This window comes from Theobroma cacao, chromosome 3 (genome assembly GCF_053813885.1).
Source record: "Theobroma cacao isolate CCN51 chromosome 3, ASM5381388v1, whole genome shotgun sequence".
In the NCBI taxonomy this organism is placed as follows: domain Eukaryota; kingdom Viridiplantae; phylum Streptophyta; class Magnoliopsida; order Malvales; family Malvaceae; genus Theobroma; species Theobroma cacao.
The window spans coordinates 32,268,870-32,335,590 of record NC_142641.1 but is presented as its reverse complement, the minus strand read 5'-3'; the positions used below and the strand labels follow the sequence as shown (position 1 = coordinate 32,335,590).

Here is a 66,721-nt window from a genome sequence, read left to right as displayed (position 1 = left end):
CTGCGTGAAGTAGTGCTTCACTTGTTTTAGTTGTTTTATGCAAAATAGTGTTTTACTTGTAATAGTTGTTTTCATTATTCTCTTTACAATATTATGCTATTAAATAATTTTTTAGACAATAGGTATTAATCAAAGTCAATTATCTATATTTTGCTTCCTGCATAAAAATTCTTAGTTTTGGAGAGTTTGTCTTTATGCTATATTCCTTTATCCAGGTTTAGATTTAGTTGTTGGAAGGGATGTAATAAGAAAAAAGACTACTGCACATAAAAGGAAGAATAGTACTTTTGAAGTATTTTCTCCCAAAAAGATTAGAGTAGGTGTCGTAACGTGCGAGTCCGGGAACCCGACCGCCAGACGCGGGCAAAAATTAAATCTGTTTAGGAGTCGCCACCAATCTTTTTTATCTAAGGTGTGATTGGTCACTTATTAACGCGATTCTTAATCGACGAAGTTCTAAATTAATTTTAGGTCCGTCGAAAGAACGAGAATTGGTCCACTTTTTTTAGAGGTGGGTTCGGGAGTGCGGTTACGCATGGAGAAGGGTTAGCACCTCCGTGGCGCCCATTCCACGAACGGTACCATTTAATCTTAAGTTATCTTAATATAGCATTTTCTTAGTTTAATCCCTACTTTATTAATTAAATTTTTATTAAATTGACTAACTGAGAGTTTTTATTTGTTTGGTTTTACGTATGCACATGATGCAAGCGTAAAATGATGTCATGACTTGTTTATTTTAAATGATGGAGTCGGTAATCTTTTATTGAAAAATTATTCGAAGACCATCCCAACGCTTTGGTGAAGTCTCGAAATTCTCCTCACCTACAGATATCCCCGGAAGAACTCGTCTCTACAAGCTCCTCGGGGAAATCCCATCCTCGGGATTTTCGTACCATTTGCAAAATAAGAGTGGCATGCTATGACAGGATAAAATGATGATATCTACATGCACGCGTTTATTGATTTAGGTGATTTATAATTCACCCAATTATGTGTTTAATAAAAATTTTTGGATTATTTATTATTTTTATTATTTATTATTTTTTATTTTTTAAACAAAAATTATTCAGACTAATGGGTATAGGGGTATAGAATCCGGATTTATCTCGACGCTTCGGTGAAAATCCGTTTCGAACTCCGCACTTAAGTGACCCACCCGAAAGAGACAACTCTTTGCCCCTTTTAGGTGGTAATGCTCAAATAATTGTTCCATTTATATATATATATATATATATATATATATATATTATTTTTATTATTTTTTTTATTTTATTTTTTTGAAAAATATATATATTTATAGTTGTATCATGAATTATTATTATTGTTATTATTATTATTATTATTATTTTATCATTTGCAAGCCTTGAAATATACTTATAATATAAATATTTTTTATTGACTTATTATCGTTATTGTTATTATTTATATATGTATTTTTAATTTATATATATATATATATATTTTATTTTTTTACAAAAAGGGTAAACTAGATCTATAATATATTTAAAGAAAAAGAAAAAAATTCTACAATTTTCTTTTCAATTTTTAACTAAACTAAGCAAATAATTAAGTAAACTAGATAAGCCCAAAACAATAAGCCCAAATCCGCAATAAATGGGTAAGGCCTCACCTTGCTTGGGCTAGGATGGTGGCCCAAGTTGTCTGGGCTGCGCGGGGCGTCCCAAGCCCACTCCCTTGGTCCACAAAGCAGAGTTCAAAACGCACCGTATGGTGCCTGTGGACCTTGCTCAAAACGACGCCGTTTGGGCCTGGACTCTCCGTCTTCAGCTACCCCACTGAAACGACACCGTTTTACTCTTTTTCCTTTGGGTATAAAAATCCCTTTTTAGCTTTTTTTATCCATTTTCCAATTTCTTTTTCTCTCTCTAGCCGCACCCTCTCCCTTCTCTCTAAAACCCTTTCTTCTTCCACCAGCGCCGGCGTACTGCCTTTAACCGACTGCCCAGGTGTCCCTCTTCTCTATTTCTCTCTCCCGGCAGATCTCCTCTCTGCCTTTCTCTCCTTCTTCCTTCTTCGACTTCCTGCCGATAGGTCTCCCTCGCCGTCGGTCTCCCTGCCGGTTCTCCCTTACCCGAATAAAAAACTTTTTCTCTACCCCTAAACTCCTCTCTCCCTCATTTTTCAGATCTAACTCCTTTTTATTTTTTTACTTTTTGTTTGTTTTTGCTTTTGTTTCTGTGGCTAGGTATTTTTGCTGGTAGATCTAGGATTTTTTTTTGTTTTTGTTGTTCTCCCTTTTTTTTTTTTGGATCTTGCAGGTCATCTTTAAAGAGCCGGGTTGTCCAAAAATTTGGACAACCCGGCCAGGGGGTTCTGGCACCAGGGAGTTGGTGGCCAGAACCCCACATGCGTGGTGGTTGGGGAAGGGATGGGGAAGGGATGGCTGAAGGGATGGCTGGGCGTACCCTTTATATATATATATATATATATATATATATATATATATATATATATTATATTTTTATATTTTTATATTTTAGTTTATTTTATTATAATTTAAAATTATTTATTTATTTATTATTATTATATATATTTTTTTAGGTGTCTACAGTTGCCCCTCTTTGTACATTCTTGAGAATCAAGGATAGTGCAAAGACGTAGACACCACATTTGGCTTATCTCGAAGCCAGTTGGTTTAATCAAATCGATCTAGACTCGACTTATCTCAAAATAAGTTCGATTTAAACAAAAATGAAATTTCTAGACTTGATCTGGGCTTGACACATATTAGAACAAATTCAATTAAAATTCCTAGATTTAACCTAGGCTCGACCTACCTCACAACAGGTTCGATTTAAACAAAATTAAAATTCTTAGACTTAATTTAGGCTCGACCTATCTCACAACAGGTTCAATTTAAACAAAATTGAGATTCCTAGACTTAATCTAGGCTCGACCTATCTCACAACAGGTTCGATTTAAACAAAAATGAAATTCCTAGACTTAATCTAGGCTCGACCTATCTCACAACAGGTTCGATTTAAACAAAAATGAAATTCCTAGACTTAATCTAAGCTCGACCTATCTCACAACAGGTTCGATTTAAACAAAATTAAAATTCCTAGACTTAATCTAGGCTCGACCCATCTCACAACAGGTTCGATTTAAACAAAATTAAAATTCCTAGACTTAATCTAGACTCGACCAATCTCACAACAGGTTCGATTTAAACAAAATTAAAGTTCCTAGACTTAATCTAGGCTCGACCTATCTCACAACAGGTTCGATTCAAATTCTTTAATGCTAACTTAATTGGATTAACATAAAATGAAAACACTCAAATCTTTTCATCAAAGTTTTACAATCTCAACCCTTTAAGTTGAGTGACTTTCTACCTTCGACGCTTGGGACATGAATTAATTTTGATTCTTGTCGAGTGCATGGCTAAGCATGTATGCATGATTGACATGATAGAATGCTTTTCATGTTTATGATTCATTAAGGTTCCAAGACCTTCTCGCTTCATCCGATTTTTTACTGCAACTTTCGATCTTCTTTGCCTGTTTTCTTTCCTCCTGTAGAATTCAGGTAACTCCAGACTTTCCCTAAGTACCCTCTCTTTTGACATCTGACTTTGCCTGAGGTTCAGGGCTCTGCCATTCCTTTTTTCATCATTAAGTCTTTTGCTGAACAATGAGTGTAATTTCTTGCTTAATTAGTTTATTTCTTTTACCAATTATCATTCATTTCTATGACAATCACTATGTGAATCATGGGATGGTAAATAACGAAAGAGTTAAAATAAAGAGGCGAAGAAGAACTTCATATATGAGGAATCAAATAGTTCAAGGCAAACAGAATTTACAGGGCAAACATTAGATCTTTAAATAATGAACACTCAGACCACTAAGAGAAAACAATATGATATTCGACTTCAAGAATTGTCCTTGATTGATGCTTTGAGCAGATCTGTAGGTTGCAGATTCCCTAGCTTCCCCTATTTTGTGAAATTGTGGAGCTTCATTCATTGTGTATTTCTACCTCCATCTTGTGTTCCCTTTAGGCTGACATCCTCAAATTCCATTCTAACTTCCTGCTTTTCGACCTCAAGCCGCCCTTTTCGGGTTTTTAGCATGAGCCTCCTCCTTTAGGTACGAGCTGCCCTTTTAAAAGTTTTCAACACGAACCCCTTCCGTTTTTTTTTTTAAGCATAGTACTTCTTCACCGCATTTATCAGATTAGGCAGATCTCCCCCATCCATGTCAGCCAAAATCAAAGCTCCTCATGAAAAAGCCTTCTTTACCACATATGGCCCTTCCCAATTCAGAATCCACTTTTCCCGAAAATCAGTTTGATTAGGGAGTATTCTCTTGAGAACCAACTCTCTTTCTCGGAACTGCTTGGGATGAACTTTTTTCTCGTATGCTCACATCATCCTTCGTTGGTACATCTGACCATGACAAAGAGCCGCAAGCCTTTTTTCCTCAATCAGATTCAACTGTTCGTAGCAGGAGCGGACCCACTCAGCATCTTCCAATTCTGTTTCCATCAACACCTTCAATGATGGGATTTCTACTTCAACAGGTAGAACTGCTTCTGCACCGTATACTAATGACTGCGGAGTTGCCCCGGTGGAGGTACGCACAGAAGTTCGATATGCATGCAAGGCAAAAGGAAGTTTCTCATGCCAGTCTTTATAAACTTCAATCGTCTTTTCGATAATCTTTTTGATATTTTTGTTGGCTGCCTCTACCGCTCCGTTCATCTTCGGACGGTAAGTTGTCGAGTTATGATGCTTGATCTTAAATGTAGCGCAAACATCCTTCACCATCGCACCATTCAAATTGCTTGCGTTATCCGTAATGATCCTTTTTGGAAGCCCATACCGACATATGATCTCCTTTTGGATGAACCTGCACATCACCTTTTGTGTCACATTGGCATAGGAGGCTGCTTCTACCCATTTCGTGAAATAATCAATGGCCACCAATATGAATCGATGTCCATTAGAGGCTTTTGACGTAATAAGTCCAATCACATCCATTCCCCACATTGAAAATGGCCAAGGTGCTGTGAAAACATGCAATGGGGCTGGTGGAGCATGGATTCTATCAGCGTATACTTGACACTTGTGGCATTTTCGAGCAAAGTTTATGCAGTATGACTCCAATGTCAACCAATAATAACCAGCTCTCATAATTTGTCTAGCCAACATATGTCCATTAGCATGAGCTCCACAAGTTCCTTCGTGGACTTCTTTCATTATTTTGTTGGCTTCCGCAACATCCACACATCTTAAGAGTACTTGATCTCTACTCCTTTTGTATAGCACTTCTCCGCTAAGGAAAAAACCCATTGCTAATCTTCTAAGAGTTCGCTTGTCATTGTCCGTGACATTCTCAGGATATGCCTGGTGCTTGATGTATTGCATGATATCATGATACCACGGCTTACCATCAACCTCTTTTTCAACATTCAAGCAGTGTGCGGAGACTTCATGGACTGCTAAATCAAAAGGGCGTACATCAGTCGCCTCTTTTATTTTGAACATCGCTGCGAGGGTGGCCAAAGCATCAACAATCTGATTCTCTTCTCGAAGCAAATGGTTGAAGTTGATTTCTTTGAACTGTTTGCTTAATTCTGTAACCAGCTTTTTATATGGAACTAGTTTAGAATCTCTACTTTCCCATTCACCTCTCATTTGACATATCACTAAAGCCGAATCTCCGTAAACATCTATCGCGTCAGCCTTCATCTCAATTGCTGCTTGTAATCCCATTACCAACGCCTCATACTCTGCCACATTGTTAGTACAATTGAAATTTAATCTCGCCGTGGCTGGATAGTACTTTCCATTTGGAAAAATCAACACTGCCCCAATTTCGTGCCCCAAAGCATTGGATGCTCCATCAAAATACACCTTCCATGGATTAAGTTCATTGGGACCAACCTCTTCTATATGCAAGACGGCCATCAAATCTTCATCTGGAAAATCGAAACTTACAGATTCATAATCCTCGTTAGCTCGATCTGCAAGGAAATCGGCGATGGCGCTCCCTTTGATTGATTTTTGGGACACATACACAATGTCATACTCAGAAAATAGCACTTGCCATCGAGCTATTCTTCTGGACAAGCAGGGTTTTTCAAAAATATACTTGATGGGATCTAATTTCGCCACCAACCATGTTGTGTGATACAACATATACTGTCGGAGCCTCTAGGCGGTCCATGCTAGCGCACAACACATCTTTTCGAGCGCAGAGTATTTGGACTCATACTCAATGAATTTCTTGCTCAAGTAATATATGGCCTGTTCTTTCTTCCCAGTTTCGTCATGTTGTCCCAATACACATCCCATAGAATTCTTGTTCACAGTCAAATACAAAATAAGAGGTTTTTCGACCGTCGGTGGCACCAACACCGGTGGATTTGTGAGATATTCTTTGATTTTATCAAAGACTATTTGACATTCTTCATTCCACTATCCTGGGTCTCGTTTCCGAAGCAACTTGAAGATTAGATCACATTTGCAGGTGAGTTGGGATATAAATCGAGCAATATAATTCAACCTCCCTAAAAATCCTCTCACTTCTTTTTGCGTTTTGGGAGGTGGTAGCTCTTGAATAGCTCGTATTTTATCCGGGTCCACTTCAATTCCTTTTTCACTTACTATAAACCCCAACAATTTCTCAAAAGTTACACCGAAAGCGCATTTTACAGGATTCAACTTGAGCTGAATTTTTCGCAATCTCTTGAACAGTTTCTTGAGATTAATAGTATGATCTCTTTCTGTATGAGATTTTGCAATCATGTCATCCACATATACCTCTATCTCTTTATGCATCATATCGTGGAACAAAGCTACTATTGCCCTTTGGTAGGTGGCGCCTGCATTCTTCAATCCAAATGGCATTACTTTGTAACAAAACGTTCCCCACATGGTTACGAACATTGTTTTTTCCATATCTTCGGGTGCTATCTTAATCTGATTGTAACCAGAAAAGCCATCCATAAATGAGAACAAAGCATGTTTTGCTGTGTTGTCCACAAGAGTATCAATATGTGGCAAAGGAAAGCTATCCTTCGGACTCGCTCTGTTCAAATCCCTATAATCGACGCACATTCGAACTTTTCCATCCTTCTTAGGAACTGGAACTATATTAGCCACCCATTCAGGGTACTTAGCCACCTCTAAAAATCCAGCATCGAATTGCTTTTTTACTTCCTCTTTAATCTTCAGCCACATTTTTGGCTTCATCCTTCTCAATTTCTGTTTAATAGGCTTGCAATCTGGTCCCATAGGTAACTTGTGGACAACAATGTCAGTATTAAGACCTGGCATGTCCTGATATGACCAAGCAAACATGTCCGCATATTCACGGAGCAGTTCTTCTAGCTTCTGCCGTTCATCAGATGACAGCGAGGTGCCAACCTTAACCTCTTTCTTCTCTTTTCCATTTTCGAGGTTAATCATTTCTTTGAGTTCCTGATGAGGTAAAATCTCCTTTTCCTCCTGTTCCAACATTCTCGACAAATCAGGGGGTAAGCCATAGTCATCCACCTCCTATTCATTTTTCAATTCATCAACATTCGGAATCATCTCGAAATCGATATTCAAATTGTTGTCTAGATTGTCTTCGTGTTCATTATTTAAAGACCTGCAAATGGGTAAAGTTGGACGCGTGTTTGGGCAAGTATTTATTGGCTAAAAGAATAGATGAAAGGAAATATGCAAAACGATTGATGAATTATGAAACACATTATGCATTGTCATTTATTTAAATGATGAAGGTAACAGAAAGCCCTACTTAAATAAGAAATTACTCTTAACACCCTTGGGCATAGGCACTTAGATAAAATTGTTCATTACATTTCGGAAGACTTAAAGATGATGGGCAATTTCGTGGCTGTCCAATTGCTTAGCTCCTCTCCTGGCAGTACTGGATACACCATAGGGATCTTCTCGTGAGGTTCTTCATCTCTGATCATATGGATTGATAGCTCATCAAATATCCGTAAAACTTGATTGACCTTTGCTGGTGCTTCGGGATGAATGAAACCTGCAAAGCGAAAAGTCTCATATAGGTGTGGGATTGTCCGTTCCCCAACTTCTTCTTCCTTTCCCTCAAGTTGAGCCATCCTTTTAATATTCTTTTGAGCTGTCAGTTTCCTTCTTTCTTCTTTGGTAGGCTTGTACCCCAAACCAAACCTTTGTTCATTCTTCATTGGAGTCAGAGGATGGTTAATTCCTTAAATATTCTTTCCTAACCCCAAACCGGCACGACATCCTTTACCCACAATCTGCTTAACCCCCATTTTAGTGGCTACTGACAAACGAGGGGTCGGTATCACTTTTTTTTCCCCCACATAAGTAGCATTAACAAATTCAAAAGATCTGAAAGAGCATTCTGGGACTTCTTCTGTTGCCTCTACATAGGGAACAGATGATGGTTGAATAGCCAGTATGTCTTCCTCCGTACATACACTTATCAATTGGCCTTCAGCTATGAATTTAACTTTTTGATGAAGGAAAGATGGTATGGTTCCAGCCATATGAATCCATGGACGCCCTAACAAGCAATTGTATGACGGGGCAATGTCCATGACTTGAAATTGGACCTCAAAAATGCAGGGGCCAATTTTTATCGGTAGTTCAATATCCCTTACCACCTCCCTTGTGGTCCCATCGAAGGCCCTTACAACCATGCGGTTGGTTCTCATATACGACACATCTACTGGTAACTTGGTTAAAGTAGAGCGAGGCATGACATTTAAAGCTGAACCATTATCGACCAAGACCCTAGGTACGGCATGGTCCTTGCATTTGATGGTAATGTGCAGCGCTTTGTTACTTCCTCGACCACCCGATGGTATTTCTTCATCATTAAAGGCAATGAAGTTCCCCACTGTAATGTTCCCCACGATGTGGTCTAACTTTTCCACTGATATATCTTGTGCCACATAAGCTTGGTTCAAGACTTTGAGCAGTGCGTTCCTGTGTGCTTTCGAATTCAACAGTAAGGACAACAACGAGAGGCGAGCGGGTATCTTGGTTAATTGTTCTACCACGCTGTATTCACTGTGTTTGATAAACTTGAGAAATTCACCCACTTCTTTCTCGGTAACAGGATTTTTGACCTCATTGTTCGGAGCAACTACAGATTTGTCAACTTGGTCCTTGAAAAAGGTATCTGCTTTCTTTAGGCCTCCCTCTCCTTGTGCTGGTTTCCCTTTTCCAACTATTTCCGCTATCTCAGGAGAATAACATCGCCCACTTCGCGTTATACCCCCCACACCAGTTAGATCTTCAAAAGATGCTTGGCGGGCGGATGAAGCTGTGCCCAAAATATTACACTCATAATTTCATGGGACAGCCTTATCGCTCTTGTAAGGGAATGGGCTGGGGACTTCGATGGTAATACCACTTCTGATCATAGTAGGGGATGTATCATTCATCGGGCTTCTGTTTTCTTCATAGAAGATGGTGAGAGGTTTAGGTTTGTTCGTCCCGAATGAACTTGATGCCACTTCAGCTGGGGTGTCTCCATTTATGGTTCCGACCAAATTCTCTTCGACTTCTTCATAAAACTCAATTACCGATGAATCCATCAATTCTTGCAACTTACGACGAAAGCTATCACAATTTTGAATGGAATGCCCAATTGCCCCCATATGAAATTTGCAAGAATAAGCGAGATCATGCCCTAATTCCTTTGTGTCGATGGGTTCTGGAGTGATGGCATTTATCTTGGACAACGCCTCAAACACTTTATCCATTGGCGTTTGAATCTCATCAATACCCTTTTTCACCCTTCGAATCATCCTTTCATGTATGGCATTCACAATCGGTCTTCCATGATTAGGTAACGGGTTCCCATCAACACTCGAACTGTCTTTTTTGGCAAAATTTAAAAGTCCTGCCTTAATGAGCGCTTGAACTTTATGTTTTAAAGCAGTACAATTCTCGGTGGAGTGCCTTTGAATTCCAAAATGGTAATCACAATGCGCATTCAGGTCATACCATTTCGGGAAAGGTGGTCGGAGTGGTTCTAAAGGGGTTCGAGCAAGGAGTAAATTTTCTATGAGTTGTGGCAGCAATGTAGTGTAAGGGACTGGAATAGGATCAAACTTTGGTCTTTCTAGGGTAGTTTTAGGTCCTCTTTGACCATGGCCAGGATTATTGGTTGAAGCTACCGGTCTTGGTGGTGGAGTTTGTGGAAGAACATTGGTTTGAAATGTTGGTTGCGGGACAGGTTGGTACACATATGGGTTTTGTGTGATGTTGCCTATGTTCGGATAGAAGGGTTGGTATGAAGGGTACGGGTAATATGGGTTAAAGTTGTGGGCTTGTTGGCTGTCGTGAGCGACTGCTTGCACATCCCCTTCTTTCTTCTTGGGCGTATTCCCTTTCTTTGAGCTGGTAACTTCATGCCCTTCAATTTTTCCACTTTTGATGGCTCCTTCTATTATTTCTCCCTATAAGACCAAATCTGTAAAGTTTTTCGTGGCATTGCCGATCAAGCGCTCATAGAATGGAGCTCGGAGTGTATTTCTGAACAAAACAGTCATCTCTTTATCAGTGAGAGGTGGCTGAACTTGCGCTGCTGTATCTCTCCACCTTTGGGCATATTCCTTGAAGTTCTCGCTTTGCTTCTTTTCCATAGTCTGCAATGACAACTGATCAGGGGCTAATTCAGCCACATGCTTGTATTGGGCTATGAAGGCTCTTGTTAAGTCTTTCCAAGTCTTAATACGATTTTGATTTAGCTGTACGTACCACCGAGCAGCTGACCCAGTCAGGCTGTCTTGGAAAAAATGGATCAGTAACTTATCATCGTGAGACTGTGCAGCCATCTTCCGACAATACATGGTAATATGTGCCATGGGACATTTTGTTCTGTCATATTTTTCAAATTTCGGAACCTTGAACTTGGCAGGGATCAATACATCTGGCACTAAGCACAGCTCGGTTGCGTCCATGGTACCAAACCTATCAACTCTTACGATAGCACGAAGACGTTCTTCCAACAGATCATACTTTTTCTAGTCTTTTTCATTTTCTCCTGTTTGTGACGAGTCATTTCTTAGTTTTTCTTGCTCTTTTGGATCGTCTAAATCTGGGACGGGTATTGGTTCAGCAGGATTTATCCCAGAATATGGCCCAAATTGCCCATGAGTCGATTGATGGCCTATCGGGGGTGGTGCATTGTAATAAACGGATGGCATCACTTGAGGGTGGACCCTTTGAGAGGTTTGGGCATGTGGTGGAGTGAACCTTGGGGGATAGGGTGGATCATCCCTTTGGTTTCCACTGCCTTGAGCTGGTGGGTTTTCTGACGAAGCTGGCTCTTCGATCGCTCTTTTTCCTTTACTGAAACTCATCATCAATTCCATCATCTTTGCTAGCTGTTCTCTTGTTTCTTCCTGAGCTCTTTCCATTCTGTCCATTCGCTCTCTTTGTTCTTCTTCCATGATCCTTGCTCACTGACGGGTATTATGGACACGTTGGTCACTTGGCTTAGGTGGTTGGTCTATTTTTGGAACCTTATTGTAATCATAAACGTGAATTAGATGCATGCATGAATGAAAAAATGAACCCCTTATCTTTATTTACAGGCGAAAATACTTATTGTCATGAAATAAGGATTTATGCACATATGAATGATCATGTACTAAAAGTATCTGTCACATAACACCCCTCAACAAAGTAATTCAGTGCATAAGCTATTGTTTCTTGTTGCAATTCAGGAGTCATCTTCTTCATCTACTCCGTCAATGGTTGTCAGGTGACAAATACTTTTCCTATATGCAAAATTATGATGTAAATATGCATGTGACAAAAAGTTTAAGTTAGTACTGTGAACAAAAATTCCAAAAGATGAATGAAAGTAATTAATAACCTGATACCTTTATTACTCACGGAGAAGAATTTAGAACGAGGGGATTATGAAAATTCCTTCATGTGTACCTAGTCAAAAGGTATATTCTTACAGGTGAAGCTCTACCTAAGCAAAGGCAACTCTCGGTATTCTACATGCTGAGTTTGGGTTGAAAATGGAGCTAAAGGTTCCCAAATCGCTCTTCACTGTCGTCCACACGGACTAGTAAGGCACCCCGGTCCTCACCCATTACAGGCTTCAAACGGACTAGGTTCGATTTGAGTGGGAGTCTTCACTAGCCCATGCGAAGGTTATCACCTCAAGAGAGCGTAGCTACTTAACTCTCTCCTAATTAAGGATAAAGCCCGGGTGGAAGGCTTATGCATGAATGCAAGATGTGTAGTGTGTGAGAAGGAATATACCGACCTTGGACCAATAATTTCACATTCCCCTTATCCTAAATTTCCCGCAATTATTAAAAATAGTGAAGTAATAATAACAAAATAAATGAATACATTAAACAAAAATATGCAAAATTGACGCTAGGGAAAACAGCAAATTATTTAAGGCTTAAGATAACTTATGATTAATTAATGGCTTGACTCTCGATGTCCCCAGTGGAGTCGCCATCTGTCGTGACGTGCGGGTCCGGGAACCCGTCCGCCAGACGCGAGCGAAAATTAAATCTGTTTAGGAGTCACCACCAATCTTTTTTATCTAAGGTGTGATTGGTCACCTATTAACGCAATTCTTAATCGACGAAGTTCTAAATTAATTTTAGGTCCGTCAAAAGAACGAGAACTGGTCCACGTTTTTTAGAGGTGGGTTCGGGAGTGCGGTTACGCACGGAGAAGGGTTAGCACCTCCGTGGCGCTCGTTCCACGAACAGTACCATTTAATCTTAAGTTATCTTAATATAGCCTTTTCTTAGTTTAATCTCTACTTTATTAATTAAATTTTTATTAAATTGACTCACTGAGAGTGTTTATTTGTTTGGTTTTACGTATGTACATGATGCAAGCGTAAAATGATGTCATGACTTGTTTATTTTAAATGATGGAGTCGGTAATCTTTTATTGGAAAATTATTCGAAGACCATCCCAACGCTTTGGTGAAGTCTCGAAATTCTCCTCACCTACAGATATCCCCGGAAGAACTCGTCTCTACAAGCTCCTCGGGGAAATCCCATCCTCGGGATTTCTGTACCATTTGCAAAATAATAGTGGCATGCTATGACAGGATAAAATGATGATATCTACATGTACGCGTTTATTAATTTAGGTGATTTATAATTCACCCAATTATGTGTTTAATAAAAATTTTTGGATTATTTATTATTTTTATTTTTTTATTTTTTATTTTTTAAACAAAAATTATTCGGACTAATGGGTATAGGGGTATAGAATCGGGATTTATCCCGACGCTTCGGTGAAAATTCGTTTCGAACTCCGCACTTAAGTGACCCACCCGAAAGAGACAACTCTTTGCCCCTTTTAGGTGGTAATGCTCAAATAATTGTTCCATTTATATATATATATAGTTGTATCATGAATTATTATTATTGTTATTATTATTATTATTATTATTTTATCATTTGCAAGCCTTGAAATATACTTATAATATAAATATTTTTTATTGACTTATTATCGTTATTGTTATTATTTATATATATATTTTTAATTTATATATATATATATATATATACATTTTTTTTTTACAAAAAGGGTAAACTAGATCTATAATATATTTAAAGAAAAAGAAAAAAATTCTACAATTTTCTTTTCAATTTTTAACTAAACTAAGTAAATAATTAAGTAAACTAGATAAGCCCAAAACAATAAACCCAAATCCGCAATAAATGGGTAAGGCCTCACCTTGCTTGGGCTAGGATGGTGGCCCAAGTTGTCTGGGCTGCGCGGGGCGTCCCAAGCCCACTCCCTTGGTCCACAAAGCAGAGTTCAAAACGCACCGTATGGTGCCTGTGGACCTTGCTCAAAACGACGCCGTTTGGGCCTGGACTCTCCGTCTTCAGCTACCCCCTTGAAATGACACAGTTTTACTCTTTTTCCTTTGGGTATAAAAACCCCTTTTTAGCTTTTTTTTATCCATTTTCCAATTTCTTTTTCTCTCTCTAGCCGCACCCTCTCCCTTCTCTCTAAAACCCTTTCCTCTTCCACCGGCACCGGCGTACTGCCTTTAACCGGCTGCCCAAGTGTCCCTCTTCTCTATTTCTCTCTCCCGACGGATCTCTTCTCTGCCTTTCTCTCCTTCTTCCTTCTTCGACTTCCTGCCGATAGGTCTCCCTCGCCGTCGGTCTCCCTGCCGGTTCTCCCGTACCCGAATAAAAAACTTTTTCTCTACCCCTAAACTCCTATCTCCCTCATTTTTCAGATCTAACTCCTTTTTCTTTTTTTGCTTTTTATTTGTTTTTGCTTTTGTTTCTGTGGCTAGGTATTTTTGCTGGTAGATCTAGGATTTTTTTTGTTTTTGTTGTTCTCCCTTTTTTTTTATTGGATCTTGCAGGTCGTCTTTAAAGAGCCGGGTTGTCTCGGCGAGGGGGTTCTGGCACCAAAGAGTTGGTGGCCAGAACCCCACATGCCTGGTGGTTGGGGAAGGGATGGGGAAGGGATGGCTGTACGCCCAACCATCCCCTTTTTTTATATATATATATATATATTTTATATTTTTATATTATTTTATATTTTAGTTTATTTTATTATAATTTAAAATTTTTTATTTATTATTATTATTATATTTTTTTTTTAGGTGTCTACAGTAGGAAAGACTGGTAAAATTTCTCTTGTTCTTAAAAACTGGGAAAATGAAGTTATTGGAGAAAAATGAGAAGATCATCTTGGGAAAAAGTTTGTACCAGGCAAGTTGATGAACATCCTTATGAACTTGTTGGATATGATTGAAATCGTCTATGCTCAGAAGCACTTCTTCATAAAATAATTGGTATCCCAAGATGATCAATTTGGACGTTTAGGTTTCAATATGGTGAGTTTTCACTTTTTGCTACTAAGTTAGGCTCCAATTCTCAATTTGTTCATAGTTGAGATGAGTAGGTAAACAAGGTGTTGAAGAATCTTGTTTAAAAGTTCTCGCAATTGTTGGAATATTTGATGTTGTGTGTGTCACTTCCAAGCTCAACATTCATAGGGAGAAAATGATGGATGTATGACATGTTATTCTTATAAGGTGGAGCACTTTTTCTCATACTATGATTACAACATGAGGAGAATTTACCTTCACTCTAGAAGATGTGTGTGTTCTCTTGGAACTTCCTTGTATGGGGAAGCATGATTTTCACTCTATCAAGTTTTCTGAAGAAAAGGTATGTATTCGAGACTTTTTCCTTGATCTATTCAAGAGTTTAAGTAAAACTTCAAAGGTTGCACGATTTTCTAATGGAGTAGGGGTATTTTATAACAAGTTCAATGCTAAAGGAGTTGGGATTGGCCCTTCTGAGTACCTAAACCATGAGCACAAGCTAGTGGCTTTAATAATATTTTGGTTGGCGTGACACATAAGGATGTCCATATGATGGTATCTCTTCAATAATCGTTCCTTTAGCAATAAGGATTGTCCCAGGAATACATTTTCCTCTTGATCTATTGTATTTAAGATCTCTATATAAGAGGCTAAAGCTAGATTTGTACCAACTCAAAACTGTTGACTCAGTTAGGCGTTATAAAATTTTGACTTATATGGATGCTTCCTTTGTTTAGATGTACATATAGGAAAGCTTTGATACTTGCGTTCTTGTGTCTAATGCATATCATTTTGTATCTTCTTCCATGAACAACCATTTATCCAAGAACAACTATAAGGCTTAGGCATGACATGGCATGATCAGATCTCGAGAGGTAACATTCTTGAAGTTATAAATGTCACGACCCGGAACTCCCCATCGAGCCCGTGACAACCGCCGCGAAGCCTCGACAAACATTCTTCACCCCGAATGTCGATCGAAACCTCGCAAGGCTCTCGTATCAGCTTTCGCACTTCCCCGGTGAGCAATAGTTATCAAATAATCAAAATACGAAGAATTACAAATCATTTCCAAATCATAACATAACATATTGTTTTTTTTTTTTTTTGCTCACAGGGGCATTTTCGTCATTTTTATCGAAAACCTCGAAACTTGCTAAAAATGTAGTAGGTAAGCCGAAAATATATATTTAATGATAAAAAAAATTAAGTATCTAAAACGTTCATTTGAAGTGAAAATTTGACCATTTGAATATGATAAAAATATTCAATAAAATAAACTATTTTCTTGTTAAAATAATTTTCATAAAATTATCGGTACATAATTCTTATAGCGTAAAAGATAATTATATTCATATATACTATAAAGCAAATAACCAAAGAATAAAATTTCTTTTACAGTGACACGTGGGCCCATATCTATCCAAAATGCATCGGAAGCTGGAAACCTACAGCTTTTACCGATTCGAGTCCAAATGAATGTCCTTGTTCAAGTCAGCTAACTACGAAATTCCCTGAGCCTGAAATGTGAGGAAATGAGGGTGGTGAGATTATAAAATCCCAGTGAGTAAACAGATACCATCTAAACTATCTAAAGTCGAGTAAATGGAGACAATTAAAATAAATCATCATACTGTAATTTCATTACCATTCAACTCATTTCAACCAAATAAAATCAATCCATAAAAATCGAGTAATCAACTTGGCTTATGAATTTCTTAAAACTTTGGCTCGTGCCAAAACTCATACTCGGTGATACCTTGCGCAGGGCATCCAACCGAGTCCGTCAAGGCTGTTAAAATTTTGTATACACTTAAAATATATTTTTTAGTTTGAGAAAAATATAGCCGTTCCTTGGCGTTGGCTGAGTTCCCCTTCACGTGGTGGTTTGGCGTGAAGTGAACCCTAAGCTTTACCCCAGGAGATACCCTACGCGCCTCTCCGTTCGAGGTAATAATATAATGGAGTTTACCGTGCCCCTCTAATAGGCTGGTCCACGGAACCCCCTCTGCAGTAAATAATTAATATATAATCCACCAATCAATAAAATTCATTCTAGCATGTCATGGTAATTTATCACAACCTAGCCTCTCAAGGCTGAATACACAGTATAAATAATTATAACACCAAAATCAGTTTAGCCATTCATGCTCATTTATTGTCATAAGCCATTCAATTCAAAACCATAAATTTGCAACACAAACTAGCAGTCTCCAATTACTCTATTTTCAAAACCAATATTCGATTTTTCAGAAAATTTATAAAATCATTTTATAAAATCACAATTTCCCTTAAAACATAACAATTTACCATTTAAACCCATTTTTCATAAAATCACATAGTTGTATAAAACTACTCTAGATAATTAAGACGATAATAAGTTTACTCACAATGTCTAGAATGCAGACTTTCGAAGCACTCTATCTACTGGTCCTCGGATGCAATTTCCTTGCCTTTATTGAAGGACTCACCACCTTGACACAGTACAAAATCGAGAATTTCACTGAGTTGGTACTAAATCAAAATTAAACTAATTTGGACTACCAATGCATGATATGGAATGCAAAAATGCACTGGTAACTATCTAAATCCGGTATTAGCCTAATTCGTCTTATCACCCGATTAAATTCCTAACGGGTTCGTTTAAACTCCAATTTAATTCTTTTCAGTTTCTATACCTCAATTGCACCCAAATTAACTTAATGTCCCTCAGTGTGATGCAAATTATCAGTCCCAACAGTAAATTACGAAAATACCCCTAGTGGGTAAAAATTCGTATTTTTGCTCCGAAAATTCCCATTATTTTTCTAGGCTCATAATTCATTATTCCTTAACCAATTCTCCTAGAATAAAATCAAACTCATCCTCACTCACTACATAGTAAATTCAGCCATTAATGGTTGGGGGAGAAAATATATTCTTTTCTTGTTGTTTTGTTTCTAAATATGCTAAACTAACTAAAAACACTAACATAAATTAAAATCAAATAAATCCAACAACTTTCTCTCTCCTAACCCATTTTTTCAGAATTGAATTCATCATGAAAACATGTAATTTAATCATGAAAAATAAAGAGAAATGCTTGGGAATAAGAAAACTCAAGCTTAATAGAAAAAATCTCACCTTTTTCACTTAATTTCCTTGAAAATTCACACTTTTTCTTTGATTTTCTCTCTCTAGGGTTTTGTTTTCTCCTTTCTCTCTCTTGTTTTTTGCTTGGCCAAATGTTGAAGAAGAAGAATGGGTGGGCTGATTTTTTTTTATGCCTTTTTATTGTTTAATGAAATAATATTATTTTATTCATATTTTAAATATTTTATTAATTCATTTCTTTTTTCTAGCCATCCACTTGTCCTATTTTTTTTCACCATGCATTCCCTTTGACTTATCCAAGTCTTAAGTGAAATTCCCAGATTTTTTCAAAGTTTTGGTGGAGTAAATTTTTCAAAATTACACTTTTGCCCCTGAACTTTTCAAAAATTACATTTTTACCTCAAAAATTGAAAATTTTCCATAATGCATAATTTTCACTCCTCATACTCATTTCACACTCCAAATAATTAAATTTGATCAAAATCCTTTCAAAAAATTAAATTTTCGATTTCGAATGGTAAAATTACCATTTTACCCTTTTACTCCAAATTATACCGAAATTAAAATTTTTCACTTCTAAACCTCAAATCTTACTCCAATAAGTCAAATGGGGCCAAAAAAATCTTTTCTAAAATTCCCATTTTGTCTCCAAGTGGCAAATGACCATTTTGCCCCTAGATAGCGAAAATTCCGGTTTGACTCCAAATTGATCCTCGAACTCCGAATCACCATATTAACCCATTCTGGGACTTTAAAATTCTTAATTTCATTGTAAATTCTCTATTTGATCTAGTTCGAGGCTTAAATCAACTTTATTGTACCTCTAGGTACAATACCGACTTTTGTAAATTTTTCGGAACTCTCCTAGCATGCAAACATACTATCCATCACATGTATGTCATGATAAATATTTTTATAGAGTCGAGCTTGTCATCTTCTCCCCCACTTGGATCAACCATATGATCTTTCTTCTTGATTGACTTCGACATCCGACTAAATATTAATATTTTAATAATATTTTATTAATAAAATATTATTTTATTCTAAAAATTTTATCTTGTCTCCTTGTTACCCAAAATACCTTATTATGCCTCACTTGACTTCCAAATCGCCTTTTATCTCACAAATTCTCCTCTGATAAAATTATTATTATTTTATTATTATTTTCTCACTTGCGAAACATTTTATCCTAAACTACTCCTTTCGTCTTTTATCACTTCTAAACATTTTAATTGACCTCAATATGCATTCGATCAATTTTATTTATCACCATATCAAAGTATGGGGTATTTCAATAAATGTGATAAAGGAATTCAATCCCAAGCCTTATGTGCAATCTAAAAATGGATTTAGTGATTTTGGCATTTATTATGATTGTCACCCGTTACAACCTGGAAGAATGAGCTCATGAGGTATTAACTTTTATGTATGGGTTCATAGTTTTCAATTGCCTTCTATGATTAAAATTGCTAGTTCATGAGATAGAGACTTTTTTTCTGTCGAGGTCTATTCTCATTATAAAGTGGCACGTTAATTTAGGTTTGACTAGCTAGTTCCACCTGACTCTTCTTCATCAATTAATTTTTCTTCTTATGTTTCTTTATTTCTCATGGCAAGATTTTAACTCTGTTTAAATAAACTTAAAAGTTATACTATCTCATCTTTTGATAGAGTTGGTATCCACACTTCTGCATGGTTTGCTTATTGGTGAGAGTGTCTTAAAGAATGAAGATCTTTTGTTGTGCCATTAGTTAATCACAAAGCTCATCTTTAAACTCTTCATGTCAATAACATCGATATATCCTTACACTTGAATTTTTTTAAAAAGACGAAAAATGTAAATGAAAAAGAAGATGCTTCTCCTCATGCTTCTACTTATTGAACAAAAGATAAACATGTGTGTTGAAAAGTGAGTTCATCCTTTGTTTCTTCTTCCACTTCTTTTTTTTCTTTAAATTCATTTCCTCATTTTGTTTCTTTTATAGATAAACAACTGTAAGAGTAGAGCTTAACTCGGTTAAAGAGGAAGAGACTTCTAAAGTCGAGACTCAAAAAGAATCATGTAACTTTGAACGTAGTGACAAATTAGATGACAAGTCTATTGATGTTGAAGAGGCTGAAGTTGAGGGTAAGGTAGTCTCTTTTGATGATTTTATTGATTTGGATGTTCTATTTCCCTCTCATACTCAAAGTTCCAATCTAAACCAAGTAAAAACATATTACTATGTTACTTCAATTGATGTTGTTTCATTTTTTTAAAAACTAAGATCATTCTTACTCCTCAGGCTACTCAAGATAAAGTTGTTCTTAACAATGAGGTTATTCTTACTGTTGAAGTTGTTCCTGATATCGGAGTTGATGTTGGAGTTACTCTGATTGTTGAGGTTGTTCATGATGTTGGAGTTGATATTGATGATGCTAGAGCTACTCTAATTAAACCTCGTGCTTCTTCTTCCCTAGTGCTAGAACACATAGATGCCAATAGTGCTTCTTGTATTCAAGAAACACATACTGAACAAAGTGGTAGGAAAGTCAACTTCCATAGTTTTTATCAGAGTATATGGAATACTTAGAATATATTTTCAATATAAAGGGGAAATTTTGGAATACCTTATTTTTAAAGAACATAGATTTCATTTGTTTAATGATGGAAGTATTGGGTAAAGTTTTAGTGATTTCCCATGCTCCATTAACAAGTACTTCACCATAGAAATTGCAACTGATGTTACAAGATTTCGATGGCGCTTGTAATATTGATTCAAACTTGAGTACCTCAATAATTGTAGATCGATAGCCAAAGTTTTTCTTGAGATGGAGTGTGATGCTAAAGTGTAAGAAAAGCTAGATGCCTTTACCAATATTAAAGATAGTAACTCTTCTTAATGGAGTATGTAGTTGGCTACGTTTTTGCTTTTTCTCTGGAAAGCTCGTTTGAGCTAGTACTTTTCTATTGATATATCGTATTTCTTTTTTTTTGCAATAATAATAATAATGTTATACGCATGTTGCATACTTATTTACATTTCATATTATTGTATGCGGTCAAAAGGGAGCTCTAAGGGAGCTCTCAACTTTGCATTAAGGAGGTTAACTCTAACCTAACTTGAAGGAAATTAATTAAACTTTTTAAATAAGCGTAAAAGCTACGACCATTTTGTGAGTAATAGGCTGGGACCAAGAAATGAACAATAAAGCTTGCAACCAATAGCATAACATCATTATTTCCAAGTTATGAGCTATAAAGCTAGTGATTGGACTATGAATGATGAATTATAGTCAAAGAATAAGCGATAAAACTTGTGACCAATAGAAAAAAATATCATTGCAGCCAAAATATGAGCGGTAAAGCTTACAATTGAAGTAAGAGTGACGAGCTGTAGTCAAAGAATAAGTGATAAAGCTTACGACCAGTAGTCTAATGCCATTACAGCCAAAGTATGAGCAATAAAGCTAGCGGCTAAATATGAAATTACTTTTTTTCCAAATGTCAAATTGCAATTCATAAAGTAATGAAGAGTCAAAGTCTTAGAAGTATCATACACGAGCGAGAAAACGGGTTGTTTTGGACCTTATTGTTCTCAATTAGTAACTTTCTTGCTTGCATTTTATTGTGGAATATTTTATGCAAGTTTCTACATTCAAGAAATGAATGATCAACTGTTCGGTGATAATCACAGTACATTGGGTTAGACTTCTCTTCTTTTGTTAGCAGCCATGTAACATAAAGCAAGTTCACATGTCTAATACAAAGTTCGTTCATTGAGAAACACTTTCATTCTATATAGCGGAACTGTCGATCTCTTTTGGTAACACAAAGTTTTTTTAGTAAGCTTTTACCTAATGTAATCACTCCTCTCTAGTGAAGTCACCAAAAATACAAAAGGGTTCTTTGTGAAATGGAGAAGAAATGTTGCAAACAAGTAAAAGGATGTCCCGGAGGCGACAGAGAAGAAGATCAGAGCAATTCTTAAAGTACCAAGTGTTGCGACAGACAGAAGAGAATAGCTAAAAAATTAAAAACAAAAATTAGAGAGAAAAGCTCTAGAAAAGTCCCAAAATGAATTGTGAAGGTTTTATATTTAGTGTTAGAAGTGACGGTTACTCAAAAATAAACTTAATACACGTAATGACTAACATTATTAAAAAAAAATTTAATGTGAGTAACTGTTACTGTAACACATTATGTGGATATTAAAGTGGTGATTTTATGGCATATAAAGAGTAATGGTTAAAAACTCATTATGTGACCGTTAAAGTAATTGGGTATAATAAGACTTATTCTCAAGTAAAAGGTAATAGAAAAGAGGTATACATGAAAAGTTATACGAGAACAAGTTAAAAGAAAAAGCTGTATGTGGACAGGTATAAGAGAACAAGGTAAAAGTGAGATAGAGAGACACTTGTATTTCAAGAAAAAGATTAAGAGAAAACCTCTTAACTACTTCTATATTTTAGTTACCAAGCCAAACTCTCTTAAACATCTAAAGATGAAAGTAACCAGTGAACTCTGTCACTTACTTTAGGTTGCTTTCATTGCTATTTGTGTGAAATAGTTATTCTGTGTTAAGTAGTGGTTTTACTTGTATTAGTTGTTTCACATACAGAAGTGCTCTACTTATTTTAATTATTTTGTATGAAGTAGTACTTCAATTATTTTAATTGTTAATTGTTCTGCATGAAGTAGTAGTTGTTTTAATTATTTTATGTGAAGTAACGTTTCACTTATTATGATTATTTTCATTATTTTTTGTATAATATTATGCTATAAAAATTTTTAAAAAAAAATGCGTTAATCAAAATCAACTATATCTACGTCAACTTGTATCATCACTTGTAAATGTAACTTTTTCTGATATATTCTTTGGTTTATCTTGTTGGTTGATACTTTCTGCCAATATATATTTTAGGATGCTGCAACATATTTGGCTGTTAAATTTCCTCTGCATCATTAACTCTCGCCAAACGTGAGACCTTGAGAAATTATAGTTCATATGGAGAATGCTGAAGAGACTTAAGAGAGCAACAGCGTCGAAGGGCGCTACAGCGTCAAAGGGCGCTGCAGCTCCTTGGAACCCTTCTCTTCAAATCAAACAGAGAATGCTAGTATGCTACAGAATTAATGGGCTTGGGGAAATTCTGCTGTATTAAATCAAATTTGGATGCTGCACCCATTTCAATTTCTGCGTATGGCGAACTTTGACTATTCAAACAGGCTGAAAACTGCTGGAAATAGATATTAGATTTTAATGCCTTGGGAAGAAGAGACATGTTTATTCTGTATTTTCTTTATGCAAAGGCTGCGCTGCATAAAATGGCCAAGCTTGAACAGATATAACAAAAGCTGGCATGACATTTTATGACGAAGAACAGAAATGGAAGATTGCTTTATTTGACTGAAATGAATGGCACTTGCAGTTCATTACAAAATGATTGCAATACATATGAATCATTGAATTCCTAAAATAGACATGATACACCAATTAGGCTTCAAAACAGCAATCTTACCACAGCCTTGATTTCTTTTATGTATCAATCATTTGGCATCATGACCAATCTGACAATATGATAGTAGCGATTGCTTATAAATAACCATGACATATTATCTGCAAATACGAAGACAGTCATGCCAAATTAAACAATAACTCTTATAAGAAAGACACCAAAAATGATTGGTAGGCATGCTTTAATAATTCTAAATGTATGTTTATTTTTGTTCTGCAACATATAACAGGGTTCCAGCCATCTAGCAAGCAGATACAACCATGGGTTATTGAGATGAATTTTAGAGAACAGGCTTCTATAAAATTTTCTTTGTTTTTTTTTTGGTAATAGCTTCAAATTTATACAGCAAAATATATTCAAGCAAAATTCTGCGAAGTTAGAGGGTAACATACATGGGAATCTAAATACAGATATCACACATTTGAGCCAATCAGATCTTTGGCGGTCATAAATCACACAGCCACTGCTTCTGGCTTTTTGCTGGTTTTGATTCCTCTAATAGCTGTAAAACAATTTGTTCAAGCCACAAAAATTTGTTAAAATGCATTCATTTATATTCACGAAAATTAAGAAATAATTCCCTGTCCATACCTTCAGCATAATCTTTGGCTCCAAACACTGCTGAACCAGCAACTAAAGCATTAGCTCCAGCCTCAATAACCTGCCAGCAACGAAAATACATTTCACTTATATACCATACATTCCCAAGATAAGTAATATTAATACCCATCCCAAAAGGGAGAAGGGAGAAGAGAGAGTTTCAACAAAAACAAACCTCTCCCCACACACCCCCCCACCCCCCCCAAAAAAAAAAAATTTCCTAGTTACGAATATCATGAACGATAAGATTAACATAACTTTTTTCTTTAATATAGATATGAAAGGAAATAGCACGGCTAGCCAATTTTCCTTTTCCACTTTCTGTCCTTTCATGTTTTCTTTCCACTTGACCTGTCTTGAACATCAGGCATGCATTTTAAACCATCCTGGCAGAAATTCTTAAGTTTAAACATAAACACCACCTTGGTGTCAAACTTTCAAGGGTAAAGCAATTGCAGGCCTATCTTTCAGTAACTTATAACTCATAGAATTCTAAGTCACAGGTTATGTATAGTGTATAGATGCATGTTGTCTGAAAGGAAAACCATATGATTCTAATCAGGTACCTTATATGCATTTTTAGGACCAACTCCGCCGTCCACTTCAATCCAGGGGTTTACTCCCTGCATGGGAAATATAAAAAGAAAATATCACCAGATTCTCAAGCATAAATACATGTAAGACACACAGACAGATGTGCTTTATACCTTTTCTGCACACATTCTTCTCAAGTCAGAGATTTTCTTGACTTGACTCTCAATAAAGCTCTGCCCACCAAAGCCAGGGTTGACCGACATAATCAGGACTAGATCAACCACTGTCAAATGCAAAAGAGAGATTATGAAACATCTGTACTGGATGGGTTACAATGATGTAGCGAAGGACCACTTTTCCTTATTTGCACAGCTGTAGATAGTTTTTGCTTCGCAAGAAAAGGAGGCCTTCAAGTCAAAAGAATGAGTAGGTTGAATTTAGCTATCTTAGAATATTCTTTTAACTACTGCTCAAGGGTTTTTACTTTATGATTTTTTTATTTCAACTTATCAATAGGCAAGGCCCAGCGTAGACCCACCTGCTTGGTTCTGGTAGGCAATAAGCTGTGTAGGAATCATCCTTGACAGAAAGAAAACAAAATTGGAAAAAGAAATAGAAAATAAAAACTCACCATCAAGTACATATTCTATTGTACTAAGTGGGGTAGCAGGGTTTAGGACAACTCCAGCTTTAGCGCCTAGACCTTTTATCTATACAATATGAAAATTTTTTAGAAAAAATAGGAGAAAACTAACAGCACTCAAACAGAAAAGGAATCTCCGCACAAAGATATTAAATAGGTGGGCAATTTAATGAAAGCTAAAACAGGCAATGGCAAAAGCAAGCTAGCAAGATATTATTAATCATAGCATGGCAAACAATCAAGAAAATTCCCAACAGTATCAGCAACACCATGATGATCATAAAAACTACAGCCTGTCATAGACAAATTTCAGGCATGCTGACAAGGACATTCTTAGAAGCAATGATGCAAGGCAGGGGTGAGGGCGATAAACTTAATGCTTAAAAAGCTGTAACTGCAAAAATAGGGATGCACAAAAAGAACAGAAATTTGCAGCCATTACGAATGTCCTGATCAGGCATCAATGTTTTCTTTGATCATGTCTCAGAAGAAGGACAGAAATAAATTCAACTAACTTGAACAGGATGAATCTGTAGGATTGTAGGCTCCTAAGAATTTTAAATATTCCCTTCCCATCAACATATCATGTGGTATGCAGACCAGATACAGGGCTAAAGATTTGTTACACATAAATTTCTCCATCGCTAGTTTTCAACCTAAAGCAGGCATCAACATAGCGATATTCTAAGATTAAATCAGATGACAAATTCCAACTGCAAAAGGAAGTGAAATTGTGTATGAGAAAACAGGGCTTACTTTTCTGGTTTACAAGACCTCCCTATTATGGAATGCATTCAAGTTTAGGCTTCACTTGGTTTGAAGATAATACTTGCTAGACTCCACTCACATCTTGTATGTATAGTAATATGGGTTAATCAATAGTTCATATAATAAGCAGCTGTTATGAAACCAAGTAGCAGCAAGTGCCAACTCCCCATTTTATTGTGAAAAATATAGAAGACAGGCTCAGAGAAAGAAAAATCTTACTTGATTAAGTGTACGATGCAAATGGATGGTTGAAGATTGCTCACAGTGAACACTGACTATGTCTGCTCCAGCCTTAATAAAATCTGGAACTCGCTGCTCTGGTTCAACAATCATCTGCAGTGCATCTATCTCAGGTTAGCAAATATTTCTTTTATTGATATTAGTCCGTTGATGACAAAGTATGCAAAAGGAAGCATACCAAATGCACATCCAGCGGAAGATCAGTCACAGGTCGTAAGGCATCAACCACAATAGGTCCAATTGTAATATTTGGAACAAATCGGCCATCCATTACATCAACATGGATCCAATCACAGCCTGCTACTTCCACTGCTTTCACCTAGAAAATCTTGAATGTCAAACTTCAAAAGCAAGCTCCATATTGAGTTCAGAATATTATGGGGATAAAACAGACAAGAGCAGCTAACAGGTTTGCTAATGATATTGGCAAAAGTCCAATACCAAACTAAGTGGAACAATTGTTTAGTTATAATGCAGATTATAATTCATTGTTTAGTACCAGAAGCAAGTCACATATCTGAAAGTTATTATTTACAGGAAAATCAGAAATTAATTTCATAGTGCAAGAAAAAAGAGCAATATAAAACCTGCTCCCCCAACTTTGCGAAATTAGCAGAGAGAATAGATGGAGAAACAATGATATCGCTTTTTGAGAATTTATCAACTCGAGCAGTTGCCTTCACTACTGTAGCAATTTTCCTCCTGGCAGTGTAAGAGGGTAAAATAAGCATATTAAAATAGATTGTATGAGACCTGGAAGACCAAAATAAAATCTGATAGAAAATATACATTTATTCTTATCTTCTCAAATAATGTGTAGCCCTATTTAGTACCAAGAAGACAAACACAGATGTGCTTGTAACATGAAAGGCACGAAATATTTTCCTGTATAGAAGAAAAATAATTTCTAAATAAAGGAATAACAAGAACCTTAAGAAATTGAATCTAAAAATTCAAATTATTTGGCCTAAGAAAGACCTTTTAAACACTCTCCCTTCATTTAGAACAACGAGCGTTACCTAATTATGGACTTCACTACTGCAGTTATAAATTATGTGACAAATAGGGGGAGAATAGAAAATAAAGTTCCTCATAATTATAAGCAATTTGAAAAAGTATTGGAAATACTAAAAGCAGCTCAATTCCAGGAACCCAGAATTAAACTGAACTTTGTTAATTAATTGCCATATAATATTTTCCATTATAAGCATCATAAATCCTACAACAAGATTGATTGATGGTGTTAAAAATGCGATGCACATTTGACCCTAAAAGACCAATTTTTAGGGATGCAGATGGTTATGCACTGTCTTTAGGTCACAGAGATGTCAAGAATTTCAATGGTATTTGCTTCTTATATGGTGTAAATGTGACACCTTCACTTGTGATCTATCTGAAATAGAAAGATATTAAAACATTGTGGAACAGACTACAGAATAGGCATAAATATTAAAAAATATATCCTGAGTGCAATGCGATAACACATAACTTGTACTGAAGATCATAGTCCAAACAGCAATCCTAACTTCAACTTAGCATTAACATAAGCACACATGTGCAAGTCGCAAATTTGAAAATAATTAGTAGCACTGATCCATCCACAATTTTTTCTCCTAAATAAGCACCAACCATACAATTAAACTTTCATCAAATGGCATATAGGAAACATTAAGTAATTAACAATTTCACTTCTAACAAAACCACTAAACCTTATTTATTTCATAGCTCATTTACAGTTTTATATTCTTGATGAATATTTTAATTGTATCAGGCCCTTCACTTTCATCACAAACATTTCCATCGAAAACATGAAAACAATGAAAATTTCGAAATATAGGCCAAAAGATTATTAAATTTCGAGCAAATTAAGGTTGTTTACAAGGGAAATTCAACATTTTGTAAACTGGGTTTATTGCCAAACCCCGCAAAATTGCATCTTTACGGTCTATATCTATAATGAGTACGAAAAACCCAATAAGAATCAACCAAAAAGAATGACAACCCATAAAAAGAATTAAAAAAAGAACAAAAAAATACCTCGTAAAGGTAAGTGTCTTGGGTTGAGAAAGATGGGTCCTTAGAAGCCTAAGTCCCCCGCCAAAGCCATTAACCTGAGTTGATGAACACAATGAAGAAGCTGTTGACATCTTCTTCTTCTCTTTTCCCTCTCTTTTCTATCTCAACTAAAAGACTCTTTAGAGCAGGGGATTTTAAAGGTTAGGTAGTCAAAGCTTTGTTGTGTGTTAAAATCTCACCAATAGCAGCAAGACTTGGAGCCCCAGATTCTAAGAGACAATAGTAATTATTAAAAATCTCGGAGAGATTTATGAAGGAAATTTTGTAATGATGACACGTGTAATGTTGATGTGTGCGTTGGATTGCTTATCTTCAATGGTTGGCGCTCTATATTGCTGACGTGTGAAAGGGTAGAGTTGAGCTATGGCTTTTACTGGGGAAATGAGTCAGCATCCGTTCGCGCCATAATTCTGTTGCAACTTGTTAGTACCAATAAAGATGGTGGATCCATTTCAAATAGATTGTTTTGCATTTCGGGTGATATTTGAGGAAAGAAGATTTTAATCTTACTCTATCAATTAATGAGTTAAATATTTTAATTTTTATTTATTTTATCTTTAATTTTATTTTGTATTCAACTTAATGGGCGGAATTTTGATTTTTTAATAGATTTTGATTTGATTTCTTATATCTATTGCAAGAGTTGTTTTGTTTGTAAGAAAGAGTATCACCTCATAATTCAATCAATTGAATTGGTAGATGTAATCAATTTTTAGATCACTATACAGTATTTAAGAATTTGATGTAAAAGAGTTTAACATTTGTTTTGACCATAAATATAAGTATTCTCTACTTTAATAAACATAGATTTAAATCCTCTTTTATTTAATAAAAACAAGAATTGGGTGTGAAAGAAATTCGGAAGTTGATTTTACATTCCTTTTAATGTGTATTTAATACGGTAAGAGTGCATTAATCATTGCAGACTTGTAGTCTATTATTTTCTATAACTCATATATCATATTTACTTTCTCAACTTTATTGCTTAAGGTGAAATTAATTACAATGAGTACTGAGTCTAAGCATCATTAAACCAAAGTTATTAGTAGTAATTAACTTTAGATCTTTTTATGTCTTAATAATTGTATTCATATTCGATGTAGGATGGGATATTACAAATTCAAATCTTTGATGTCTTTGTTAAGGTCATATATCAAATCACAATCAAAACCCACTTTATAAAATTAAGATCTCGTCAGCATAACGTGAAAACTTATATTAGGTTGACACATGTTTTGATATCAATTGTAATGAGAGATTAAAGCATCACTAGTCCAGCAACTTTTTGAACTTAAATTACGTGACTGTTAAAAGTTTAAACTCAAATTATTAACAGTGATTAGTTTAAACATTTAAACAAATCTTAACAATCACATTCATATCATATATATAAAATAATATCATAATGTGGCATAACTTACTCTTCTTCTTGCAAAAATAAAATGGCCAATAAAGTGTAGAGTTGAAACTATATAACAATGGGATTAGTTGTATCATTCGGACAAATTTTACAAGTAAGGTTCCTTAAATGCTTTAATCTAGTTATTAAATGAAAATATCTTTTTACTTGTAATTTTCGTATAAATATGCATGAATATAATGATAGCAAAAAACCATTCTTTTGCATAAATATGTATGAAATTTTAAAAAAAAAAGAACTTCAATAAAAGTTTCAGAGATGAGCTTTCTATTTTTTCTTTTAAAAATACGATAACTTTTCAAAAAATACCCATCTCTCAATCAATTTCCCTCTCCTCTCTCTCCCTTTGTAAATTACCATTCTTCAACGCAAAATCATGATCTCCCTCTCCTTTACTGCTCTCAACAAAGACTATTAAAAAAAGAAAAAAAATAAAAGACTCGGTAATAAAATAGTAAAATTTAGAATTTTTTTTGTTCTTACAAAGATTAAGAGAAAAGGAAACCCAAAATTCAAAGCTGTGTTCAAATACTATTTAAAGGTTTTCTCTCTTCGTCACTAAAAAATCTAATACTATTACTATTATACAAGTTTAAGAGTTATTCTGTTTCTTTATGAATTTTTTTTAACATCTGAAATTATATATAAACTTGAAGTAGATTTGTTTCGTTTTGATTTATTAGGTGATTGAAGATGACATGAATACCCGTTAATTTTAACCAAAATTAAAACTTATATAATTTATTTTGCTAAACAGTTTTAGCTTAATTTTAAAAGTTTATAATAGCTTTTAAACTAAAACAACTAGGCCAAACAGGTTCTAAATGTGAAATTTGCCTTGAAAAGGATTAACCCTAGGAAAGGAGAAATTGATTCTCAATTTGCAAAAAAGATATGAAGTATTCTGTTTCAACAAGAATCGACGCCTTGAAGAGAAGAGATCGATTTTGTGTTGAGAAGAATCAATCTTTCGAAGAGAAGAGATTGATTTTCAGTTTCCAAAAGCAAAAAGAAACATTTAGTGTTGACAAAAATCAATCTTTAGAAGAGAAGAGATTGATTCTTAGCTTCCAAAAGCAAAAAGAAGCATTTTGTGCTAAGAAGAATCAATCTTTAGTAGAGAAAAGATCGATTCTTAGCTTCCAAAAGCAAAAGGAAGCATTTTGTGTTGAGAAAAATCAATCTTTTGAAGAGAAGAGATTGATTCCAAGCTGCAAGGATTTAATTAAAAAGAAAGAAAAGTTTAGGGGAAGGACTAAATTAAAAAAAAATGTCTGAGGACTAAATGGAAAAGAAAAATAAACATTTTAAGGGACTAAATTGAAAAGAAAAATAAAAAAGAAGGTGAATTATGTAAAAGGTAAAAGGCAAAGACTAATGCGTAATTGAGGTAAGATTTAACGTTTTTATTGATTATTTTTCAATTTAATTAGTTAGATTTTAAGAAATCTAATTTTTCCAGCTTTGGTGAATCTCTCTCGATTTGGCTAGAATTTGGAGCTAAGATTCGTACAATTCAGCTTACAAGGTATAGTTTTAGCTCATTATTGAAGGATTTAAGCTTAAATGGTTCGATTACTAAGATTTGGTTAATTACAGAAAAATTGGCATTTTTTGAAAGTTAGGAATAATTAATATTTTCATGTTCTGATGTGTTTAAAGGGGAAATGGAGTTAAACCAACTCGTTGGCAAGCTAAAGGGCAATTGGAGGCTAAGAATCAAAACTTCGTTAGAAGTATTTTTAATTTGTCACCGTAAACGGGTTTAAATTAAATTGCATGTGATGCATGACGCTTTGATGAAGGCCTTGCCATGGTATTAACATGTATGTATGTATGTATATATATATATATATGTGTGTGTGTGTGTGTGTGTGTGTGTGTGTGTGTAAGTGCCTAGGCTAAAGAACCAAACTGTGGAATGGGAGTTTGTGTGCTGTGATGTGAGCTACATGGGTGGCCTATGGTGTGTGTACCTAGACTAAGATGTTTAGAGGCTATAATGAACCCTAGGAGTAAATTTCCCTAGGCGAAGGATATACTAAGAGAATTTGATCTAATGATGCCTTGGGGATTTAGAGGCACTTAGAACCTAACAGAGCTTAAAGACGATTGAAGCTCAATAAATGTGAATTGAAGTTCGATAAGGAAAATGTGAATGATAAAGGCATGATGGCCATATTTGTAGATTTATGTTTCGTCCGAGGGATGATTTTCTAGACGTTGATTTGATTTATGGTTGAGTGGAGTTCCATTCCCCTGTGACTATGTGTGTGCTTACAAGTGGTAAGCAAGGACAATGGCACTAATCCCACTTGTGGTTCCTGCTTGTAGTGTTTTGATGCCATCCATTAAGATTACTCCAGGTGATACAGACCGTTAAGAGATTATTTCGGTCGATAACTTTGATTCTCCGTCAGCTTCTTCGACATTGTGCTTGATTTGTTTTTCATCGGTTGCTTCAACATGTGCATGATCTGCTCTCCACTATCAGCTTTGCTCTAAGCGTGATTTAATTCTTTGTTGGTTGGCCACCAAACGTGATTTGACTGTATCTAGAGAAAGATCACTCGTTGATTTGAGTTACATACGTCATGAGATAGTTGTGGAGAGGCTTAGATAAATATAATATGGTTCTGATGTGGTTCTCTAGCAACTAGAGTGTGCCGTGAAAATAATTTAAATGACTTTTGATTGGCTTCGAGAATAAGTTTAATGATGTGTGATAATCTTTGGAGACAATGAGGATGGTGATATGCCCTCATGTTGGAAACCTTAGGGATAATGATATGCTTTGTATTTGGATATATTTGCTAGAACATCTAAATGCACGGAAGATGCATATACTTTATATATGTGTTTTATATAAATATATATGATTTTGTTTATCAGCACCACTCATTGAGTATTATAGTATTCACCCATTTGTATACCATGTGCAGATAAATAGATCATAAAGTTATGTGGTAAAGGTCATATAGCGACAGACCAATTTTGGCATCTAGTAGGTTTTCATCTATTGTGCCACTCCGCTGCATTAGTCACGAGCTTACTCTCCGCGCTTAGTTTGTTGTGTATATAGGCACGTTGTGTCATATAAATTTATGTGTAAAGGTTGTTATATACGAACTCGCCTTGAATGGCTAACGTATGGCCTTATAAATATTTATATGAATTATGTGCCAGGGATAATATATTATATTTGATTATTGAATCCCTTGGCTTTGTGTTGTATGGTTTTGAATTTTAAGGCTTTCTCGGCTCTAGTGGGCTTGCCTATTGGACTCGTGCACCGATCATGGGCCCTTGAGTTGGGTCGTGACAGTTAGCAAGGATTCTAAGATTTGTGGATGAACGTAAGAAGATTTCAAGTGCTGCATTGTGGGTGGGAAACCACTAAGCAAAAGAGAAATAAGTTAAAAAGAAGTAAAGTTATAATAAATTATGAATGTAAAGGTATCCTTGAACTTAATGAGGTTGGAATTGAGATGGATTGTACTCCATCAAGCAAACGTAGACAAGTATAAGTTGTCACGCATAGACAAATTAGTGTGGACTTTGAAAATCACTATGAAATTTAAATATTGTGCCATTGCTGATGCTACGCTGCATTGAGGTTGAAGGATCTGCTAACTAGGAGCTTTATCTTCTCTTGCTAGTTGATAGGGGTGGAGCTTCGTTAGGTGATGGGGGGCCAAAACTTTTAAAATTTTTTCATAACACATAAAAATATTTAAATTTTTTTATATATTCTATTAATGACCACTTCAAAATAATTTTTTATTTAATAATTAATATAAATAAAAAATAATAAAATGATTTCACATATCTCACTCAACTTTAAATTTTTTTATATTATTATTATTATTATTTATATTTATTTATTTATTTCATTTCTATTCTATTTGTTCGTATGTTATAAGTTTTTATAAATTTTCTTTCCCAAATTTGTATAAACCATTAACCATATTCTTTTTCTTTCTTTTTTGTTACGTAATATGTGATATCTACCTTCTATTTGTCATGTTTTTTTTTTTATGTTACGTAGATATTATTTTCTATGCTTTTAATCTTCAAAAATTAATAAATGATGATATAGTTTTCAAGTATAAGTTGTAGTGTTACATTGTTACTTAAACTTTCATTAATGTATCATTTTTATATTAATCATGATTATGTAAGTGGAAACTATCTTGAGTATATTTTTTTATATGCTTTACGTTTTATATTTAATTGAAATGAAATTATCCTAAATATATAGTATTTAAATAATTCTAATTATATAAAAAGAAATTATTAATCTTATATATCGTTTTTAACTATTTATATTTTACAAATTATAGTTTTATATTTAGTTTCATATTTCTATTATCAATATTTTTATTGTTGATTGAATTTAACATATTAGTTTTTTAAAATTTTTAATGCTTATTCTTCTGTGTTTGGCCCCCTAACAAAATTTGGTTAGCTTCGCCTCTGCTAGTTGAGTTGCAATTTAAGCAACCTCTAGGTAAATGGATATTGCATCCAAATGGTTTTGGCAAAGCATGAAAAAAGGTTTTAAAAGTATGATTCCATGCAAATGATTTTATAGAAAAGTGCATGGGAACAAGTTGTTTTGAATTGATTTTTATAATATTATGTGAACCCTAGGTAAGAGTGAAATGCTTATACACATAAGCTTGTGTGTTCAGCTTTGAATAGATTATGATTAGATGCAATGCTTATGCATAAAAAAACATGTTGAGCTATGAATGGTTTATGACTTGATATGCATTGGGAGACATGGTAGCTGAGCTACATGTCATGTAGATATAATGATTTATGACCGGATGCTAAGTTATGTAGGTATATATTATGTTGTGCTTTACGTGGTGTGAAAGATATGTTATGTGATTGTTATGTTTAATGATGCATTGCATGGCCTTGGTGCGATGGAGTAGTTCCACCAGAAAAAAGGTAAGAGTACTTGAATATTATGGCCTTGGTGGGGTGGAGGAAAACCACTAGAGATAATATAGGTTAGAGTACCTAATTAAAGTAAGGGTTGGAGTACCCTACGTGCATGATGATCAAAGTTAAGTATGCATTCTTCTATAAAATTGCAAATGATGTATGTAAGGTTTATGAATATTATGATGGGTAAAACCCAATTGTTTTAAGGTTTATGTATGTTATGATTGGTAAGATCTAATTGTTTTAAGGTTTATGTATGTTACGATAAGTAAGATCTAATTGTTTTAAGGTTTATGTATATTACAATGAGTAAGACCCCATTGTTTTAAGGTTTATGTACATAAATGGAGAACCAAGAATGGTAAATGGCAGTTAAGGCTAATGTGTAGAAGATTGATACAGAAAAAGCTTGGATAACCTTGAAATGGATATACGTGTGTAAGATCCCACACATTAGATTGAGATATCGAGATAAGTTAGGTAAGATTTAAAAAGTCTTTTGGGAAGACTGCCCAATTACTCTCTTGGCATCTCATAATGCATTGATTGAATTCGAATGTAAGTTACGAGCACAACAAGATGCTGGAGTTTATGAATGACACCAATAGGTGAGTTTAAGGTTGTACAAGTAAGTTTTTGTAGGTAAAACTCCTAAATGTATCATGGATTTGTATAGGAAAATGTGCATGTTTTCAAGAGAAAATAAGAACAACAATGTTATGTTATAAATGTCGATTATAAGTAATGGCACATCTTTTTTTACACAATGTACTGCTTTGTACAAGTAAAAGTTTTAAGAATGTTTAAGTATGGCTTATGTGAACCATTGAATGATCCAATGATGGACGATATGATGACTAATGGAAACGAGACTTGCATGGGCTTGATGGATTACTTCCATTTGATTTTTGTGTCGATCACAATTCAGGACAAAGTCGTGACAGAATTTTTTTTTTTAATACAATATCATTGTATCTATTCCAACTCCTTTTAGGCCTAAGAATGTTCAGATACTTTGACATTTATTCTTCTTCATATTGGAAGGCTCACCAAGTGTTACATTTACGTAAATAAAAGTAGCAACAATACCATGTGAGCAATTTGTGGATGTAGATGAGTTTATGGGATGAAAGAGTTAAGTTACAGTAAAGGCTTAAGAAAAGGTTGAAGAAAGGGCTCAAAAATCCAAAATTAAATATTAATCTTCAACTTTTCTAATTTTCTGGAATTTTAATTTAGGGTTCGTGTTAGCATAAATTTCTTGTAAGCGAGACAAAATCTCATCTTCACTAGATTTATAAGGCAATAAACATTTTGGTGATTTTGGTTGTAAAACCGGCTATTTAGCAAAGAAAGTTAATTGAAATAAAAAATAGCAATTCGTGATAACAATATTAACAATTAACAATAATTAGCTACAATATCAATTTAACTTTGATTTATTTAAATCAATGTGACATGAACATGAGTTATAAAAAAAAAATGTGACATGAACGTGGTTACAAAAATTCAAGGAATAATTAAATATTTAACTTAATAGTGAATGTAAATATATTTTTATTCAAAAAATTAAATACAAATATTTCATTTTTGACAAGCAAAACCTAATCTAAAAACAAAGGAAGCAAGATGATATATTAAGTGGGATTTGTAATAAATTATGAAAATTTTTACATTTTATTTAATAATTTCAGAAGTTGATATAAACGTGACCACCACACATGAATTCCAGACAAAAGTGATGCCCTACACGATGTACTGTGTGTCCCTTTCTCATGAGAGTGCACATGAGAGCATTCTCCATCTCAGCAATATTCAAAATGCTGAAATTAAAGCTGCACTGAACATTTAACTGATTGATCAGTATATAATTTTGATCAAAATTTAAATTTTCTTTTTTTCAATTAATAAAGAAAAAGTAAAACTGTTTTTATCACCTTATTTATCATGTCAAAATTTATAGTAGGGAGAATGAAAAAGATAAAAACCATACACTTTACAGATATACCAGGCTATATTAGACAAAATGCACATTTTCTCATGGATGATAGATTCATTACCGCAAATTAAGCAAAAATTAACACGTCACCGACACATTTAGGTGAAAGAAAAAAAAAAAAAAACACATCAACTGCCTTGATAATCGCATGTGACACATCCTCGTGAATCCCAATTCTTGTCTCAATTCCTACTCTAATCCTGTACCCCACCCCACCCAATCCCTGTCCCTCCTCCTTCGCTCTCTTCTTCTTCTTCTTCTTCTTCAACTTTGCTGCTCTGCTTCATCTTCTGCTGACTTGTAAATTTTACGCACATGAGAATTTTTGGCTAGTAATATGAAGCGGTTCAGGAGAAACCCTGATGAGAATGACCCTGTAACCAACCTGGATCCTGATGGGGAAGGCTTGTTTTTGAGGGATCAAGAAAGGAAATGTGGGTTCAGTTCAATGAGGTTGATGGGTTTTGTTGTGGTGGCTTTAATGGTTGTTTCGGTTATTTTTTCAGTTTCTGTAGTCCTTCAAGACCCACCGAGCGATGGGGTTTTGGAGTCTGGTAAAGATGTTAGATCCTTTGATGTTTTGGAGTCAAGTAAGGAGGAAAGAGTTCTTGAAGTCAAACCCCAGAAAGGTAATTTCAAATTTGTTAGTTTTTGGTATGACTGAAAAGCGAAATTTTTTTTGCTTAGAGTAAAGATTGTTAGTGCTTCTGAATGAAACCCAGAAAAGAATTTCTGTCTTTTGGGTTGTTTTCAGTTTTAACTTTTGGTATAACTTACAAGTTTTTGTTTGTGCTAGGTCAAGTAATGATTTTTAGTGTTCCTGAATCCTATTTATTGGTTCTACACAGAGCATGTGTAAATGTTGCTATGGCTTGGTTGTTAACTTGCTTGTTTAAGTGGATAAATAGTTGTAGAAGCTAATTGAACAGAGTGGCTGGCTTTCCTTGAAGCTGCTTAATTTCATTATAGCTGTTATATCTGTCACTATTGTTCCGTGAGGCTCAATTTGATGGTTCCGGATCTAAGATCCATTTTACACAAATGCTTTAACATGGGTCATGTCTTTTGCATGCCTTTTAGATCTCCTTTACCTGTCAGTGCCACATTGTCACTAATTTCCATTGCGAAGCAATGTACTAAGCTCGAGTTCCTCTCCATGTCAGCTTGTTTCAGCTCAGTTGGCAGATTGTTGTGTTAACTTGTGGAAGTCTTGTGCGTTAGCAAAATTTGTTGAAGGTTACTTGAACATTTGTTATTGCCTTTCTTTTTTTTTTTAGATTCTGTACTTTATGCATGAATTTGTTGTTAGATGCCATTATTAGTGTTTGCACATTTTCTGTCTATCACTTATATTATTTCATGTTTTAGTGCACTTCTCAAGGTATGAATTGAAAATTGATAATACAATTGCAGAGTGCTTTTTTCCCCTTTATTTTGTCTGCAAGGAGAGCACTAGGGTTCAAACCTTGGTTCACTCACTTCCTTAGGTTCTCTACCCAATCCACCTCTCTCCCCCCAAAAGGCATCTGAGTGAATCACATATGTTGCATATTTTCTTTCTTATATTGCAGGTCTTTTGCCCACATCTGGCGGCACAGTAATGATTCTGTGGATTATAGTTCTCAAGCCCTCCATGTAAAATCTACAAGTTTTGTACTGACTGCTGAAATTTCCCTAACACAGCCTGAAATTTTAGATGCTTTTTGGCCTGAGAATAGATGCATTGCTAATTCCATATGAATTTTGGTCCTCACACTTATTTCTTTAATTTCATAATGGCATTATTTGCTTAAACTCAGTACCTGTTTCTTAAATGAATTTGGAATAATCTTTCTTTTCCCCTTTTTAAGTTGTAGGTCCAGATGATGATTATGCCCCATCTGTTGAGGCGCGTAAAGATGAACTGCTAAGTGGACTTCTCGCAGTTGGACATCATGAAAGATCTTGTGTCAGCAGGTATCAGTCAGTTTTATACCGCAAAGAATTGCTACATAAACCTTCACCCCACCTAATTTCAAGGTTACGGAGTTATGAAGCTCTCCATAAACGGTGTGGGCCATATACTGAATCATATAACAAAACCTTGGAAATGCTCAAGACCAAGCATCACCTTGAATCTACAGATTGTAATTATTTAGTGTGGATTTCCTTTAGTGGTTTAGGGAATAGGATACTGACCCTAGCTTCGGCATTTCTTTACGCTCTCCTTACCAATCGTGTTCTACTGGTTGACCCTGGAGCTGATATGGTTGATCTTTTCTGCGAACCATTTCCAGAGGTCTCCTGGTTTCTCCCTCCAGATTTCCCCCTTAAAAGTCAGTTCAACAGCTTTGATCAGAAATCTCCTCATTGTTATGGGAGAATACTTAAGAATAGCACTTTTGCTAATTCAAGCAGGTTGATATCTTCTTCTTTTGTATATCTCCATCTGGTCCATGATTACGATGATCAAGACAAGCTTTTTTTCTGTGATGAAGACCAAACTTCTCTCCAGAAAGTGCCTTGGTTGATAATGAAGACAGACAATTATTTTGTCCCGTCTCTCTTCTTGATGCCTTCTTTTGAGCAGGAACTGAGTAATCTCTTTCCCAGAAAAGAAACAGTTTTCCACTTCTTGGGTCGATATCTCTTCCACCCCACAAATCCTGTTTGGGGACTTATTACTAGATACTATCATGCTTATTTAGCTAAAGCAGATGAAAGGATAGGCATCCAGATCAGGGTCTTTGATACTGGGACTGGTCCATTCCAACATGTGTTGGATCAGATCATTGCTTGTGCCTTGAAGGAGGATCTTCTACCTAAGGTCAGCAGGGAAAAGCCCATAATTAATCAATCTCAGAAGTCTAAAGCTGTGCTAATTACATCTTTGAGTGCTGGTTACTTCGAGAGAGTAAGGGACTTGTATTGGGAACATCCAACTGTGACAGGGGAGGTCATCAGTGTTTACCAACCAAGCCATGAAGAGTATCAGCAAACAGAGAAGCGTTTTCACAATAGGAAGGCATGGGCTGAAATGTATTTATTGAGCTTGACTGATGTGCTAGTCACTAGCTCATGGTCAACTTTTGGGTATGTTGCTCAAAGCCTTGGAGGGTTGAAGCCATGGATACTCTACAAGCCTGAGAACCAATCGGCTCCAGATCCAGCTTGTCGTCGAGCCATGTCAATGGAGCCATGTTTTCATGCCCCTCCCTTTTATGACTGCAAGGCCAAAAGAGGCATTGACACAGGTGCACTGGTTCCTCATGTAAGGCACTGTGAGGACATGAGCTGGGGTCTTAAGCTTGTTGATAATGAGAGAGAGTTATAGCTGCATGTGTCCGTTGTAAGTCATAATCATAGTTGTCCACGCAGTTTTTTGCTGTAGAATAGCCTGACTGATATTAGATCAAATATACCTTAAATTTGCACTTCAGCAAACCTTCTTGTTGGCTAATTTTTATCACTTAGTTTCCTAACATTGAAATCTATGATCATAAAATGCATTCCATTGATTGGTTGATCACTCATAAATGGAACGAGCTGTGGCTGGGAAAGTACTTCCCAGGTGGCTTTAACAAATTCCTTCTCTTAAAACAAGATTACCATTTTAATACTCAAAAATTAAAATTTTAATTTAGTTCTTCTAAATATTTTAAGGTTAAATAAGTAAATAAGTTTTCAAATTATATCAAGAAAGTCAATTTAACTCCTATTTTTTTATTGCATTCAAATAAGTTTTTAAAATTTTATTTTGAATTAAATAAGTTCCTCATATTAACAGTGGATTAATAGAAGTTAGTCAGTGCTGCGTCATCTTTCACATGGGATTAGTCAATGCTACGTCATCTTTCACATGGAATGTTGATGTGTCATATTGATGTCGTTAATATCATGTGATAGATGACGCGATATAAAAAATTGTTGATTAAAAATTGAGTTTTTACTTTTATACTCATCTAAATGTTTAAAAATTATTAATTAAAGATTTGAAACAAAAAATTAATAGAAAAAACTAATTGCTTCAATCTGATTACCATTCTTTCTTAAGTGATTATCTTCTTAACAAAAAAACTCACTTTCTTACATTCCTTAAACTCAATGTTATAGTTAAAATGTCTTCTCACTATCTGCAAATTCTTATTGCTCTTCTAAAAATCGTTCTTTGAATAGTTTTGAATTTTCAAAAACTATGAAAAATGTGGAGAGAAAATCTATTATTTTTAGTAAATAAAATTCAACACTATCATATTTCTCCTACAAATTTTAGGAAAGAGAAAAGCATCGTATTTCTCTTATAGATTTTAGGAAAAAGAAAAAAAAAAGGATTTGATTGGCTTTTATATATTCTAGGAAAGAGAAAAGTATCGAATTTTTCTTACAAATTCTAAAAAATAGAAAAGAAAGATTTGACTTTTTTTTTATTATCAAACAACATTGTGTGTCTGTTAGTTTTAATATTATAAATATTGTGTGTCCTACTTTTACTTTTTCCCTTCTCAAAATTGTTTATGGATATTCTCGGATTTCTTTACATTAACTTTCAGTCAAGTAACAATGATTTGAATCAAACTGAAAAAATTAGATTAGGTTTTTTTTATTAGGAATGATGATTTCAATTAAGATAAGGGTAATCAATTAAAAGACAATAGTAATTAGTTTAAAATAATTAATTTTTTTAAAAAATTTATGTTTCAAATCCCTAATCAATAATATTTAGACATTTGAAAAAAAAAAGACCTAATTCTGAATCAGTAATTTTTAATGTCATGTCATTTATCATGTTAACGTGTCAACATGTCACATTACAGATAATGTAGTATAAAAAATTATTGTCGTTGAATAACAAAAGTTAGTAAGAGAAGTTTATTTGACTTAAAATAAAAATTCATGAATCTATTTGAACACAATAAAAGAATAAGAGTTAAATTGACTTTCTTGATATAGTTTGAAAACTTATTTGGGTATTTAGCCTATTCTTAATTTGTGCTTTTAATAATCCAAACACTTTTTTGCCTTTTGTTTCTAGAATTAAAAAAACAAGAACCAAAATTAACTTATAGAACCAAATATATGAAGATTTTTTTTTTCTTTAGGTAAAATACCTTGATTCTCTAAATTTAAATCATAATTTCACACGAATGCATTACTATTTGAAACAAACAATCTATCCCAAATGAATAAATAGCGTTAACGAGACCGGATCTAGCATTTCACGACCGAATCTAGCTACAGGATAATCGACAGACGAGATGTAGAGTAGAGTAGAGAGATTTTTTTTTTTTTGAATAGGAGAGAAAAAATTCTAAAAATAATAAATTAAAATTTATATAATATAATAATTTTTAAAATTAATGAAAGATAAAATTATTCGAGAAATATTAATACGTCATCAAATTAAAAGAATCATTAATAGTTGATTAACCGTTAAACTTGCGTGCCTGGTAAAAAAAATTCTTTTGAGACGAATTATTTATTTTCAATGCTAATGAACTTGTGTGAAATTATAATTAAAACTTAAAAAGATTAGGATATTTTACCCTTTATATTTTATCCTCTTTCTTGTTTTTCAATTTCTGTTCCTCGAAGCAATGATCTATGCCAAGTCTTACCGTACTGCAGTACTTTTAATCCCTGTCTAAAGTTTGGGATTGTCTCAGCCTTTATTTCTTGAATGATCTCCACCAAAACTGAAAGCAACAACCATAGATGAAAGGTGAAAAGAGGTGACTAAATTGGCATCATATATTCCAAGATAATTTTTAGGCAAACTATACCACCAGAAGAAGCATTATCAAGCTGCAAATCCGAAGTTTCATCAGTTAATGAGACAAACTTTAACATATTTCATGTCTGTATATATATCATAAAACCCATCTCCACCGCCTGACTGTATCTTCGCTTGCTTCCATCAATTCTTCCTTCCTTCGGACAAGATGATATGGTATCCATGTCTGCATTATAAAGAGCAAAATAACCAAATAATGGTCAGAGCCAAAGAAATTTGAAGATGTGAATGGCATGAAGCTGAATTGACAACAAAAATACATACGTTGATTTGAAGGGTGCACTAGTAGCTCCAACTGCTGTGCTGAAGGCAACTTCCTGAAATGGGCCAGCCATTTTACCCCGCGGAAACCATCCTAAATCTCCACCCTTCTTCCCTGATGGACATTCTGAATATTCTTGAGCTATCTGGAAAAAAGAGAGAGAATATATTCAATGAAAACCAGAAAACAGTATTGAGGTAACATAACTCTCTTCGCTCCCAGTCAGTAGCAAGGATGACCAAGTCCTATTTAAAAATTCACAACACTATGCAACATTTAGGCGATACTATGATAGTACATTCCCCTTGATAATATGCGTTTGTTAGAGTGTGCACATGAGCACATATATATGGAATTCTGTTGCCGCAGTCAGCACCTATCCCAAAGTTCTAGGCAAAAAACCATGTCAAAGACTGTATCATGCATGTGTGCTGTGTGCCATATTTTGCTAGAGAAATATGTGGTTAATATTTTTCTCAACAAAAGCAAGCAAATTATAGATGAACACCATAGTTGTCTATCCTTTTAAGATATTAAAATGAAAATAGCCCAACCTACTATTCCTCTTTCTTTGATTTTTACTGGTGAATTCAATGACGACATGACAGATAAAGAAAATAAACAGTAGGCTTATTTGAATTGTTGATAAACATCTACACAGTCAATAACCATCTCAATTATATTTAAGCAAGTTATCAACATGCCAATGTTACTGGTACCGGTAACAGGGCTAAAGATTGTCCTCCAGATAATTAATTGTTTTCCTGATACCCAAATTAGATTTATAGTATAGTATCTCTGAACATTCAATAAAATGAAATCCTGATATTTTCACCTTTGCAAATTCAGCTGGTGGGACCTTATCACCATTGCTAAGCCAACCATCTTCCAGTTTCTTGTAAGCTTCATTGATCTTCCCCTGCTTCTCACATAAGATGTGCCTAGCTGAACAATTGAAAGAAAAAAAAAAAGAAAAGAAGAACAAATAACAAGAACAGCAAGAAGAGTGTAAAACATATGTCATTAAAAGCAATAAAGTAACAATGCTTCTACAAAAGGGGCTACAGGAAAAAGAGACCTTTAACATAAGTGCAGGTGCCAAGCCCATCTCCCTTCCCAGCTTTCCCTTTACCCTTTGAAGCACTCTCATCACTTCCACCTCCGGCTTGCTTGCCTTTTCCCTTGGCTTCCTTTGGTTTTGAATCCTTCCCCATTTCTCAAAAACCTACTTATTTAAGTATAAATTAAAGTAAATATGAGAGGAAACAGCTTCAACGACACTTACAAAGGATGTCAAGTGGTAAGATTTTGATGAATTGATAGCCAATGATATAACTATCCAGTTACCAGAGAGAGCTAAAGGAAGAACATGTACTAATTTAGTTAACTATCCATTCGTTTTACTTCAAACGTATAATTTTAAACACTTCATCGCCAGCAAAACTCATCCAACAGAATCACTACCAAATTATAGCTCACTCTTGAATATCCAAAACTCTGGGTGCCCACCAATCCCAATCTCAACACCAATTTTTTTTTTCCTTTAACTCCTTACAGACTGTAAACACTACACTCACTATGTCTAATTCATCAAAAGAGAAACTAATTCAACAACAATATTAAACAGCATGCAAACATAAATGCCAAATAAACACTAAAAAGAAAGAAAAAAGAAAGAAACTGGAGAGAATGAAAGAAAATCAAAAGGGTGAAATTTAATAGGGGCAGAAATTTGATTAAAGGAACATGAATTAGAATAAGAAGACTTTGCGAAGAGAGAAAGAGAGCGATCTGGGTATTGATATTTTTACCTTGTTATTTACTGCAACAAAGGGTCGCAACTCACAAAACAAAAGCGAAAGCTAGACCTTATGTCTCTGCGGCAGATTGAGAGATCAGATCACTTCTCTTCAAGACTTCGAGGTAGGAAGGCTTTGGATTTCTACTTAAATGACGTTATTGCCCTTAATTGGTGGGATTATCAATTTTTTTTTAGTTAAAATAGGGTTAGTATTTTAGTTTTATATGAGATTATGTTTACAAGTATAATTTATAATTAATCAGCTGTTAATCAATTAATTATATATATATATATATATAACATTCAAATATTTAACTCATTGATTGGTACATGATTTTTCTATTTAAAAAACGATTCGAATCCCCTTTTTTCAATTTTAAAAAACATCATATATATATATATATAAATATATTGGGTAACTATCAATATATTAAACATAGGAATAAACTGTTAATTAGTTTTAAATTCATGCTATTGCACGGGATACATAATTTAATTAAAAATATTTACTATTTGATATTATATTTATTATATTTTAAAACAATAATAAACCAAAATGATAATTTTTAATAACCAAAGGAAAATGATACTTTTAAAAATAAAAAAACAATTGAGATTACATTTATTACATTTTCTATAAGAAACACAATATTTATTATATAGTAAGTGTAATTTTAAGTAAAATATCCCAATTTATTCATGCGAAGCAAATTTGAAAATATATATTAAGTGCATTATACATTTAAAAAAAATAAGATGTAAACACAATGGTTGTTCTTATTCAATAAGGGTTATTAATTAGTTAGAGAATAAAAATATATAAACTATTTAGAATTGATCAATAAAAAAGATATAAGAAAGGTTACTTGAATCGTTTTTTAAGTGCGGTACAGTTTGTGCGTATTAGATGAAATTTCTCGAGAGATCATGAATGAAATGAATATTGATGGGTGAAGGAAAAAAGCTTAATTATATTTATTTGACCAAATCTCTACTATCTCAATGAGTTGAATAAAGTAATTTTAGATTTGAGAAATATTGAGATTAAAATTGAATACGAGGATCAAGCGCTCTTAAACACCTTTGGATGAGTACTTGGTTAATACTTCTTGTACGAGACAACTTGGATATCCTTCAAAGATGCCAAAACTTGTTTGAACTCAAAAGAGTGAAAAGACAAAGTGACGGGGAATGGAGGGATACTAGTACTGGTGATGCCATGGGCTAGTACTGCAAGATAAAAAAGATAGGGAAGAGTGGTGATCATGGTGAGACTGACTCTCAAGTCACATTCGGAAAGGATTGTGACATAGTTCAAGTTTGGAGAGAAAGGTCATGCTAAGCGGAATTGTCCTAAACTCAAGGACAGTAGGTTCGATGATGAAGCTAATATAGTTAGTGGCCATGTGGTTTGGTTTTATCTATTATCACTGACGAGGCCAACGAGGTTCGAGGCAATTGTTTGTTACGTTTGAGTTTGTTTGTTGAGGCTGGTTATGAGGTCTCTAGGAAATTAAGATAGTGTCTCGGCTCTCATGTTTACTTGAAGGTAATTTGAATAGAGGTCTCCGTCCTTTTCTAGGTCATGTAGTTGAGGAGAAATCATCTTGTTAACTTATTTTTGGATGGAGGACGTAACACAAGAAGCAAAATGATCAGCTCATGCACGTGCATATCAGCATGTCTTAAATGCCTTGAAAAAGAAAGGCGAGGCGTGGAGGAAGAGCTCTGTACCTCATCCACCACCAACTGCCCCATGCCCCCATCCCTGTTTAAATTCACTGATAACGAGCGCTGACTCAAGCCCATCCGCCGAATTTAAAGTTAACCACTACATCCATATATTCTAAATGGATAGTCATGGACATAGAATTTATTTATTTATTGTCTATTTTCTTTTATTGACATTTTTTATGCCAACCAAAGAATATTCAGAACCTCTTACAATAACAAAATTAAAGCACGTAGGTGAAAAGGTATACAAGATTTGCTACTTATGTATGCACCAGGTTTAAAGGAAGAGAAGAACTAAAAACAGTTTATGATGTATGCTTCCATTTTATAAACGTGAAAACAAAGTGGGAGAAGCACTGACGGATGACCTTGGGGAAGGCATGAAGGGAAACACATAATTATACACACCTTTTTCAACACGGAATGACAATAAGATAGTACCTTTTATTTTCATATACCTTCCAACTTAGAAGAGAAGATAATAATTATACTAACACTGATGACTAAACCTATACGCCCGCTTATCTCTAATTTGACAAGTGCTAATATCCATTATGTGCCAATTTCAGTCGCTGATTATCTTCTACAGCAAATGATTTTTTCATGGAATTTAAAAGGTGTGTTAGATGCTTACAGATTCTTAAGTATAAAAGTACATTGGTTGCCTCAAGATGTGTTGTGCTTGACAGCCTCTCATCGATTGGTCTGTTAGTTTAAAGCTATCATCCTAGCACATACAAGTATATCACCTGCCAGCAGTTACTTCATGAAGTTTTAACTTTTGGAACTGCAAAGTGTGAAGCTTCTCAGTCTGAGTCTGACAGTGGCATCTGGTAAGAATCTCTTGGTTCCAAATCCGTTACTGAAGGAGGCATATCATTGTTTGACACATTTCTTCGCCGACGTCTCTCTCTTGGTCTAGGTTTATCCTGCAAAAGCAGATATAGCAGTTGGTGGTCAAAATATAGTTAAGATTAAATGAAAAAGGCAGATGATCTGCAAGGACCAATGATACACAATAAACTAAATACCTTTCTATTCTCTTTGCTGAAAAATGATATAAATGGGTTAAGTAGACCTAATCAGCCAAAATTCAAAGAAGAAAAAGAAACATGGAATGTAGACTCTAAAGTCCGTGCAATGTTTTCCTAAATAAATTATTAAAGCTTGATCTATTGACCTACTTAAGAAAAAAAGGTTGACCAGTACCCATGTATCACATGCAGACATTAGGGTTATGTTAAAAAAAAAAAAATCAGACCTACAATAATCCTGCTGGAGGGATGGCAAGAAAAGATTTCATCTATCGAGCAGATAATAGGATAGTGAGCCTGGCCAAGAAGACTTAATGTGGCCATATCAGCATGCAAAAAATCTAGGAAAAAGCATACATGCATAATTCATTGCCAATCGATTGTCACACTCTTGTTCATGAACCAGAACAAGAGAGATGAGCAAGCAACTTGAATGAATAAAAAAGTAGTATTTCACAGTTGCCAAGCAAACTCTTCTAAGGCATGTAGCACAACTGAGATGAAACAAAAAGTACCCCTTGTGCTCAGTCTCTAGCTTCCAATGAATGCATGTTAGAGTGGTCATTGTTAATGATTCCAATCAGTGGCATAAAATAGCTACATTACTTGGAGACTGTAAAAGAGAAGCATTCTTAACCATTACTTACGTCATTATCTGCTTGGCTTGGTTGACTTGACTGAACTGGACGATTCTGTTGACTCCTCATTAACCAGATGCTACCAAAGGACATCAATGATCCCAAAAGCAATGCTGGACCAATCCTTGGATCTCCGAGGTAATCATATAATCGAATTATGATGCCCTGCATTTTTTGCTTTGTTCCCATGCTTTTGGAAAGTATGCTTTGTTGACCTCTTGACCAGAAAGGCTCTGTGTCCTCAGGAACTAGCTCTGGTGTTTTTACCCTCTGCAATGGAAATAGAAGTAAGTGCTTAAATGGCAAATTAAAGGTTTCAAAGGAGATTGATATGGAGATATAATTTGAATAACAACTGCAACGCAACACCATAGTTCAGTTCAACCATAAATATATAGATGCCAACACACCTCTCTTCCTTTTGGCATTAAGCCCAAGGATGTTCAGGGACAGCAAATCGTCCCACTCTAAAATATAATATAAACAACAGAAATTTGTTATAGGAAATATTACTAGCCTAAAATTTCTGAATGAAGCAAGATAGATTGATTACTAAAATAATCTAATGAGAAGGTTATCTCTAGGTGTAGAATTTGCCCACAACCACAAGTTCATCTTAGGCAATAGTTAGAAGAGTCAACATAAAAAGGCTAAAACAAAAAGCATCCAAAAATATTGGCCTTCTTTTAGAAATTACTCAAAGAAACAAGATGCTGCATACATAGAATGGGAGATTCCTGGTGTCACCATCCTTGATTATATTTGATATCCACTGGATGATCTGCAAAAGTGGCAAACATATTGACAGACAATTAGGGAATACCTATATATTGGCCTCAGAAGGTTCAAAATATCTCTGCTTTCTTACAAAGTGAGGAATACAGAACATCAGAAAAAAAAAATAATGCAAACCATGAACATATAAGACAACTTATGAACATACCTGATGCTGTAGCTAAAAATATGAGAGAGATGCTTATACCTGGGAAACTTCAGCTGAACCATTGTAAGTCACTGAAAGTTGTGCTGCAGGATCAACTTCATGTTGGTGGAATTCCCATATACTTTTTGCCGCCTTCTCAACCTTAACAGCATCTTCAGAAGCATTCCTTTCGTAGCGGATAATGAATAACTGGGGGACATCAGTTGGAACCCTCCTTGGTCCACATGTTTCATAACCATTTTCAGTATTAAGGTAGAAAAAACAATAGTTCTGAATAAGACACAAAAAAAAAAAAAAAAACCAAATCAGAAGTTACATACAATAAGATGAATAATATCAAATCTTCACACAAAAATTGGTAATCTAATTGTTAGGAGATAATAAGTTGGTTTGGCCAGTCTAAGCATTAGCTATTACAATATTAGAGCGCACATGACCTACAGGTATAGCTTTTGAACCATAGCCTGTTGTCATGCTAAAAATTAATTCCAACACAAGGTAGTGATGGCCTGTGCTTTGATCAATTGCATAGCCCATTAGGCGTGAGCATGCAAATGAGGGAGAGTAATAGGGGTTACAATGATGGTTTTGCAACCTATCAGCTAAAGCTTTTCGTTTAAAACGGTTTGCTATCCCAGATAATTAATACAGTTTCAGGGCTTGCTTAAACATTGATATCAATCAATATATTTGAGACAAAATTAAAGAGAGGGAGAGATAGAATGACTGTAGAAGCAGGTTCAGGCTCAGCCATCATGCCATCTAATTCAGATCTTATTATAAGCCCTTTTCAATTCTCACGTGTTCCCCATACCTCTTAAATATACCCTAAACATAAGAAAAAAGAGAAAGCTAGGCAAATCACAGAGGGAGCTCTTTTTTTAACTTTAAAATCACAAGCATAGTTGAAGAACAATTCAAAATAAAAATAATAATAATAAATAATAAAGAACGCACCTTTTGGGCTTCCCCATCAAGCCAGCTAAAAGTTAATCGCTTGTTTTTAAAAGCAACAGCAGCTGTTATTGATTGCTCATCTTCAATTGCTGCATTCGACTCGCTAGACTTTGATAAAGTTTCCTGGACCCTGCGCATGGTCTACAACCTAATTTAGTTCACCCCATTTCTAAAATCAAAGAGGAGATGGCCACCACATTGTACTCTGTAATGCTAAATAAGATTAAATATCATTGCAACACATTGAAGATAGATACACATGCACGTGCATGAGCGTCAATGCAGTCATACATTTACATAAATTCATTGTGTATTATCCTTTGCGTTATGCAATTTTCTATCCTACCAGGCCGCCAGTTTCAAGCTTAACAAACCTTTTCATATTATCCACACGTATGGTTTTCTCTTCAGATTAGAGTATAATTTTCCTCATTAAAAGATAGAATATCTATCAAGCAACAATATTTTTCAAAAGAAAATGATTGTTAAATACCAAAATTGATATATTTCCTTACAGAAAAACTGCAACATCTATAAATAAAGTAAAATATAGACAAAATCATCCTCATTGTTCTCAAATGCTAGAGAAACAATTTAATTCTACATTGTTTAAACTATCAAAACAAGATTAAAAGAAATGCTGGAGCAAATTATGCAACAGAAAAGATATGAACAGAACTGAAAATGTGGAACATAATCTAGTGCAAAGAAGCTTACTTCTCGCATACTATCAAGTTCCAGACCCTGCCTTCCCGCTAGAATTGCACAATACCAGGTCAGCGTATCACGCCCAGCACGAGAATAGCCACGAGCATCACAACCTAGTTCCTTTGATGTCAAACTCCTCAATTGAGGAAGCACTGAAAAGACACCCAGATACATAAAGCCCTTTCTTAAGGAAAGAAAAACAAGAAAAGTTTGCTCTACAAAAAACTTGCACAGTATTGCTATGATCTGTCAAGTTTTTCTGCATTTCACACTTAAGAAACAAGAAGTAGCACTTGTATAACAATTACACGACTCAGTGAAGAAAAAGTAAAAACATTTACACAAAGTGAGAGGGCAAGCGGATATCATTTTCAACCACAGATTAGAAAAGCAGCCAGGTTCCTGTTCTTCCCTTTCCACTTACAAACTAACCAAAGTAATATCATGTTCGACGCTGGCATTAAGCAAGCAATTTTCCAACATTCTACTCAACAATTCATCACATGCTTAAAATTTGCTATACTGAACTTGATTTCATAGATGATATCTCTTTCAAACATTAGACCTGCTAAGTAGTGGCAGAAATCAGTCAGAGTAATAACTTACAATTGTTTTTTACTAAAAATTATAACTTCTATTCTGATTTTACCATCAAAGTTGAAGGGATTACTGAGCTTGACACCAAGCATTTGACTAATGAAACCAAGCTGCTCATTCATCCAGTGAACACTTTAAATGAATCCAATACTTTCCTTCCATTAGAAATAGAACCACATGCACTTTTATAACCAACTGCCGTACAAGTTTCATTAACATCTCTAATAACTATTGCTAAAATTATGCAACTGATGGATCAAAATGCTCTGCTGAGATACAAGTCAAATCACTGTGCATCTTGACTTTCTACAACATTCAATTCAAGCAAATCAAATTAAGCACACATTCAATTTGGAAAACACAATGCATTCTACTGCCCACCATGCAGTGTGCACCAGACTAACAACACCATGCAACCTGAGACCACTTACTTGTAGTCCTTAAGATGTTGCATATAGAATAATATGCTTGGATATTCTACAACTATATATTTTAAAAAACTAGAGATTGGGAATGTCATGACTTATCCACTGACAGTGAATGTCAATGTCCAGCATACTTATATTCTTGAGTCTTCACTTATCTACTCTTATAATGACAATCTGTACATAAAATGGATGAAGGTACCATGCAGGAGGCCAATTTTTCTCAGCAACCAACGGCAGTGGGTAACGTAAGTTCTTGTCATTAAGTGATCAAAAGAAATTACTACTAAGATACCATTTAGTTGTAGCCCTTGCTACTTTCTCTTTACCATTTGCATTTTGCTACCTCAAAGTTGATATAAAGTAAAAAGTAAATGGTAAAATAAAATCATATTTGATTGAAAGTAAAACATGCATTTTGTTCAATATGAAAGTTAAATTTTATTTTTTAATTCTTCAAAATACTTGCTTTTATATCCAAATATGCTTAACTAAAAGAAAGAAATGCCGAGAGATACCTTGCTGTTTATTCTGTTCCAAGACATCTAAAAACCACGAATCATTGACTGATCCTGCAAATAGTACTCACTGCTCAGCTTGGTATATAGTAATTAATTTGAAGTTATATAGGCATGTAAAACTTATAAGAAATAGATTAAGTATGCATTAACATGCCATGATACACAAGAGGTTTTAGACCCGGATCTTTCAAGAACACGATAGCTGGTGCAGACTCCACCCCAAACCTGTTATTGGTTTATAAAAATCTGTCAAGGTAGATACTACCATAGAAAATGAAAGAAGACTAAACTCAAGGATTGCAATTATAAGATAAATATCAGAGATCAATAGTTACACTTGAATTATTTAAATGTGATATATATGGGATTTTTCTCTAATTTTTATGCATATGCAGTGCATAAGAGAAATCAAATCTACATACGTAGTCCACCAAACAGAAAATTCCTCTTCGCGCCATAGGACACAGGCAAAAGTGGCATAGTTCCAATAATCCTTTGCAGCTTGACGCATTACAGGAGTTGCGCGCTCCCCTGTTTTTGAGAAGAAAATCACTTTTACCTATGAGTCAGGAGCATGAAACAATCCACTATTACAATGGGATAATATATGCAAATCAAAAAAAGCTAACAAAACAGAAGAACATTCAATATTGAACACGTTCAAACGTTGATAATATATATTAAACCGAAAAAAAAAAAAAAAAAAAAACAGAACATAAAGGATAAGAGTGCCATTGCCGATAACACATTATACAATATCAGCAGTGACATATATATAAGACATGACTAGTAAAATGCATCAGAACCAAGTACAAAATGATAGGCTAACTGCACATGATGAAATTTTTCCACGGATCAACAATAACAGCACTGTCATCTATGCTATGCTAATAGACTGTAAAAAAAGATAAAGGCTCTAAAAAAAAACTAAAGAAATGACATTATAGTCAATGCTAGAGGTTCATTAAATACTTATAGAAAGCTTTCAAATGAATGCTAAAACGTGATGGAACAATGGCATAATATAAAATGGAACAGCCCCTACCCTGAGAATCCACTCTAGCAAAACCTTGCATATAAATGGCCTATTCAGGACAAATTCACAATCATTATGGTAGTACTTTTCTATTGATTTATTATACATAATTTAACAGGATCCTTGTTCTTAGATAATCATATCCAAGTACGAACTAGAATTTTTTTTCGTTTCCTTTCTATTTGAAATTTCTTTCTACTTGATGTGGACTATGCTTAATTATATAATATACAAACAGACAACCCTATGCGGCTAAGTGGAGAAGCATGAAATCAAACCCAAGAAGACCCTGCCCTACTGAAGGAAAACCTGACAAAGCCCCCATGAAAAACCTAAAATAACCCAACATTTAGATAAATCACGAAATGGCAGCTCTGTAATCCCCAAAAAGCCCCTAACTCAGAAATGCAATCCCCAAAACACCCACCATCCAATGCCAAAATTAACAGCCAGCACCCAACTTTTGCTGAAAACCGAAAATGCCCTCACAAAAACGGGAAATGACAAACACTTCCCAATTTAAGGAGGCTTTGCATTTTAAAATCATATGATGTAAGATAAAAAAGATGTAACAGAAATTAAATGGATAGTTTTTACCAAAAAGTATTGAAGGTGAAAACTATTAAACAAACACCACTTGAACAATTTAAGAAAATCTGGTGAATAAAAAAAATTCTCTCTAAGAATTTTAGGACCTTTATTATGCGAATAAAACTGCAAGACATGTTTTCATCAAAAAAAAAAAAACAACCTGCAAGACATGAAACTGCTTCAAGATATGAAGTCTAATAAACTGAAAAAACAATAAAAAACTGTTTAAAGTCATGAAACAAAAGCTATAAAAATAACCAAGAAAAATGAAAGAAAAAGAAAACCAACTGACAAGTGCAGTCTGGCACTAAAATCAGATCTTCTGTAAAATTAATATGAAAATTAAAAAAAAAATTGATTCATACTTCTCCCTTCATTCAAAATTGAATGCCTAAGTTTAACTTTGTGTGCAGTTTAAGAAAAAACTTTGATTTTAGGGTTTAATTAACAATATATTGATGTTTAATAATTTTCAATGCCAAAAAAATAGAATATAGAAAAAGAAAGAAAATAGGTGCTTAAACAAAGAAAGAAGACATAGTTTTGGAACATCCCACTACAGCAAGGGATCATCTAATTTGGAAAAAAGGGAGTTGAAGAAATATACAGAGAACCAAATCATGAGAGACTAAAGAAAATAAAATAATGTTGACAATATTAGAGAATAATGAACACTGGAACTGGAAAAAATAAAGAAAAAGTCATACCTTATGGGGACTGCTTTTTGCAAGAAACCTTGGCCCCTGATGTAAAAAACAAAGTCATTTTCTGCAATTGTAGGAAGAAGTTGACACAAGCAGTATGACACTAACAGGGCAAGGTTAACAGAACTCAAAAAGCAAATATAATAATAAACTAAAACTCTAAAAAAATCATCTAAAAGTGAAAAAAAAAATGGATGAACTTTATTGTTTTGACAGTGAAATGAGTTAGATACCCTGAAATATGGTAGGGCATCTAGTATGACAAGTATAATATCAAATTTGATCTTAAAGAAATTTCAAAATGAATGCATAATCTCCTAACTATTCCTTGCATTGACTTCAAATGGATAAGATTAAAAATTTATCCCCACATTTAAATATGACTAAAAGTCGGACATGGAAATAGCAATAAATGATGTGAATACGAAGTTATGATTAAGTAAAGCTTCTCAAGAGAACAACAGATACATTCAGATAATTCATCCAACTGATGCATTAAAATAGAACAGATTATGCTTGCAAAAAGATGACAATAGTAAAAAAAAAAAAAAAAAAGAACCTTTGCTCAGAATAAAAAGCCACATGACAACATCTAAGAGGTGCTATATGTTACCACTTACCAGTGACTCCTTTGAATAGTAAAAGATGCGAGGCAAGTTGAGTACAGCCATTGCAAACCAATCTGTAACTGCATCAACAGAGAGCTCTCCCTCAAACCTATACATTAGTATCAATTTAATATATCATTACAGCATTAAAAAAATTTTCTAACAAGTACAGAAGTCACTCAGTTACAGTAAATGGGAGATATAATCAAATAAGGTGTATAATGTACAAATAGAAACATAGATACTGCTTTTCACTATATAAAACAAACTGCAACTCAAGCATCTTAAATTTGTTTTAATAGGATTTATCTGTTATTAATTTTAAAAAGCATTTCATTTCAAGCCTCAACCGCAACTTACCTGATTAGACAGTCTGAAGTTTTGCACCCTGATGGAAAAGTAACCAATGAAGGAAGACCTGTATACATTATTATTAAGTTCAATAAACAACAGAAGTGCTTAGCCATGCTGAAGTTAAAGTTTCAGAAACAAAACATGACAAAACAGCAGTTGGAGTTGTCAGTGGCATGGCATCTACTAGAAGGAAGAAGAAAAGCATGTTGAAATGAATTCAACGACAGAAAGAAACATAAATTGCTTCCAGTCGGGAAATACATTAACTGACATCCTTAACCATTTAGCTGCTTCATAGCGCCTCCATTTTACTCATTTGTTGGCATAACTGACAGCACAATAGTGGGAATTACATCAGCTTCAAGCTTTATAACACTGTGACACTTTCACCTGAGTGGCTATTTAGTTAACCTTTGGAAGCAACATTCAATATTGCTAGGTGTAAGACATACATACAGCTGATATTAATCATTAGATATTAAAACATCTATCTGCTTTCATTTAGACCACTAAATTACAAGCCCATGATCCAGCTTTCCTGGACGGTTCTTGACTAGTTTCAGAGTGACAAAACCAAGGAAGCTATCAATGAATTTAACATCAGCCAACCTAAAACCAGCAATACAGTAGAAGAGTTGCTTTGGTTAGATTTGACAACTTTAAAATAAATAAGTCAGTAGTCTTCATTGCAGCAAATCATGCAAGGTTTTACTTATCTAACTATTTCTACCAACAAGGGGAATTCCCCTATATTCTGGTAAATTTTTTAAAGAGTAAATAGCAGAAACAATGATAGGGAGCTATATATTTGCTGGTTATATCAGTGATTATAACACCACTAACCATTCCTGAAGAAAAACTGGCCCGTTGGCTTTTTCTCAGCAAGGTAGGCTGCAATTTGGATCTCACTAAGCTCTACCATACCAATATTTGCAACCCCATTCAACAAAGCAGCTGAATATGAAGAGAAGACATAATTCATTAAAATATTAAAGCAATGATCACAATTTGAATAAAGATTTCTATAGAATTATATGACCTGAGAAAGTATAAACTAACACAAATTTTTATATTCAATGTAACAACCTCTTCCTTTTTTTTTTTTTTTGCATCTTTAGAGAGAGAGAGAGAGAGAGAGAGAGAGAGAGAAATAGAGAAATGAAAGAAGCTTAATCAGAAGAATTATGTACATATTATGTCTAGAACATTGGAAAAGGAGCACATAAACATATGTATCATAATTTTTGTACATCTTGGATTCTTGTATTTCATTTCTGGTTCCTTTAGCCCCCACATAAAATTGGTAGTAGTACTTAGAAAGAAAACCAATTTGTTTAGTTCGAATAACCATAATTCCAAATAAGCCTACAAAGTAATCATAGATTCACATTTCAATATCAACGACACATGCATTGATGGAATTTCAGAAATTGTTGAGATTGGAAAAATCTTCCTGCAGTACGATAATCAACAAGGAAAATTATATCATGCCATCTCCAAACATCTCTAATTAACTGTACAATCTTATAAATCATATATCTCTTTCGCAACAACAACAATAACAATACTAACAATAAGAAGAAGAAGAAGAAGAAGAAGAAGAAGAAGAAGAAGAACAACAACAACAACAACAATAATAATCCAAAGATTTATCAAATATTTAGGTTGCAGTGACAGAAACAGTTCGTACAATTCAGATTCCTACTCAAAAGTTTAGCACTTACTTTTCAACATTGAACTTTTCATATTATCAAAGAACACCAAAATTCAGTTAACCTTTATCCTAACTTGATTGGCAAAGCATATATTGGTGTCTCTATGTAGAAGCTCAATGCTTATCCTTTCTTACCATAGGTGGCATTAAGCAGTGTTCCTTCTTGATGCTCCAGATTTTGTACGTTATCAGGTTGAAAGCTAGAGTTTTAGAATGGTTCCAGTTGGGACCAGATAGCATTGAGATGCTCTTGGTGTGACTTGAAGCACTCAGGAAATGCAAATAATAATAATAACAATCTCTGGTACATTGGTAACTTAATAATTTAATATCTGAGTTGAACATCAATATATGTAATCATATTACAATCTATATCTTTATCATAGTGGCTGACGAGAGGTTAAAAATAAAGTGAAAAGTGAAGTTCATAGGCAATTAACAACAGAAAGTACACTTTGTAACATATAAATAAATATTCTTACTAGATCTCAACCTTTCAGCAAAAGAACATACCAATTCTTTTCCAAGAATTAGAAAATTGAGCACAGTGACTGCTGCCAGATGAATACACCTAAATGAAAATCTCAATTAGCATTTATTATGATCTTGTAAACCGTTAATTATAAGAAACAAATTGCAGATAATCCAGGATAAAATTTCATTAGGCACTAACTAGTAATAATAAAACCGAAACCCCGTATTCCAAGAGGAAACAGAACAAAATTCACCCATGTTAAGGCGAAGACTAATTCTACCTTTTACACCTGAACTTTTGCAATGGGATATCTATAGGTGATACACCAGTATAGAAAAGTGACTTAGCCGCTGTTTGGCCCAGCTTTTAGAACAACTTCTCTATTCCAAAAGGTTGAAGTTAGGCCAAATAGGGTTTTGGAAAAGAACTTTATAGCTACTCCAAGTTAAAACTTCCAAAAAGCCAGCAATGAGAAGTTCAAAGACATTTAATAAAAATTTTACGAAACAATAAAATTCTTGATTACTTCAAGGAACTTCAAATAATTTCAATCTAATAGCTTCTTTCCAAGAACCTTTAATTCAACAATGCCTTTTACAGAAGTTGCAACCATGACAAACAGACTCTTAATTTAGGTGTAGAGGGTAGATGGGACATTAGTTGAACATAAGTAGTGCAAACAAGCTTGGTTGGTCTTAGTCATGCAGATTTGAGGAAAAGGATTCAAAACATATGATTGAACTAGTTTAAAAAAATGACATAGTTAAGTTGAGTTTAAGCATGTCATAGTGTAGATACTTGATTTTGGCTACTAACTTATTATTTCTTTAAGAGTTGTTTTACAGCAGTGCAATGTTATAAAGAGATCAATGAGAACAACTAGAACAAGCAGAACAACTATATCACGCAAGCAACAATGAAAGTAACCCAGAACAAGTAGCAGGGTTCACAGATTAGTTTCAACTTGAGATATTCTGGAGAGTTTGGCTTGGTGGCTCAGATATGGAGGTAGTTAGGAAGTCTTCCTCTTAATCTTTTCTTGATGTACAAGTGTTTCTTCTTCTTACCTTTTCCTGAAATACAAGTGTTTCTCCCTTTTACCTTTTCTAACTTATCTTCTTCTATCATACCTTTTCCTTCTTACCTTGCTTACTCGTACATTTTTCCCTCATACCTTTTCCCTCTTAACTTCTACTCAAGAACAAGTTTTATTAAACTATTAATAACCATAAAAAACCATTACTTCAATAACCACAAAATGGGTTTCAAACTGTTACTCATTATATACAAAAAACCACTATTTCAATGTCCACATAATGGGTTTTAGTAATAGTTACCCATTACATACATCAAATCTATTCTTAATAATGTTATTCATTATGTGCATTAAAGTTTGTTCTTGAGTAATTGTTTCTCATAGCTCTAATAAAAAGCTTTCACAATTCACTTTGGAAAACAAGATTTCTTGAGCTAATGCAAACACATTTTCACTCTTAGCTCTCTCTCTAAATATACTCTCTTAAATTCTCCTCTATTTAGTCTTTCTCTGCTCTATTCTCAACCTTACTCTGCCACTCACCTATTCTCAACCTTACTCTGCTGCTCACTTATTCTCTTCCACTTGCCACAACACTCAGTGTTTTAAGAATTGCCCCAATCTTCCTCTCTGCCGCCTCCAACACATCATTTTACTTATTTACAACACCTACTCTCTCCCTATCATAATAATCCTTATACAGTTTACCGACTCCACTGGACAGAAAATGATAGCAATCACATCAAATTAAAATTCAAAAACACAGCCAATAGCATTAAGGACATGTACAACATCAAGGATAAAGGACAACAATAAAATCCTAAAGTTGAAACAAAGGCCATCCATGTTGAGTTACCTTGTCAATAGTTTAACAATGTGCAAATCTTATTGGTGTTTTCAAAACTTTAAAGAAAGGCCCCTCTCCCAATCTTTATTTGGAATAACTAATTGATTTATATGAAAGGAAACTATCATGATGAAACATTAATGTATTAATATGTTCTCTATAGAGCAAAGAATGTCTTTTTGATACTCAAAAAGGGTTAAAATCTTGGCAAGCACATAGTTAGCATGGCAAGCACTCTATCCAAGAATAAGATTTTAGCCACCTCAACTCTAATTAAGTAGAGTATTCAATGGAAATTGGCATAAGTTAGAGAGAGCTTTAAGAATTTTAAGCTGAATTCACCAACAAACAAACCAAATCGAAACCCAAAACAGTAAAGTTGTTAGATTGCCAAGTTACCAATTCAACATATGGGCTAGCCTAAGGTTAGCATCTTTGTCTGTTTGTCTATGAAGTCTGAACTACTATATACGAACTCTTAGTTTTCTTCAATGAACAAAGTGATTGTCAAACTACCTTTAGGAGTTAGCAATGTGGGCTATCTGAATATTGAATATTTGACTACCTCAATGGTGAAATTTGACTTTGGAATGCATCTTTCTTGGAGATTAGGGAAAAGAAGAGAAAACATAGACAAGAAATGAGGAACTCTAGTTAATTGTAGCAATACTATGCAAACATGCACGGTCAATGGTTGTACCTGAAGTAACCATGGTTTGGAATCTTGAAACATAGACTGAAAATCATTGGAAGTAATCATATTGAAAGCATCATCTCCAATATCTGCAGGAAGTGGCCATCCATCAGCCTCATGTAAATCTTCTTAAAGCTAGACTTGGAATGAAAGTATATAAAAACATGAAAATCTAAAAACAAAAGGTAAATATTCACAATTTCACTACCAGAAGCATCAACATGCAGTAACGGCAGCTCTATGTTAGAAAACTTTTCCTCTGCATATTGCTGACTGACTTTTTCCACAACATGCTGCAGGCCAAGGTGATAATACCATTCAATAAAACAATGCAAAACCCCACACAGAGCTCTCTTTCTCTGTTGGGAGATGAGTGAAGGGAGATAAAAATACACACAACAAGTAGGCTGCAATGAAATACTTACAAGTTGCTCATCAATACCAAAGACATCATAGTTTCTTTTCCATATAGGATTTGTCAGAAGCTCATAAGCATATCGAATCTGCAAGGAGATAAACATCATCTACTCACTTATGGATTCAGATATCATTTGACCTCAGCACCTTCAGAAACAAGGGCTACAATGTTCATTTAGCTAAGGCTAAATGAGACTTCATCTAATTGCAAGGAGAAACTTAGGCTACATTTTCATTGTTGCTTTCACTACTTGCTTTTTGTGTCTTAAAAACTTAATTAAAAGCAAAAGCAAATGGTAGAATATAAAATCATAATTGATAAGAAAAAATAACCGAATGGCTAAAGTGCAACACAATTCTAGCATAACTATTCTATATTTAAGTAAAAAAAAATCCATTTTGTTCTCCAAAAACAATGCAATATTTATTTTTAGTTGTACAAAAATATTACTATTCAGTTTTGTATTTATACGCACTTTTGTGCTTTACTACTTTCAAAAGTGAAACGCAAGTGCAGCAAAGAAAGTAGCTTAAATAAACTATTGATAATTTAAAATGCAGGGAGCAATAAATTGTACTGAAACAACCAGCAATTTTTATTTATTTATTTACTTATTTTTGCAGAGGCAAACAAGCATTGACGAATGAAGAAGATTAACTAACTGACCTTGATAAATTCAGTAGTAGTAGGAACTTCCAACCCCGAATTCCTGAAACGATCACGTTTTAAAACATTTGAACAATAGTAAATGCCTAAATCAAATTGAAAAAAATTATTATTCTTTTTAAATAAATCGTAAATAAGAAAAGGAACAACAGAAAGAATTACCACTTAGATTCAAGATTCTCGTACGCCTCTTTCACTGCTTCCATTGAACTATACGTCTTTATTCCCAAAACTACCATTCATCAAAAAGAATCTATATAACTAGTTTTCTTTAAAAAAATCCAACAAGTATTTTTCTACGAACAATATATGGACACGAAAACGTATGTATACATTGGGACTAACCATCGTAATGAGAAGGGGGGAAAGAGCGAGGGAGAAGAACGAGCTGACATAACATGGCGAGAGAGAAGAGAATCAGAGGCACTATGTAGGCTTTGATTTTCGCTGCAAAATCTCCGGCCATGGCTCTATATCGCCGCTGACTCCTTTGGTTCTTCAGAGATAGACTGAGCTGAGCGAGCGAGTTGGAAAATTGGAGGGCTTGAGTTATGGGGAAAAAAATACAAAAGTATAAAAAAGCAAGCAATTAAAGCAAATAAAAGCACTCTTTGACTCTTTGACTCTCCCGAGGTTTACTTAAAATAACGGTTTTAATTCGATGATTACTATGTAAATCGTGGTTTTGTGCGGTCGGGGTTCGGGTTCAAATTACCGCGGCACATGAAGTGGAACACGTGGTGTAAAGTCATTGGCTATAGTAAAGAGATTCTGAACAGAAATCTGATTTACTTATCGTATTAAATCCTAAATTCCTTCCTGATTGGAGGTTTTTCTAGCCTAAAGAAGCAAAGATGAAGAGATTCTTGGATTAATCGCTGTGTTAATTAGGTTTAATATTGTGATTACAACCACATAATTTATATATCATAAAAGAAATCAATTAATTAAACAAATCAACCTATAATTGAATTTGGTTTGCTTAAAATGAAATTTGAACTTTTCTTTTAGATTTGAGGAAGGAGATTTAAATTTTATTCTTTAAATAAAAGGTCATACATCAATCAATGAATCAAACACTTGAGTGTAAGATGAAACTTAAACTTACTATCTAAGAATTCTCAAAAATTAATGGTGGCCATTAAGACAAGATTTTATTTGCAAAATATGATTTTTCTTGTTTTCTTTTAGTTTAGTTATGCTGTTGAACTTCTATTTGAACCTAATTTATGCTAATTCATTATAAAATATTTTACTATTAAAATTATTTTTTTTGAATCAATTGAATAAATAATATATACATTAGTAAATCCGAAAAAAATATAATTTTGTTTAAATCTAAATAAAAGTATAATAACTTGATTAAAATAAATAAAAATATGCATACGTGTTTAAATTTTAAACTAATGTACTAATTGATTCATAGATTACATTATCGATGTTGAGCTTAAGGTATGTTGAAGTATTTAGTCAGATGTGTAATTTATGTGGCAATTATGTAAATAGTGTTGTAGTTTACTTAGGGGCAGTCTTTGTAAATATTAGGAAGTTAGTTGATTAGTATAAATACTTTGCTTTAGCTGACAAACCGATGCTAACATGATTCAATACAGAATTCAAGATTAAACTCTTTCTTTCTTATCTTTCCTTTCTTGCTTGCATTTAGGAACTTTTGGTATAATGTAAGTGCGGAACATTCCTCACAATTAAATTGTTGGAATCACATTACAATATTTGGTTTATATTTTGTACAAGGTAAGGTGATCTCACCACTCACTTGTACATCTTGGTCAAGCCCTATCTTATATTTTCTCTTGCTCTTTTTCTTCTTTTTCCATGGTTGGCTGTGGTTCTAGAATCATCTTCAATCTTTATGAGATTCCTTGAGCTAATTTTTTTTTTTGTTTGAATCAAAGCTTTTGTGGGTTTCTTGGACCTTTGAAGTTTGAATATTTCCTGTCCCTGACCTGTTGGATTTTTAAAGAGAAAGGAAAAATTATTATACTGTTGTAGTTCTGTTTTTGTTTTTCTTGTTGTTATGGGTTTGCCTTTATTTTCTTCCTGTCTTTCTCGCTGTTATGCCTTTGTGCCTTGTTGCATTTTTTACTTTGTTTCCTGTCTTGGATTTTATTTCTGATGCGAGGAGCTCCACTGTTTTGATGGCTCTTCCCCATTTTTATTAATAAAGTTTTTATTCGAAAAAATATTTTAAAAATTAATATTTAAATACTATATTATTTTTGTTATATTATTATTCATTATGTTAAAGGTTATAGTTGAAAAGATAAAAATTACATTAAAAATAAGATAAATTTATTTAATTTTATATTTTCATATATAAAAGTAATTTAGTAAAATCACATTACATTCCCAATAAATACTTTCGAGCCAAACACTATAATATAATGTTCCTAATAATTACATTTCCTATAATCATCAATTTTCTATATTATTACTAAACGTTGCAAAGTTATCTTTTTAATAACAGCGTTCCTTATAATCACATATTTAATAATCACATTTTTTACAAAATACTAAACATCACTTTACATTTTTCCACAAGGTAGCTTAAGGGTTTATTATTTATATTGGGGCTAGACCTAGCAGTGAGCAGCAATTGGTCGCAACTGAGCAACCGACCATAGCAATCAACGGTTCGGCTCGACAGTTGTGAACAACAACCATCGACTACAATGATTGGCTTTGTTGTCCGATCGGTTTGGTCGTTCGAGGGGACTCTTTCCCCTTTGAATCGATCGAACAACCGACTCTTTTTTTTTTATTATTTTAGGGGGTTAAAGAAAGTCAGCACTGCTAAGAAACTCTTTTCCATGGGAGAGACAAGATCATAACCCCTCAAACTATGAAACCTTTTTGCATTCTTCGAAAGAACCCATCGATTCTCTCAAATTATCCTCTACCATTTCAAATCAATAGCAATCTTTTACAGTTTCTTATCTCATTAACACTTGTGGGTTGGTTCCGGAATCTGCTCTGCATGCCTTTGAAATTTATAAACCAACTTAGTCCTTACTTTCTTCAAGAACCATGGTTTCTCAAGAACCCAAATCACAACCATCTCCAAGAGACGGTTAGTGTTGCTTTTTTTTGATGTTGAGAAAATCCTTTTGGCCCAAAGTTAGTTTTTATTACTCTAAAGGTGTTTCTCAAAAACCCAAATCGCAATAATCTCCAAAACCAACTGAATCGTGGTCGGTTAAAATCGATCGAAACCGACTTCTTGTATGGTTAAGTTCGATCAATTTATAAAGTAAATTTTTTGATCGATTTTCATCAAAACCAAATAAAAAATCAATCAAACCGAATCTCGTTCAGCCCTTGGTAAACATATTGATTGGGTTGGCCTAATCATGTTAAAACAAACCAACTAGCTTTAGGAATCATGGGCCTTTTGACTAATAATGGATGACAGTCTATGTCCACATCTCTTGGGCCGATTTTTATTCTATTTTTTTTTAATTTGGATTTCTTATATGAAAATCTTTCCATACTCTCTTTAATGATTTCAGAAAACGGTTAAACGTATTCTTGTAAAAAAAAAGTGTTTGAGCTATTTTTTCTTTTTTAAAAATGATCATTCCAGTGAAATCTAAAAGGAAAAAGAAATCATGAAATCTAGTCATGGAGTGCTTTTTGTTTTCCTTATCACAACACATATATATATATATATATATATATATATATATATATATATATATATATATATATCTTTGGTTTTATTAAAAAAAATACATATATTCATTAAAGGGGATTAAGAAAATAACACAAGAGATTGGTAGTTCAAGATAGCATCTAGGCCAGTCAATGACTTTATTGTCAAAACGGCCCACCAATTCTTTAGGAATTTGGAATCTTTTATTGTGGAAACAACTTATCCTTACCGGCATTAGAACCACAGAAGAAAAATGGATTCAATTAAACATATTCTTCTATATGGCAATTAATGATACCTCCCCCACCATTACTCTTTTTAATCTTTTGTCAATGTCAAAGAAAAAAATGTCAACCTTCCCCCCTTCTCAACACTTGTTCAATCCAATTGACATAATAATACCCATGATTCCCTCTACTCACATCAAGACAAAAAACCCAAAAGACAAGAAACAAGGCAGCATTGTGGATTGTGGATTATTGCTATTGCTTATGGTTTTTGTCAACTCGAGGCTGTACATTCTTGTCTTATTTAGTCTTTTTTCTTCCTTCTTTTTCGCCCTTTATAATACCGGCATAAATGAGAGAGGAATATCGTTTCCACTTACATGAAATTTTTAATTAAAGGGATTTTTTTATTTTTTACATACAAGAAAAAATAATGTCACGACCCGAAACCTCCCTCAAGCCCATGACAATCGCCGCGACGTCCTGATTGACACTCATTATCCGGAATGTTAACCAGAACCCCGCAAGACTTACATATAAGTTTCTTTCCTTTCCTGTGAGCAATCATTGTTAAATATCGAGTTTTTAGAGAATATATACTATTTTAGATCAAAAACAATCAAAATAAAATTTTCGCCACACAGGGGTATTTTGGTCATTTTTTTCTCAAAAATTTCGAAACTGGCTAAAACGTAATATACAAGTACAAAACACATAATTCATATTCAAAATGAGTTTAAAAGTCTCAAATCTTCATTTAAAACGAAATTACGGTTATTTGAATATAATAAGAAAATAAAAGAAATATTAAGGAAAATATTCTATTTTCTTATAAAACAATATTTATAGAGTTATATGTGAATAATTTTTATAGCGTAAAAGCTAAATAAATTTATACAGACTGAAATACAGTAAGTCAAAATATTTAATTTAATTTACAATAACAAGAGGGCCCCCGAATAAACAAAAGTAAAGAGGACTGTGAACCTACGGTTTGGAAAATGCAGATCCAATGGTAGTCCTCGATGAGATCAGCTATCTACAGTCTATACTGAACCTAAAATGGGTGGAAAGGAGTTGGATGAGATTTTGCAATCCCAATGAGTAAACAGACATTATCATAAATATTTAAAGGCGAGTAAAATGGAGGCAAGTTTAAACAACAAATTTCAACCCATTTCATAATGTTTCCAATTTATTTCTTAAACCATAAAATATTTATAATTTACCAAAACAGTTGTTAAGGCTTATATCTTTTATTAAAACAAGGCTCAAGCCAAAACTAATCCTCGGGGATACCTTGGCCGAGGTATCTAACCGAGTCCGCCAAGGGTGTTAAAATATTCACACGTGAAACATATTTTTTTTTTAAAATCAGCCGTTCCTTGGCGTTGGCTGAGTTACACATTCACGTGGGGGTTCGACGTGAAGTGAGTTCTAATACTACCCCGGGAGTTACCTTCCTCGCCTCTACAACCGGAGTAACTATATAACTGGGTTTACCGTGCCCCTCTAATAGGCAGTCCACGAAAACCCGTCACTGCAGTGACTAACCCACCAATTTTAATAAAATTTCGACAGTATAACGTGACTTTTATTTATTTATCCAGCCTGTAT

General features: G+C 34.2%; 4 protein-coding genes and 1 long non-coding RNA gene across 10 annotated transcripts; 1 reads left to right on the top strand and 4 right to left on the bottom strand.

Moving 5' to 3' along the window:
• Nucleotides 1–16,258: 16,258 nt before the first annotated feature.
• LOC148763724 (uncharacterized) lies at nt 16,259–18,012 on the bottom strand. Its single transcript, XR_016025562.1, has 3 exons — nt 17,964–18,012; nt 17,231–17,314; nt 16,259–16,360 (listed from the first exon to the last, which is right to left on the bottom strand). It is a non-coding gene; the product is annotated as an uncharacterized LOC148763724 (long non-coding RNA).
• A 5,290-nt stretch (nt 18,013–23,302) lies between these two features.
• Nucleotides 23,303–28,505, bottom strand: RPE (D-ribulose-5-phosphate-3-epimerase). Of its 4 annotated transcripts, none has more exons than XR_001927246.2 (10): nt 28,258–28,505; nt 26,808–26,922; nt 26,399–26,539; nt 26,200–26,313; nt 25,201–25,279; nt 24,743–24,852; nt 24,602–24,658; nt 24,027–24,096; nt 23,828–23,937; nt 23,303–23,536 (listed from the first exon to the last, which is right to left on the bottom strand). XR_001927246.2 is itself a non-coding variant. In XM_018118268.2 (9 exons), the coding sequence occupies exons 1-9, from the start codon at nt 28,365–28,367 to the stop codon at nt 23,888–23,890; spliced, it is 846 nt and encodes a 281-aa protein (XP_017973757.1). In that variant the 5' UTR covers nt 28,368–28,505; the 3' UTR covers nt 23,729–23,887. The 4 variants fall into 4 exon arrangements, 1 of the variants encoding a protein (XP_017973757.1); XR_001927247.2 differs by having other exon boundaries at nt 23,303–23,487; XR_016025379.1 differs by lacking the exon at nt 23,303–23,536 and adding an exon at nt 23,600–23,676.
• An 8,295-nt stretch (nt 28,506–36,800) lies between these two features.
• Nucleotides 36,801–40,231, top strand: LOC18604741 (galactoside 2-alpha-L-fucosyltransferase-like). 3 transcript variants are annotated; one of them, XM_088804791.1, is made up of 3 exons: nt 36,802–37,105; nt 37,178–37,300; nt 38,522–40,231. In XM_088804791.1, exons 1-3 carry the CDS (start codon nt 37,009–37,011, stop codon nt 39,982–39,984), a joined length of 1,683 nt encoding a protein of 560 aa, XP_088660917.1. In that variant the 5' UTR covers nt 36,802–37,008; the 3' UTR covers nt 39,985–40,231. The 3 variants fall into 3 exon arrangements, with proteins under 3 accessions (XP_017973775.2, XP_088660917.1, XP_017973774.2); XM_018118286.2 differs by having other exon boundaries at nt 36,801–37,300; nt 38,528–40,231; XM_018118285.2 differs by having other exon boundaries at nt 36,803–37,300.
• Nucleotides 40,232–42,380: 2,149 nt separating this feature from the next.
• LOC18604740 (FKBP-like peptidyl-prolyl cis-trans isomerase family protein) lies at nt 42,381–44,647 on the bottom strand. The gene is made up of 5 exons (XM_018116809.2): nt 44,515–44,647; nt 43,782–43,928; nt 43,539–43,648; nt 42,706–42,848; nt 42,381–42,607 (listed from the first exon to the last, which is right to left on the bottom strand). The coding sequence occupies exons 2-5, from the start codon at nt 43,915–43,917 to the stop codon at nt 42,565–42,567; spliced, it is 432 nt and encodes a 143-aa protein (XP_017972298.1). The 5' UTR covers nt 43,918–43,928; nt 44,515–44,647; the 3' UTR covers nt 42,381–42,564.
• A 2,015-nt stretch (nt 44,648–46,662) lies between these two features.
• LOC18604739 (DNAJ heat shock N-terminal domain-containing protein) lies at nt 46,663–61,787 on the bottom strand. The gene is made up of 20 exons (XM_007037350.3): nt 61,550–61,787; nt 61,367–61,436; nt 61,205–61,247; nt 60,546–60,623; nt 60,329–60,413; nt 60,127–60,209; nt 57,582–57,639; nt 56,198–56,308; nt 55,361–55,418; nt 55,013–55,109; nt 54,396–54,431; nt 52,484–52,620; nt 52,216–52,286; nt 52,059–52,112; nt 50,528–50,670; nt 49,811–49,951; nt 48,893–49,123; nt 48,632–48,691; nt 47,920–48,180; nt 46,663–47,167 (listed from the first exon to the last, which is right to left on the bottom strand). Exons 1-20 carry the CDS (start codon nt 61,668–61,670, stop codon nt 47,045–47,047), a joined length of 2,061 nt encoding a protein of 686 aa, XP_007037412.3. The 5' UTR covers nt 61,671–61,787; the 3' UTR covers nt 46,663–47,044.
• Nucleotides 61,788–66,721: the final 4,934 nt, after the last annotated feature.

What these genes read in the sequence shown, in the direction of transcription:
- LOC18604740 (XM_018116809.2), bottom strand. Translation starts at nt 43,917, where the DNA reads ATGGGGAAGGATTCAAAACCAAAGGAAGCCAAGGGAAAAGGCAAGCAA. An exon ending in CACCTGCACTTATGTTAAAG is followed by an intron (nt 43,649 to 43,781) that starts GTCTCTTTTTCC and finishes TCAATTGTTCAG; the next exon opens with CTAGGCACATCTTATGTGAG. An exon ending in CACCAGCTGAATTTGCAAAG is followed by an intron (nt 42,849 to 43,538) that starts GTGAAAATATCA and finishes TCTTTTTTCCAG; the next exon opens with ATAGCTCAAGAATATTCAGA.
- RPE (XM_018118268.2), bottom strand. Translation starts at nt 28,367, where the DNA reads ATGTCAACAGCTTCTTCATTGTGTTCATCAACTCAGGTTAATGGCTTT. An exon ending in TTCCGCTGGATGTGCATTTG is followed by an intron (nt 26,314 to 26,398) that starts GTATGCTTCCTT and finishes GATGCACTGCAG; the next exon opens with ATGATTGTTGAACCAGAGCA. An exon ending in GAAGAATGTGTGCAGAAAAG is followed by an intron (nt 24,659 to 24,742) that starts GTATAAAGCACA and finishes TTTCCCATGCAG; the next exon opens with GGAGTAAACCCCTGGATTGA.
- LOC18604741 (XM_018118285.2), top strand. Translation starts at nt 37,009, where the DNA reads ATGAAGCGGTTCAGGAGAAACCCTGATGAGAATGACCCTGTAACCAAC. An exon ending in TGAAGTCAAACCCCAGAAAG is followed by an intron (nt 37,301 to 38,521) that starts GTAATTTCAAAT and finishes CCCCTTTTTAAG; the next exon opens with TTGTAGGTCCAGATGATGAT.
- LOC18604739 (XM_007037350.3), bottom strand. Translation starts at nt 61,670, where the DNA reads ATGGCCGGAGATTTTGCAGCGAAAATCAAAGCCTACATAGTGCCTCTG. An exon ending in ACTTCAGACTGTCTAATCAG is followed by an intron (nt 55,110 to 55,360) that starts GTAAGTTGCGGT and finishes ACTAATGTATAG; the next exon opens with GTTTGAGGGAGAGCTCTCTG. An exon ending in CAAGCCAAGCAGATAATGAC is followed by an intron (nt 47,168 to 47,919) that starts GTAAGTAATGGT and finishes CTGCTTTTGCAG; the next exon opens with GATAAACCTAGACCAAGAGA.